The sequence below is a fragment of the Ananas comosus genome, linkage group 15 (assembly GCF_001540865.1).
Source record: "Ananas comosus cultivar F153 linkage group 15, ASM154086v1, whole genome shotgun sequence".
NCBI lineage: Eukaryota > Viridiplantae > Streptophyta > Magnoliopsida > Poales > Bromeliaceae > Ananas > Ananas comosus.
The window spans coordinates 5589628-5645534 of NC_033635.1; the positions used below are offsets into that span (position 1 = coordinate 5589628).

General features: G+C 36.7%; 2 protein-coding genes and 1 long non-coding RNA gene across 3 annotated transcripts; 2 read left to right on the forward strand and 1 right to left on the reverse strand.

The window, feature by feature from the left end:
• Positions 14114-26879, forward strand: LOC109721549 (carotenoid 9,10(9',10')-cleavage dioxygenase). The gene is made up of 14 exons (XM_020249210.1): positions 14114-14161; positions 15557-15627; positions 16237-16251; positions 16677-16788; positions 21118-21217; positions 21372-21434; positions 21773-21883; positions 21971-22155; positions 22311-22446; positions 23862-23979; positions 24060-24161; positions 25409-25660; positions 25745-25856; positions 26615-26879. The coding sequence occupies exons 1-14, from the start codon at positions 14114-14116 to the stop codon at positions 26642-26644; spliced, it is 1455 nt and encodes a 484-aa protein (XP_020104799.1). The 3' UTR covers positions 26645-26879.
• Positions 27679-30668, reverse strand: LOC109721147. Its single transcript, XR_002219151.1, has 3 exons — positions 29828-30668; positions 29644-29740; positions 27679-28208 (listed from the first exon to the last, which is right to left on the reverse strand). It is a non-coding gene; the product is annotated as an uncharacterized LOC109721147 (long non-coding RNA).
• On the forward strand, positions 42186-49052 carry LOC109721710 (dicarboxylate transporter 1, chloroplastic). Its single transcript, XM_020249461.1, has 3 exons — positions 42186-43147; positions 46839-47060; positions 48462-49052. The coding sequence occupies exons 1-3, from the start codon at positions 42551-42553 to the stop codon at positions 48822-48824; spliced, it is 1182 nt and encodes a 393-aa protein (XP_020105050.1). The 5' UTR covers positions 42186-42550; the 3' UTR covers positions 48825-49052.

A 55907-nucleotide genomic window follows, 5' to 3' on the forward strand; every position in this document is an offset into this window, starting at 1 on the left:
TAATCACGATGATCTGACGTTTTAGCAATATAGATTCAAAATCTATAAATATTATAAAAGATTTAAAAAATCCCGAATATTCAATAAATACCATCAAAGATACTTATATGTATTCGTTATAAGGAGCCTTATAATCAAGCATTAAGAGCGTCGAGGGGGAGAGGGGGAGAGGAATTTGTTAGAATTTATTTATATATCTTTACTGTGATTAAGATAAAATTAGCATCGGATACTACAACGAAATTATCAAATCAAATTTTTACTATAAACCGGTCATAACACTTAACTTCAACTATTCTTATGCACTTATACATCAGATGCACCAAAAGCACATAGTTTTCTCTCTCTTGCACGGCCAACTACCCAAGGAGTTAAAGTCGTTATTAGGCCTAGGTTTTGAAATTTTGGGTCCAAAAGTGATTATCGGCTCAATGGAGGATTTAACGACCTCGTTTTCAAAATTTGCTTTAAATTTTTAGAATAAGTTTTAATTTTCGAAACCCAAAATTTGAAGTAGCTAAATCCTAATTCAAATCTGGTTGTGATTTTGGACTCATAACTAAATTAAATTTTTTATTTTACATTAAAATTTTAAATTTAAATTCAAATTTCAAATTTAAATTTTAAATTTATATTTGAATTTTTAAATTTCAAATTCAAAGATTTATAATTTAAAATTCAAATACTAAATAAAATTTTAAATTTCAAATCTCAAATTTTAGATTTCAAAATTCAAATCTTATTTCAAATTTTAAATTTAAGATAAAATTTGAAATTAGAAATTATAAAAAATTAAAAATATAGGTTTTCAAATGTTTATAATTCCATTTTTAATTTTTTTAATTTTTAAATTTTAATTTTGAATTTTGAATTTTGAATTTTAAATTTGAAATTTTATAATTTAAAGTTTTAAATTTTAAATATTCAAAATTTAAATTTTAAATTTAAATTAATTTGAAATTGAAAGTTTAAGTTTAGATTTAAAATTTAAAATTTTACATTTTAAATTTTTAATATTCAAATTGTATTTTAATTAAAATATCAATTTTAAATTTTTTGGCACATTTAAACTATTTAATTTAGTAAGAAATATTAGCCGCAAACTCAAAAAATTTTGGCAAACAACTTTAAAAAATCACATCAGAAAAATATTTCCATCTAAACTCAGCTAAACTCTCTAATAAAGCTTTTAGCAAAATAAATCCTCCAAACCAAAATTAATTTTGCAAAAATTATTTTTCCAGAATTTTGGCCAAAGGAGCCCAAGTATCTAGTATAATTAAAAAATTCTATTTTAATTAATATTTTTTAATTTACATTAATTTTGTCTGATTTAAATAATTATCGAAAATATCTAATCCTAATTTAACTAGAAGCCTAGCACAATCTACTCAAGTTCTAACAGACATATATATATATATATATATATATATATATATATATATATAAATATAATGTAAAAATGCTAATCATATCGATATATAGTAGTAATTCCTAATTCTACTCCTCATTGAGCTAGCAGTTGAAATAAATTAACGAGACCCCTCGCACTCCAATCTTCGTTTTTTTTTTTTTCTAAAATTTCGACCTTCGAGATTTCCACCTTCGTAATTAAGCAGGCTCGTCCAGTTTACTCTCCCAGCTAGCTAGCAAATTAAACAGTAAGTTTAATTATCTATCTAATTCTTACCAAGTTCTTGATTCGTTTCGTGTGCGCGTTTCGTTTTTTAAGTTATCTCCGTGGAATTAACCGTTGATGTGCAAAATTTCTTGATTTCTTGATTTGTTTTCCCGTGTAATTTTGTTTCTTAATTTAGTTTGTTTGTGGAATTGCATGCACGTACTGCTAAGTCTCTTAATTAATTGATTTCTCGCCATTACTAATTTGATACAGTATATTTTCTTTATCCCTGGAGAAGGATTAGCGTGGGTGCGGAGATCGATCATGGCGATGGCTCCGGGGTACAAGTTCACGCCGAGAGAGGAGTTTCTCGTGCGCGAAGTGCTGGGGAAGAGGCTGCGCGGGGAGCCGCTCGACGGTGCTGCCGCAAGCTGCATTTGCGAGGCCGATGTGTACGGCGACGATCCGGAGCGGCTCACCAGTCTGTTCACTCCCGTAAATCGCGACCCCTGCGAGTGGTTCTTCTTCAACTGGTGCAAACTGATCAAGGCCAAGAAAGTCCACCGCGGAGGCCGAGCTGATCAAGAAGGGCGGCGCAAGAACGGAAGGAAGGAGAGGACGGTGCGCAGGGACGGACGTGTAGAGATCGGGCAGTGGAGGTCCACCCAGGCCGTCAAAGACGTGTTCCAAATCGACGACTCGGGCCACGCCGTCGTGATTGGATACCACCAGAATTTCGAGTATCGTGACAGCAAGAAGCAGAAGTCCGAATGGCTCATGGAGGAGTACGGCGTCCTCCCGCCCTTGGAGGACGCAGGCGGCGACGACAAGGAGCTGGTTATCTGTAAAATCTACAAGACGCCTGCCGCCAGACGTGCCGAGGCAAAACGATCAGCTGTATCATCACCGGCTTCCCCAGTTCCTTCGTCCGTATTGCCGTCTCAGCATACATTGCCGCAGCAGCAGCAGCAGCATCCAGCTTGGACCGAATCGCTGCAGCTGCCACCTTTCGGGCCTTCACAGCCGGCAGTGGTGCCCCCAAATCGGCCCAATCCGTGGCTGTCGAGCGCGCTGTTGCAAGCATCCTGGCCCGAGCAGTTGTTGCAGCCTCCTTTTTCGTCAGAACTTTTACTGCTCCCTTATCAGCATGATCCGCTGCCGCCACCCCTTCTGCCGTGGCACCGGCCCGGACAGTTGCCTCGGCTTCTTCCGCAGCTGGACATGCCGCAATACAACATCGCAATGACGGCAGGCGCCTTGTCTGATGCATCCTTTTTCCCTGATGATCTAATTTGGTCTGATGGTAACCAATTTGTGTCCGACGAGCATTGTGGAATCATTGATGCCTCTGCCGAAACTCTGCAGCTTCCGCCGCCGCCGCCACCAGTAGTAGTTCATCCGCAGCCTCATGCTGTCTCAGCTGCACATGTCGATGATGATCGCACACCTGCTATCTCACAGAGCTCCCAATGTACTACTATTGCGAAGATATCCGAACATCACGCGGATAATGGCAGCGTACTTCCCCTGCCAGACGAACAACAACAACAACAACAACCACCACCGCACGCCGAGTCGAATGCTGCTGCACGGAGACGTCCAAACGATCTACAACTTCTAGAGAGATCGGCGAAGAGGAGGAACATTCTTGGGACCCACAATTCTCTCTTCGTAACAAGCCCTCCGCGCCTTCCAACCGTCCGCAGAGCCCCGATGAGTCTCGATGATCGGCAAGAGGGTGCATGCATGCATGGCTTTCTGTTTCGTGAGAAGCCCACCGTCCACAACTTTTTGATGATCGGCAACGACTAGTGGCCCTCCGATCCCTGATCATGCGTGCACATACACTGATACACATTCAGTATGTAATTATACATGGTTGTAGTTATATATACCAATGCGGATCATATTCATAGATATCCATTTGATTATATACTGTATTCGGCAAATATATATATATATATATATATATATAATTGGTGTGCCATATCTCTGTGCAACGACGACCAGAGTCCTTCAATTTTCAAATTTTTAATAAGGGCAGTGCGATTTGTCACACACCTTTTTTATGTATTTTTTATGGTATTTTAGTTCAATGGCCGCTTTTCTTACAACAGTTTTGTAGAAAAGGCTACATATATATTATTTTTAAAGCATAAGATTCACATCCTATTCATCTTCGAGGTTACAAATTAATAAAGAAATTATATCTACAAAATAAGTGGAGTGCAAAGTTTAGACCGAATTTAGCATTGATCAAGTTTTGCCGCTTTCTATTTTTCGAATTTAAAAAACTGAGAGGTTTAGTTTAAAATTTTAAATTAACCACAGGTGGCCACACGCTGAAATTTATATAACTTTACATCATGCGTAAATAGCAATTACTTTTTCTTTTAAACTACTCAATCGATCTAATTTAATGTTACTTTTAAATAATAAGTATGTATAGTTACATGCATTTAACTAGGGTGCATGATGCAAATTCTTCTCAAGGACCACATTTTTTCGCACCTCATCCATATCTTGACCGTTCATTGATCTGTAACTAGCTAGTGAGATCAGTTGGTTTTGTCGTTTTGTGATACTTCTGTTAATTACGCTGGTGAAGGAGTAGAGAGATATTAACAACATGATCCACTAGTAATAATAATTTATTGGCCCAACATCGGCCCAAAATATTTAATTTTAATTATTATTATTAGTATGGAGGGCTCATATATTTTAATGAAAATTTTTTTTCATCTGATATGAAACTATTAGGCGTTACAAACTCCTTCCGTTTAGCTCCTGACGTCCCATCGTCGTTTGGTCACCAAACCACACTTTCGACCGTTATTTACTGATTGTAACAATTTGATCTGCTAGAAATAATAACTAGTTGGATCTAAATTATCGGTCCAAAATATTTAAGTCTATTTATTATTATTAACGTGGCTGTCTTATATATTCTAATCAGAATTTTTTTTTCATTCAATATAGAACTATTGAGTGTTACAAATAGGAATCTACCAAATCTCCTAGGAAAGTTCTATCGCTCTCTCATACTATAGGTCAATCTTAATTCCTGACATTTGTTATCAAGATTTAAGTAGTTTTAAAATTAACAACAGAAAAGAGGTCAAATCAATTAAAAACAATTTATAATAATTTATGGATAAAGTCACTACTTAATTTAACACATTCAAAATTTGTGTGAGTATATATATATATATAGAAAGAGAACTAGGCTGGAATATTATTAATAGCATCAAGCTATTCGTGCTATTGAGTTTTTAGTCCTTAGATTGATAAATGAGTGGTTAGGATGATGTGGGCCCCTTAGGGTTGAGTGAGTGAAAAACTCGATAGCACCAAGGATTTGGTGCTATCGATAGTACCCCAGTCGGATTCTATAATCTATATATATATATATATATATATATATATATATATATATAGTAGGGCTACTATACTCTTATAAGTATTAGACCCTTCGTACTCATATGTTGTTTTCGATGATGGGGCTTTCGAATCGACGATCCACTCCGTTAAATATGATCTAGAGTATTTAAAATTTCTAAAAAATAAATTTTGTAATTTTTCGAAATCATAATAAAGTCCATCAAACGGGCATAAAGTGAAGGGTTAAAATCGAACGACGTCCTAAAAATGGATGATCGGATCCTTTAATTTAAGATCAGAGTTATTTCTTTATTTAGGTAGTGAATAGAATTTTCTATCAAAAATTCAACCTATTCTAATTCTTTTACACCGTTAAACTAGCAAATATTCCATACCGGTCGTTAAAAATTATCAATTTTGTGAGCTTTTGATCGTAAGGTAAATGATGTTGAAAAATTATGAAATTTGATTTTTTAGAAGTTTTAAATATTCTAGATAATGTTTAACGGTATGGATCGTCGATTCGAAAAACTCTATAATCGAAAACAACTTATGAGTATGAGGGCGATCGTACTGATAAGAGTATAGTAGCCGGACTATATATATATATAGTGCGTCTGGTACGCTTCTGGAAGCACGGAGCGCTCCGTGCTTCCAAGTTGTTTTCGATATTCGGACTTTCGAATCGATGATCGGCTCCGCTAGACTTGATCTAGAGTATTTGAAGTATCTAGAAAATAAATTTTGCAATTTTTCGATATTATTTGCCTAGTGATCGAAGTGGCTCAAAATCAACGGCTGAAAATAAAAATCTTACAAAATATGATGATATGACATTAAAATTTTAGATCAAAATTATCGATCTTATTTTATATGATATAAAAAATTTTCTATCAAAATTTCATGTGATTTGGATATTTCTACACCGTTAAAATTATTGATTTATTATTTACAATTATTATTAATAAATAATTATAAATAATAAATTAATAATAATATCGATTATCTATTTATTAATAATTATTAATTAATAATAATATCGATTATCTAATTAATAAGAATAATTATTTTATTATTAATTATTAATAATAAATTACTAATAATATCGATTATGTATTTCTTAAGAATAATAATTATTAATTTAATAATTATTATTCTTAAGAAATACATAATCGATATTATTATTAATTTAATAATTATTATTCTTAAGAAATACATAATCGATATTATTATTAATTTAATAATTTAGATAATAATAATTATTTATTTTATTATTTAAGCAATAGATAATGATTTAAATATATTAATTAGATTAATTAATAATTTACTATCATTAAAATTTAAATTTATATTTAATTAACCTTGTTCTGATTCGGGAATAAGCTTGTTCCAGGAAAAAGGTGGAACAGCAGTTCCAGCTAGTTCCAGTCTTATACCAGTTAGTTCCAGAAACCCAGAAACTACTGTTCTCGGTTACCAAACGCTGCGTTTGAGAACAAAGGGGGGAACAAGAGCTTATTCTCCCCCTTGTTCCCGAACCAAACACTACCCTAAAGTATGAAAATTCTAGAATGCAACGGGTATATTAGTGATGTGGCGTAACAAACCAATCAAATTAATCCTTTTAAGAATATATGTCCCATCATGATTGTAAAAAAGTATTTTTACTATACTTTTGTTTGAAAAGAAGGAATGTGATTGGCTTGTTATTGATGACGTGGTGCAAATGTGACAGTGTAGAATTCCTCCCTAAAGTAACAATTTAAGTATTTTGGACAGAAGTACTGTNAGTGTTTTAAACCGTTGGATCCTCTTTGAGATTCGTGCACAGGTTTGGGGGATGAAGTGGGATGTAGCTAGTAACACGGTTAACAGAGAAATAAAAGAGGAAAGAGAATCCCACTTCAAACCTCTCTCTCTCTCTCTCTCTCTCTCCGTTAATAAAGAAATTAAAGAGGAGAGAGAACCCCCCCTCAACTCCCACCATCTCTGGCTCTCCCTCCCTCACCCTGCTCCTTTCTCCCACCCCCACCTGTTGGCCCCACAACCCTAGCCGCGCGACACTGCCACCCACCGGTGCCGCTCGTGTTTTTTAAAAAAATAAAAATAAAAATTTTACACAAATCTTGTAATTTTTTTTTACATAATTTTTAATTTTTATAAAAATCAGTAAAAGAATATAAAATTGTACCAAGAATCGTATATTTAAATTTTTTTTGCAGAAAAAATAAAAATTTATTTAGTACCAATCTTGTAGAATTTTTTTTAATAAAAATATAAAAAAGTACGTAGAAAAAAAGAAAATACAAGTATCTTATATTTTCTTAAAAGATCCATAGCTTATGACGACTTTTTTTTATAAATTTTCAAAAAATTACATTAAAATATGAAATTTTAATTCAATATAAAAAATATTAGAAAAAATAAAATAAAATTATCATTTTCTATAATGGAAAAAAATTGCATATGCTCATCATTTTATTTTTTAAATAATTTTAAAAAAATTAAAATAATTCAGCTAAAAATAGAAATAAATATGCGGAAAAAAAATTGTAAGGTTTGAAGTGGGATTCTCTCTTCTTTTTAAGTTCTCTGTTAACGGAGAGAGAGAGAGAAAGAGAGATTTGAAGTGAGATTCTCTCTCCTCTTTTATTTCTCTGTTAACGGTGTTACTAGCTGCATCCCACTTCTGACTTTTTTATAAAACAATCATCTAAAATTTTAAAATTTGCGAAATAACCCTCTCAAAATTTTATTTGGAAAACTAACCTTCCTTTCGCCACGTCGGCGCCACGTCAGAATTTCTTTTAAAGGCGGTGAATCGTTCCTCGCTTTCTTCTATTTTTTTTAAAGGCGGTGAATCGTTCCCCGCTTTCTCCCATTTCTTTTAAAGACGGTGAATTATTTACCGCCTTTCACTTATTTAATGTTTCTTTCTATATCCCATATATAATTCTAACAACCATATAAAAATTTTAACAAATCACATATAATCTTAACAACCTTTAAATCCTAATAATTTATCCATATAATTTCATACAATCTTAACAGCCTGAAATTCTAATAATCTATCCATACAATCTTAATAATCAAATAAAAATTTTAATGATCCACATATAATCCTAACAATCTCACTTTTTTCTATTTCCCATATAATCCATGCACAATTTTAATGAATGTGGTGAACGATTCACCGTATTTAAAAGAAATAGAAAAAAGCGGGAAACGATTCATTGCTTTTAAAAAGGAATGGAAAAAAGCGAAAAATGATTCACCGCCTTTAAAAAAAAAGGGAGAAAACGGAAAACGATTCACCGTCTTTGTAAGAAAATCCTGACTTGGAGCCCACGTGGCGAAAGGAGAGTTAGTTTAACAAATAAAATTTTCACAGTGTCATTTTGCCAATTATAGTTTTTTGGAGGGTCATTTTATAAAAAAACCCTCCCACTTCATCCCACTTATTCTCCCAAACCTGTGCACGAATCTCAAAGAGGATCCAATGGTTTAAAACACTATAGTATAGGAGCTTCTATACTATTGATAGTATAGAAGCACAACTCTATATATATATATATATATATATATATATATATATATAGAGAGAGAGAGAGAGAGAGAGAGAGAGAGAGAGAGAGAGAGAGAGAGAGAGAGAGAGAGAGAGAGAGAGAGAGAGAGTGTGGGTAGAATACTATTGGTAGCAAAAGAGCTCCGTTGCCACCCATTTATTTTCGATAATGGAGCCTCTAAATCGATGATCGGCACCATAGAATATGATCTATACCACTTGAAGTATCTAGAAATTAAATTTAATGCTTTTTCGATATTATTCTCTTGTCCATCAAGCGGATGTAAAAATGAACGGCTGAAAATAAATATTCTTTAAAAAGTGATGATAGAAATTTTGTGATCAAAATCGAGAGTATAGATCTTGTTCTAAATAGTTTAAATAATTTTCTAATCAAAATTCAATTGATACAAAAAAATGCCTAATATCTACCATTAAAATTATAAATTTTGAAACCCTTTGATCATTAGGTCAATGATGTCGAAAAGATTTGAAATTTGGTTTCTAAATACTTCAAGTGGTATAGATCATGTTCAACAATTCTGAAAAAGTTATTTAGTCAAATAACTCTTCTTTTACCAACTCGGTACTGGAATGAATATTTCTGTCAAAACCGATGAATCTTTCACCGCCTTCAAAAAGACGGTGAATAATTCGCCATCTTCTAAACTTCTTCTTAAAGTGGTGAATCGTTAACGATATTTTTGAAGGCGGTGAACGATTTACTATTTTTAAGAGATTGATTTCTAGATGGCACGATAAATTCCTAATAGATACCACAAATTTTATTTATAATAATCACTTTGTATGATAAATTTTAAGTAGATATTTGCAAGGGTATTTGGTAAAGGCATTTGATGGAGGACGACGCTTAGAGTGATGACTACGAATCTTTGTAAAAACTTAAAAGGAGTGTTTAAGAGAGTTCATGTTTTGCTTATCACAACTTTAAACGGGCGCGGAAAAACATTGTTCAATGATTTGGGCTTGTTGAATTTAAAATATCTACGGAAGATTTGTTGTACAAAGTGATTGTGTAAATAAAATTTAAGATAAAGATAGTGAACAATTTACAGCTTTATTAGAAAATTTAAAAGTAATAAATTGTTTACTGTCTTTTTTTGAGGGCGTTGAACGATTAACCTTTTTAACAAAATTATCTATTTTGGCTTGAGTTTGAAAAAGAAGAATTATTTAAAAAGCTAAAGTTTTTAAAATATTATTTAATTAATTATATAATTTTATAAAGTTATTTGAAAAAAAAAATATCTTTCTTGCCGACCAGACAGTAGCGACTAGCGAGTAAAGCCTCTCGGCATCGAATTGACTGATCAGTAGACCTGGCAATCTTGACCCAAACCTATGGGTACCCGCGAGTTACCCACAAATTTGCCGGTATGGGTACCAACTTTTTCAACCCAAAAAATTATGGGTAAAACGGGTGGGTACCCATCAAGCAATGGGCATTTTGGGTAACCCGCGGGTACCCGCACATATATTTTTTAATTACAAAATATATTTTCTTAATTAATATATGTTTTTTATTTACTCATCCTAAAAATTCTAGTCCTAATTTCTTATTGCATGTCTTTTATATTATGAAATATTTTTGCTTTAAGATTTTAAATATTTTTATTGTATGTTATGATATTTTAAACAATGAGTTATATTACGCTTTTAAAACTTAAATATATATAGGTGTGTGTGTGTGTTTTGCATTTAAAAAATATAAGAACCAAAAAATAAAAATTGCGGGTAACCCGCATACCCACCCCGCTCACCCACGGGCGGATATGGGTAAAGATGTTGACTACCCAAAAATTTACAGGTAAATTTTATCCATGCCCAAATAACCTACGGGTATAATAACCCGCCCGTGTGTTACCCAATCTGCCCGTTTGTGAGATCTACTGATCAAGCATCGAATTGACTGATCAAATCTTTATCCTACTGTAGATAGAAAAATTAATATAATATAATATTTATATAAAAAAGAAAGAAAAAAAAGGGATTGGCAGAAGAGTAGGAGTTAGCACTTCAATCATGGCTGCAGTGTTGCCAAGTGGCAGACTATTCGGCATCCCAACCCAGCCTGATTAGTGTGATTCCTCCGCCACGTATCATTCCTCGCCTCTTCGCTAGACGCCAAGGTGACCAAACACACCTCTCTCTCTCTCTCTTTCTCTCTCTCTCTCTCTCTCTCTCTCCTCGTCCGGAAAAATCTACTGTATTATACGCGTACGAGTCCAAATATTATATTTTTATAAGTATGATCGTCTAAAATTCGGTATTGATTATAGAATCTACATATTAACGATTCATATCGTTAAATATTATCAAAAGTATTTAAAATTTTAAAAAAATCAAATTTTATAATCTTTTGATATTATTTATCTTATGAGCAAAAGATTTTAAAATTAATAATTTTTAACGATCGGTATAAAATACTTGCTAGTTTAATAGTATAAAAAAATCGAAATCGATTAAATTTTTGATAGAAAATTCTATTCACTATCTAGATGGAGATCAATAACTCTGATCTTAAATTGAAGGATCCCATCACCCTTTTTGAGGACGTCGTTCGATTTTGACCGTTCATATTATGCATGCTTGATGGACTTTATTATGATTTCAAAAAATTATAAAATTTAGTTTTTAAAAATTTCAAATACTCTAAATTATATTTAATGGAGTAGATCATTAATTCGGAAGCTCTATCGTCGAAAATAACTTATAAGTACGAATTGCTCAATATTTATAAAAATATAGTAGCCATATTCTATACTTACATCATATTATTACTAAAAAGTTAATTACATTTTTTTAAAAAAAATATAATAAAAATATATTTTTAGAGACGCCAAATCACCAATATAACCAGTAGACGCTACTCATGCCCACTCCTTACAAAATTGGTAAATTACACTTCAACCCCCTGAACATAGAAACTCAGCCTGTATAGTTATCTTTAAATTTTTATTAAATTTAATAATTAAAGTTTAATACTTTCTACATTTTGGCCTTTTGGTATGTTTTAGAAATAATTTTATAACTGATTCTATCCATTTTTTATAATTATAAAAATAATTTTTTTAAAAAAGTAATTATGAAAATAGACCTTTAATATGCGAGATTGAATTTTTCAAAAAATAATTAGTATAAAGATGAATGAGTCACCGCATTTAAACGTTGCGAATTATTCACTGCATTCATAATTTCTTAAACCAACACAATTATTTTTAAATGCAGTAAACCGTTTACTGTCTTTATTATATTATCTATCGCTGTTTTTAAAAACGATGAACCATTCAACGCTTTTATGCGCATTTCTTTCTTTCTCCACCATGCTGATATCTATATGGCAAAACGAAAACTATATTTACAAATAAAAATTTTATTAATTTAATTTTAGAATAAAATTTCGGAAAAGACCTAGTGAGCTAAAACTGCCTTCTAATTCAATAGTCTAATTTCTAAAAAAAAAAAACTAATGTAATGCAATAGATTGATCAATATATATATATATATATATATTATATAAATATAGAGACTTATCTTATCTAATGTATGCAGGCCAATAGTTTATCGTATATGGCAAATTATGCGTGGAGACCAAAGTTAAACTAAGTTCTAATATTTTTAATGATAATCAAAATTTTGATGATCAAAATATAAGTTTTCAAACGTACATGAGTACTGTGCCATTACAACCCTGTAATAAAGAAAGTCAATAATATCTGAATTCGTTGTCATACTATTTTTATTTTTCTCTCAAATTTATATTTTATTATAATATTCAAAAATATTAAAGACAACTAATATCGAATGATTGATTATTATTAATGGTAATTTACATACTTATATGTGGTACACTATTTTATTTTAATATTCTGTAAGTTAAATAAAGTCTGTACTCCAATTTTAATGACTTATGTTTTTTTTGTTTTGGACCTCCGCACACACCTCTCTTATTCGATATTTTATATAATCATGATGTTAGTAAAATAATTAAAATTTATTTAAGTTATCTAATATTCACCTTTACACTGTTTTTAGTTGTAACTTAAACTGATAATAGAAAAAAATTAATAAATAGATAATAAAAAAAATAAAATAATATGATAAACTAAGTTCTAATATTTTTAATGATAATCAAAATTTTGATGATCAAAATATAAGTTTTCAAACGTACATGAGTACTGTGCCATTACAACCCTGTAATAAAGAAAGTCAATAATATCTGAATTCGTTGTCATACTATTTTTATTTTTCTCTCAAATTTATATTTTATTATAATATTCAAAAATATTAAAGACAACTAATATCGAATGATTGATTATTATTAATGGTAATTTACATACTTATATGTGGTACACTATTTTATTTTAATATTCTGTAAGTTAAATAAAGTCTGTACTCCAATTTTAATGACTTATGTTTTTTTTGTTTTGGACCTCCGCACACACCTCTCTTATTCGATATTTTATATAATCATGATGTTAGTAAAATAATTAAAATTTATTTAAGTTATCTAATATTCACCTTTACACTGTTTTTAGTTTTGTAACTTCAAACTGATATAGTAAAAAAATTTAACAAATAGTATGATAAAAAAAAATAAAATCAATATGATATTAAATTGATCATACTTTAATGGTAGAATATAAAAGCTAAATTACAAAAAGAACCACTCATGCAAAATGATTTTTCGCTTTCCATTCTCTTGTCACTCTAAAAACTTATATAACTTTGTCTCCTTCGTAAATGAAATGTCCCTTTCATCCGCGTACACCGTCAGTAATCTGTTACGTTTCCGTGTTATAAAATATATTATTATTTTTTATCCAATATCTCAGTTTTTTTTTTGATAATCGGTTAAAATTAGTCGAAAGACAAAGGTCACTTTGTTGTCAACGTGTAGTTTTTAAATGACTAGAATAGAAATGAAAACCCGAATTTTGACAGATAGTTTTGATGTAGATTTAGTCAATATTAAAATAAAAAAACGTACGTGAATTAACGAAGGTTTTGCCTATTATTCAAATCTCATATATTACTACCAGAGAAGTGACCAGAACCGATTCTCCTCCGGACTCCCGGTGCGTCCTTCGCACGTACGTTGCACACATCTCTTTCGTGCACCACGGCTTCCTGCCCTCTACTTGCTTAAATTTATCTCCGTAGGCCCATTACTCATACACACCAGGCCAGCAAAACACCTCCGCAGCAGTAGGAGGGAAGGCAGCAAGGAGAGAGAGGAGAGGAGCAGGAAAGAGGAAGGAGAGATTCGATCGCATTGGAGACGCGAGCCTTGGCGGCGCGCGGCGGCGGAGCGCGGAGAAGACCGAAGAAGAAGCATGTGGGGAGGCAGGCAGGAGAGGAGGAGAGAGAGAAGGGATCTCGTGGAGTGAGCGCGAGGCGCGATAGGCGGGTTGGCGTCGTGGGTGTGGATATGTAGGACGAGGGGCGGTCGTTGCTCGTCGCACTCGACTCCCAAGAAGCGCCGCTCCCTACCGGTTCCCGCACACCTTCGACCCCCGTCCCCCATGGGAGACCCGCCCTGCCCGACCTCCCCGCACGCGGGAACCCTCCCCGTCAGTGCTTCTTCTTCCTTTTCCGTTCGCTTTTAATCACCTTTTTACCTCCCCGTACTTTTTTTTTTCTTTTCTATTTCTAGAAAAAAGGCGAGTGTTTGGCTTAGTTTTAGATTCAAAAAAATAATTTTAATGTTTAATGGTCTTTGTTTTCAAAAAATTTTAAATTTTAAATTTTTGGTCTATTTATATAAATAAATTAAAGACAATATACTTTAGAATATTATATATTTAATATATTTATTATTTTATATACTATTTTATTTTATATAATATAGTATATTATAGGATACCATATAATATTTTTAATTTATAGAAAAATCAAAAGTACTAGATTGGGGTTTCTGCTTTCGAGGAGTAGTCACTGAATTTTTGCCTTTTCTCGGTTTCAGGATCCATTTTCTTTAATAAGTTAATTTTAACACTAATTAGGGCCTGCGTAGTCCTGCTGCAGGGTGCTGCAGGTGTATATGCTAAATCAGGCAGCTGCCTTTATTTATTTATTTATTTATTTATTTTTTGGCAGCAGCAAATTGAGTTTGCACCACTGTAATCGCTATTTTTTTTTTTTTTTTTTTTTTTTGCTTTTGAGGCTGAAGACTTGATTGCTCTTGCTGCGGGCTTAGTGCTGTATGATGACATGATGTCTGAGTTGTGCTGTTAGAAACGCACTATTAGAACGCGCATTATTAGAAGACATGCTGTAGTGAATGAGTCCCGACAACTTTTTCTTGAGTAGAATTAGAGGTGTCAAATTGGGATGTCCACTTTTGAGATTCGAAATCTTATTTGTCATGCTGTATGATGTAATGCTATTTCATCAAGTGCTATTTTAGTGGCGCCGAATTATACCTCTTGCTTTTACGGCTCAAAATCTTATTTCAGCTTTCTATCGTAGAAGCTTGTGAATTTTCTCTTTGCCAACTGATTTATTAGAGAAAATTGTAGTTGCAAGTAAAAACAAGAGTGGGGCCGAACATGTATTCAGAATCTTATTTCCGTTTCTCTCGAGTGCTATAGTCTAATGGACTTTGAAACTGGAAGCAGAAACGCAGCCAAACAGACACTAAGTAGGATTTTATTCTCCTCTTTTTGTATGAAATCATGGTAAAATTCTGCATTTTTTTTCTTCCAATAGTTTTGGAGAATATTTCTACTTCTTTGGTTGTGAGAGAATTGTCATTGTTACAGAAATTCCACCAAATAATTTATTCAATTAGTAGCCTCGCAACTCCATGTAAATCCTTTATTTATTTTTTCCTGGAGTACTTCTATTGTGCTGTTTGAAAAGAGAATTTCTGTTTCTTGTGTTAAGACTTCCTTTTCATTTGTCAATGTCTAAGATGGAAAGACTGAAGCTACTGATAGTAGTTCGATCCTGTATTTGTATGTCAGGAATGTCTGAACGGGGAGTTTGTTAGGGTTGGGCCCAACCCCAAGTTTGTTCCTGTGGCTGGATATCACTGGTACAAAAGCATCCTTCCTTATAATAAGATTGTTTTACTTTTTAATTTTTAGAAGAATAGGCACTAGTTTTCAGTCTTCTTATGTCACCCTAGTTGTTGAATTCTGAACCGATTGGAAATTTTTGTAATTTGTTATCCATTTGTTTACCACTTCTTCCAACATCCCTGGCTAAGTACTTTGTTATTTAATTTATTATTTCTATTTATTTTATGAGTCATTTGTATGACTTCCATTATTGCGACAAAACTTGTCTGACTTAAATATCTTTCTGATGCTTCCAACTTAATTAAGCTTTAGTGTTAACATAGATTTTGTTGTAATATGAAATTTCGCTTTCCGTGAATTAGCACAAATCCTGATTCTGTGATCATTAGAGGAGTGCATGAAGATAAGCCCATATCTACCTTCTAATATGCTCAAAATGTACTACCTCTAAATAGTGCACTTTTCGCGGTCAACCTACGCTATTAATATTCATTGGTAATTCAGAGAAAGTAAGAGTGTACTTTTTGAAGCATTGCTGGTTTCAAATACAACCGGATTAATTTGTTGGAAGCACTATTATGGATGACTGGCTAATTTGAACTTTGCTAATTCTTCTCATGCAGGTTTGATGGAGATGGGTGCGTATCATACTCTCTTACTTGAAGAAACTAGCTTCGTGGTTTTTGAATAATTTATTTACAATTCCCGTAATATTAACTTCCTTTTTCCCTTCTTTTGTATAATAATCACTACTATAATTTCAATATTCAACAATGCCAAGTTGAGAACTCAGTCTATAATTAACCACTTGGTATTTTGTAACACAGTTTGACTATTTTTATATGATGCGAGTACCTCTAAATCTAGCATTCTCTTTTTCTCATCCTCTGTAATCATACTTCATAAAGTATTATGAAGGTTATTAATGGAGTAGAAACACTATATAGAAGCTTCAAATCTCATATGTGGTTGTTGGTATCTTCAGAAAAATTAATTATAAGAGAAATATGGCCTAGAAATTAAGGAAGGTAGCAAAAACTAACAGTTTTCTCTGTTGCATCAGAATGATTCATGGTATGCGCATTAAAGATGGAAAAGCAACTTATGTTTCTCGTTATGTAAAGACTTCACGCCTCAAGCAAGAAGAGTATTTTGGCGGAGCAAAGTTTATGAAGGTAAACAGGATCCTCAATATATCAATTAGATACTCCCGTAATCTCAGGTCATTGTTTCTACCCATGCTTCGTGTACTTTGTTTGAAAATATCATGATAATAGAATCAGTTTTTGACATACCCTGAAGGTAGCATTGTTTGAACTTCCATTATTGTCCTGTGTTAGAACTTCGTATGCGAGGTCAGGATTGTTACAGCTTCATATGCTAGCTGTGCTGACCTACGTGCTCAAACACTTATGTGGCTTGCATAAATTAACTTGAAAGAATAGCTGTTTCAATTTTCATTGTTGTTTTTCATAAGATAACTAGTCACCTATACTCTCAACTATGTTCTGTGGCTTTCTTTTGTAACGTAATGTAGTAACTGGTTAGTTCTTGTAGTTGTATGTAAAATTGCTATCAAAGATGTATGCTCTTGCACTTGGTATACATTATGCTCCAGCACTCAAGTTAAGATCAAATAGCAATGCAGGATCGAGAATTCTGGAGTTGCTTGTGATGTCAGTCGTTTCTATTGGAAGATTGTAATCAAATCTGATATCTAGGTAAACAAGTTAGAGAATTATACCTTATATTTTGTAAAATGAGGTAGATGTAAATTTGCATATGAGTTGTTCTGAGAAATGAGGATAGTACAATTGGACAGATTAAGCGCTTCAAGAAGGAGAGGTACTGTGATCTGCCTAATCTGAATTTGCATACGGTGAATGCATTTGGAATGAGATACATGTTCAATTTTCTAATACTCTTTATTTCCATGTTGTTAGCTGCTTATTTAATGATGCTTCTTGAAAGAGGGGTAAAAGAGTATACCCTCTTGGGTTCTATTGATGAAATTATATAGTACAAGAGATAAGTCTACTATAGTAACAATGCCTACTATAGTAACAATATAACTAGGATTACATACTATATAATCCTACTCTAAATATGTCGTAATATACAGTATCCTAATATAGCATAAGATATTAAATATGTCGTAACATTTCCCCGCAAGATAAGTATCCGATGGGCAGATGCGAAGATTAAGCCGCAACACTGAAAAACGAGAAGGCGACAAAGGCTTGGTGAAAATATCAGCAAGTTGCTTAACAGAAGAGATGTGCACCAAGTCCAAATCACCAGAATGGACTTTCTCACGTAGGAACTGATGGTCAAGCTCAATATGCTTCGTCCGAGTATGGAGAAGCGGATTAGCCGCAAGATAAGTCGTGCTGCGATATCACAATAGATGCTAATAGAGCGCCATAAGAAAACACCAAGATCACGGAGTAAATGTCGATTCCAAACTGTCTCAGCAAGCATGTATGCCTCAGCACGATACTCCGCTTCAAACTGGAGCCAGAAATGGTGGGCTGTTTCTTAGCGGACCAAGTAGATTGAGCCCAAGAAAAACGCAATGCCCAGAAGTAGAGCGACATGTGTCGGGACAACCAGCCCAATCAGCATCTGCAAAAGCCGCAAGAGAAGAATTGACACATCGAAAGAGTGGAAGACCATAAGATAGTGTTCCTCGGATGTAACGTAGAATACGCTTGACGGCTTGCATATGTGGTTCACGAGGCGTCTGCAAATACCGAGCAACAGTGTTGATAGCATACGAAATATCCGGTCTTGTGGAGGTGAGATACTGGAGAGCACCAACAAGCTGACATAGATATAGAGATCTTCAAGGGGACGTCCCTCATGAGACGAGAAGCGAGAGGTCGGAGAGAGAGGACTAGAAACATGCTTACTATCAAGAAATTCATGGCGCTGAAGTAGTTGATGCGCATATTTGCACTGAGTCAGATGAAGACCAGAAGAAGAGTAACCTCAATGCTCAAGAAATAACGGAGCGGCCCGAGATCCTTCATAGCAAATTCACTTTGCAAGGTGACAACAAGAGCCTCCAAAAGAGAAGAGGAGTTGCCGGTAATAATAATATCATCAACGTATAAAAGAAGAACAAGAGTGGTAGAAGAGGAATGAGAAACAAACATCGAGGGATCCGCCGTACTGTCGACAAAACCAATTACCGAAAGAAATGAAGTGAACCGCTGAAACCAAGCCCGAGGTGCTTGCTTAAAGCCATAGATTGCCTTGCAGAGATGACACATGATGAGTAAAAGAGGGGTCCACAAAGTCCGGTGGTTCCTGCTCCATCGGCAACTGTTCGACCCCCTATTGTTCATATCTATTCTCGGAGATTGGCGACTCCTGACTCAGATCCTCCACCAGCTTCTTCGTCGGAAGATCCAGTCACTACTATCACCGACCTTGCTTCTGACTCTGATCTTCCATTGCTCTTCGCAAAGGCAAACGTACGTGTACTTACCCTATTTCATCGTTTGTTTCTTATGACTGTTTGTCATCCTCTTCTCGTTGCTTCATTACCTCTCTGGAGTCAGTTTCTGTTCCTAAATCTATTGTGGAAGCTTTGTCTCATCCTGGCTGGCGTGCTGCAATGGAAGAGAAAATGATGGCTTTAGACGCTAATAGTACTTGGGAACTGGTACTCTTACCTACCGATAAGCGAGCTATTGGTTGCAAATGGGTATTTACTGTGAAAATGAATCCAGATGGTTCTGTAGCTCGCCTAAAAGCCCGCCTTGTTGCCAATGGCTATGCTCAGACTTATGGGGTTGATTATTCCGACACTTTTTCTCCTGTGGCTAAAGTTGCTTCTATTCGCTTATTTATTTCGTTAGCGGCCACCTCTCATTGGGTTTTACATCAGCTGGACATTAAAAATACTTTTCTCCATGGTGATCTTCAAGAAGAGGTATATATGGAGCAACCACCTGGTTTTGTTGCTCAGGGGGAGTTAGGTCGAGTTTGTAGACTTCGGAAATCTTTATATGGCCTGAAGCAAAGTCCTCGAGCTTGGTTTGCAGATTCAGTGAAGTAGTTCAGGAGTTTGGGATGAAGAAAAGTAAGTGTGATCATTCTGTGTTTTACAGACATTCTGAGACTGGTATAATTCTATTAGTAGTGTATGTGGATGATATTGTCATCACTGGGAATGATACTACAGGAATCTCATCTCTCAAGCTTTTTCTTCAAAAGCTTTTTCTTCAAACCCAGTTTCAAACAAAAGACTTGAGGATGTTGAAGTATTTTTTGGGTATTGAAGTTATAAGATGCAAAAGAAGCATCTTCTTATCTCAATGAAAATATGTGTTTGACTTACTAGCAGAAACAGAAAAATTAGGAGCTAAACCTTGCAGTGCACCAATGGCTCTTAATCTCCAACTTACAGCTAATGATGATGAATTGTTTGAAGATCTAGAGAGGTATAGGAGATTAGTTGGCAAATGAACTATCTTACAGTGACTCGGCCAGATATTGCATATTCCATCAGTGTGTTAAGTTAGTTTATATCTTCTCCGACTGTTACTCATTGGGAAGCTTTGGGACAAATTTTGTGTTATTTGAAGGGAGCTCCAGGGCGTGGTATCTTGTACAAGAACCATGGACATTCAAATATTGAATGCTTTTCAGATGCAGATTGGGCGGGTTCAAAGGTTGATAGGAGATCGACTACAGGATATTGTGTTTTTGTTGGAGGTAACTTGGTGTCGTGGAGAAGAAAAAAGCAGAGTGTTGTTTCCCGTTCTAGTGCTGAATCAGAATACAGGGCTATGGCACAATCTGTGTGTAAAGTAATGTGGATACAATAATTATTGGATGGGATTGGTCTTAAGAATCCACAACCCATTAAATTATGGTGTGATAATCAAGCTGCTCTCCATATTGCCTCTAATCCTGTATTTCATGAGCGAACTAAACATATTGAGATTGATTGTCTTTATTCGTGACAAGATACAACAGAAGATCATTTCAACAGGGTATATCAAGACTGAAGACCAGTTAGGGGATATCTTCGCAAAAGCTTTGAATGGAGCTCGGGTTGACTACATTTGTAACAAGTTGGGCATGATTAATATCTATGCTCCAACTTGAGGGGGAGTGTTATGGAAAGTCAAAATTGTATATATTATGTTTCTATTTAGCTAGCATAGTTTTAGGCATCTTTCCTTAAGAGATTTTTCCTTATTAAATATCTTATTATAGAAACATTTATGTATATATATCTTTGTAATTCATTATTGAATGAATAAGAAGAATTTGAATTCTCTTCTTCATAACAATGCCTATTATAGTAACAATACAACCAGAATTACATACCATATAATCGTATATCATACCATATAATCCTACTCTAAATATGTCGTAATATACAGTATCCTAATATAGCATAAGATGCTAAATATGTCGTAATACTTCTGCAACACCTAGAAACTGCTGTGATTTGTTTATCTGTGCTGATTTGAGATCCTTTGCAGGTTGGAGACCTGAAGGGACTTTTTGGATTGTTCATGGTTCAAATGCAACTGCTTAGAACAAAATTGAAAGTATTGGATGTTTCATACGGAATAGGGACAGGTAACTTCTTTTTTTAGACTATTGTTAATGTGATTATGCATTATACACTAAACATCATAACACGTATGTGTCATAGCAGGTGTCTTTCTATCATATTTGATGTCACAAATCTTGACCGTTACTATGATTATTTGAATGATTTTGCCTGATTCAGGTAATACTGCTCTGATTTATCATCATGGTAAACTTTTGGCATTGTCAGAGGCAGATAAGCCATGTAAGTTTTCTACTAATTCTATGTTATTCTGATCCCAGCAGAATTATTTCATTACCTAAGTTGCGCGTAGAAAGATCTCTTCTATATCCCCTTCTCAAAGTTCGGTTAAAAGTAAGGATTGTCATTCCAGTCGGCATGGTCTGGCATGACCAGCATGTGCCCACCACACAGACATATAAAATGGAGTGTGTGCCGAAGCGTGCCGGCATGCCATGTCATGCCGTGCTGCTGGCACCCCTGGCACGCCTGTGACAGTGTCATGGAAATCCTTTACTCACCTGCCACTACTGAACAGATCTTGTTCCTAATATTTGAAGTTTGTGTACTATATTCTGCAGATGTTGTCAAAGTTCTAGAAGATGGAGATTTGCAAACTCTTGGATTATTAGATTATGACAAGAGATTGGCACATTCATTCACTGCTCATCCAAAGGTTGATCCATTCACTGGTGAGAATGCTGCCCATGCTACCATGTTGTATCAAACTCATGATAATAGGATAGATCATTGAAAGCTTAGTCTAATGCTTGATGCAGATGAAATGTTTACTTTTGGTTATTCACATACGCCTCCATATGTTACTTATCGGGTCATCACTAAGGATGGTGTCATGCTTGATCCCGTACCGATAACAATTCCAGACCCTGTCATGATGCATGACTTTGCCATCACAGAGAACTATGCTATCTTCATGGACCTGCCTTTGTATTTCCGACCAAAGGTACCAGATCAGTAATATGTTTATGCCATCAGTTAAATTAGAGAGCGCTTTGCTAGCCTTGTCGATGATTAATATTTTTGTAGCTGACTTGTTTGCTAATGTTTGTGAGAAATTATTGATGTTTTACTGAAATTTCAAGAATTGTATCTCTCCAGGAAATGGTGAAAGGAAAGCTGATCTTCACTTTTGATCCTACAAAGAAAGCTCGTTTTGGTGTGCTTCCACGATGTGCAAAGGATGATAGTCAAATTAGATGGTTTGAGCTTCCAAACTGCTTCATATTCCACAATGGTATTTGTTTTGATGCCTTAAGAATTCTCCTATGTTTACTTTATGAAGCCCAACAATGACTTTTATAGAACTTAAGGATGTTAATATCACAGTTTAACATATGAACTTAGATGGCGTTTATTGTGCTTTCTCTTGGGCTGTTGCAATTTCTACATATCATTCCCTGCAGCTTTGTACAGGACATGCTTTTCTATCACAGGATTGTGGCCATTATATAAGCTGCATTTAATCGGTTTTAGAAGATTCTGTTTTGCTAATTATGGTGGCTAGGATCGTTAAAGAACTCTAGAAGCTTGCTGTCAGCTTAAATTGATACAACTATCTTTAGCACCTCATGTGACCAATACAAACCATGAGAGAACAAAATTTCCTATATTATCATCCATAAGATTGCTTTAAATAGTAAGGAGATATCTAAAGCTGAAATATCAAATGCTCTTTACCTTTCTGATAACTTTATTAACAAATATTCTATATATTTGGATTGTCGGCAAGTCGGTTTTCCAACTCTTGTCATTTCTGGCTAGCTTGCTATGCAATTGAGTGGACGCCAAAAGGCATCTTCTAAAATTTAACAAAGGGAGGGGGAAAAACAAAAAGTTACTATGTTTATGTATACTCTGCAACCACTTCATCATCCACCCCCGCAGTACTTCGAAAAATCATAAAGCGGCAGCAATATCTAACAAAGCCTAAATTTGCACATAGGAAACAGATAAACTTGAGCAATTTATTTAATTTCAAATTCATGGCTAAACTGGAAGCACAATATGTATTTTGAACAATATAATGTGTTCAACTATAAGCATAAATAGATTACATGAAGTAGTCAAAGAAAATAAGTGCACCATATTGGTTTATGAAAATAATTAAGATAAACATTGCAAAAGAAACATTTTGACTAAATTATCGATCATTCAAACATGTTGAAGATGTCCACTACTATTTTAGTTTAGTTTCTTGAGAGAGAGAGAGAGAGAGAGAGAGAGAGAGAGAGAGAGAGAGAGAGTAGAAGGTCAACGGGAGGACAAAGTGATTCTAGCTCTTAGCTGGGATTGGAGATGGTCAGTATAGTGCAATTGGAAGGGGAAGAGCGGTGACATTTTTGAAATATAGACTTAGGAGAGAAATAAGAGAAGAACTTTTAGAGATGAAGAATATTTGCTTTGTGAGTTACTTCATATTAAAGTTTATGCGTTAATTTTATGTTTTCTGGTCATAGATGCGAAATCTCAGCAGCAAATGTTAATTAAATTAGATATCCTTGTTCTTGCTTTGACATGATAAAGTAACTTATGTGGATACTTTACTTGTTGGCTGCCATAATATTGCATGTGTACTTTGCGCTGTATTTTGATGGAGGATGTGGATATAGTTTGTTGTATGATTTACTTTTATTTGGCTTGTGTTATCAGCAAATGCGTGGGAGGAAGGGGATGAAGTCGTCCTAGTCACTTGCCGCCTTCAGAATCCAGATTTAGATATGGTCAATGGTGCCATGAAAGAGCAGCTTGAAAATTTCAAAAATGAGCTGTACGTGTTTTGCCATCAGCACTATTATTTTATGTTGGCTGCTTAGTTTCTTTAGATTTGACTGCCTTTTCTTTTGTCAGATATGAAATGAGATTTAACATGAAAACCGGTGCTGCTTCACAAAAGCAATTGTCAGTTTCTGCTGTAGATTTTCCTCGAATCAACGAGAGTTATACTGGAAGGTACTTTTAATCTATTTACATCATTAGGAGGGTGGTATAGGTTCTCTAGCATGGGGTAAATAGATGTTAATTTAACTGAAGTTTTTAGTTATAATTGAACTAATCCTTATATTTGATTTTCTCGTCCTTGTATTCAAAGATTTAAGTGCCGTTGCATGGGGTTGTGCCGAAAACTTGATGGCACAGTACGGCATAGTGCGTGCCTTGTCGTGCCGATGTGTGCTCTTAAAAAAAAAAACACGTGTGTCGACACCTGATTGTATAACATATTTATTTATTTTAACACAAATATATTCTTATTGCTTATTATATATTTTTATCAAATCTTTTGCACTTTATTGAGATTACTATTGGCTAAGTTCAAAGAAAATAGGGATTTGAGCTTTGTCTTGGTGCGGAGGTTGTATTGTGAAGATGTGAAGATATCTTGTTGGCACTGTATGGCACGGTGGGCACAGTCCATACCGATGGGCACTTAAAACCTAGCTTGTATCTATCTATGAGTTAATATTTTTCCTTATTACTTTTGCAATTCAAATTTGGCCATATCTAATGTTTCTGAACAAGCACTTCAGCACCACTCTCATACATTCATGATAGCTAAGCTCATTAATTTAATTGCGAGGATTTCATCTGCATGTTCTGGACATTGTACTGATCAAACAGTTGAATCAAAATTTTGGATTATAATACTGATGATTTGTCGCTGCTAGGGAATATGAACAAATCAAGTAGATTGTCTCTTCACTGTAAAATTGATTTTAGTCTAGTTGACAGTATCTTTTTAGGAAAGTTTGCAAATTTGGGCTTCATCGGTAGAGATGCGGCAGAATGGGTTGTCTTAAGACCTGTTAGCACTTATTATTGCTTTTCTATTCCCGAACACACAACACCCCCCCCTCCCCCCAAAAAAAAGGAAACACCAAAGAAGGGAAAAAAAACTTGTATTTTTCTTTCTCACGGAAAATAAAAGGGATAAAGAAATGAGAGAGAATGAACTGTAGAATTCTTCCCTGGAATCCAAGATAAAGTATTTGGATAACCCAAAAGAGTTGGATTTCTCTTGGTTTTATTTTTATGGTTAAGTACAATTTTACCTTTTCACTATTTTGTGCTTCGGAGGTAGAGAGTGGTATGAAGTTGTTTGTTCTTTATGTCATATCCCTATTTATTTTAATTTTCTTCATTTGGACAATAAATAGTTTGGTATCACAGAATGTGCTTTCTTTATTATCATGCTGAAACAGGAAACAGCAATACGTCTATGGAACTATACTTGACAACATTACGAAGGTAAAGGGCATCATCAAATTTGACCTACATGCAGAGCCAGAGGGTGGTAAAAACAAGCTCGAAGTGGGGGGCAATGTAAGTGGTATTTTCGATTTGGGTCCTGAAAGATATGGTTCAGAGGCAATATTCGTCCCTCGCCATCCTGGCGTCACTTCGGAAGAGGATGACGGCTACTTGATATTCTTCGTACATGACGAGAAAACTGGGTACCCTCACTCTCTCACCCCACATTTATAATCTCTATTATGTTGAAAGATTGGCTTCTGATATCTTGCTTTTCTTGCTTGTAGGAAATCTGAAGTAAATGTCATTGATGCAAAGACAATGTCCGCGGAGCCTGTGGCAGTTGTTGAGCTACCTCATCGGGTTCCTTATGGATTTCACGCGTTTTTTGTGACGGAGGTTACGAGATTAGTCCTTAAATGCTAGATATTACTTTTTCGCAACTGCATTCCTTTATCAGAATAAAATATTTGGATTAATTTATTCGGGTAAATGGAGTAAACTTTAGGCGATATAAACGTAGATGCCTGATGCATTGTCCTTAAATGCTCAATTTGTTTCAATATGCTGAAGAGCATTTAGTACCTTATTGGTAAAATCATCTTTGAAGGCAGATGCAGTGATCTGCAAGGAGGGGCATCTATCCATTTTCACCGCAAGATAAGTTGGGAAATTTCCTAGTGTATGAAAGGAGGTCTACTTTAGGAATTCTTCCCCTAGGGCAACCAGTTTGATGCTTTAGGGCCCACACACAGATTTCCTCTCGTCCAATGCTACGAAACGATTTAGACAGCATCTCCTCATATGCTCTTCGAGTGGCCGCACCCACTACCATTTTATAGCATTGGAAGAGTGGAGTTGGATATTTTTGGAGCCTCACAGCATCAAAACAGTTGCTTCAAGAAAAGCGTTCCCAAACTAGGCTCGGTAGTATTATGAAAACTAGACAGGACTTGATTTGCTTGCAAAGTAGCTCTTTCGGTATCTGATTATCCAATTTAATGTTTTCCTCCTCTTTGAAATAATCTGTCTAGCATCTAATGAACATAAGAAATTTGTCAAATTGCATGGAATACTACTGTTGTATTATGTCAGTAGTAATTGCTAAACTATGTTTCTATTTACCATTTTCTGAAAATTTATGATTGACTTGGCAGGAACAACTCCGGCAACAAGCGATGGCATAAAATGATGAATGAAATCCGCGCACGTCTTCCCTGTTGCAGAGCTGTAAAGGATGGAATGTGATTTTAGATCAAATTTCAGTGTATCTTGTCATAGCTACTACTCTTTCTGCCTATAGCTACGTCGCTTTTGTATATTTCTGGTAAATATGCTACTATATTATTGACAAACTCATTACAATTGTGGCACTAGTCATTTTCTGCTAATAAAATGCTCCAGATCTTTATATGCAGTGAATCTAATTTGCACATAGTGGATCTTGTAATTTCATTTTTCCTTACTTATCCTACCACATCTTTCACCTCTAAGCAGGTCCCCAATTTACAAATTAACACCAGGGGATTGGATGATATGGAAGGGCTTGTGTGTTGCTATGATTGTAGTTAACAAAGAAACTAATGAAATCCACTCGGATATGATTTAGTAGTGCCGAGTCGAGTTGAACAAGTGGTTGAATTAGAACTGGTCAATGTGGACACACTATATGGCAACAGTTTCGAAGTAAGAGCTCTATTCTTATTGTGCAACATTTCTTTTGTAATCCGTTTGTTTCATTTGAAATGTTTAAATGGGTGAAAATGGAAATCAATTAACACATTACTTGAACTATTGATGCATGCATTTGTAGGAAGTAGTTAAAGCTGACGTAATCCACATATTGAAGTGACAAAGGTTATCAAGGTTTTAAATCTTAGCACGTGACGGATCTATTAATGTTGTTCAAATAACTGTACACAATCTTGGGGTGAGAATACAAAGGAAAAAAAAAAATGTCATATTTGTAATTCATCGTGACGGGTTTAGAGTAGTATTAAAGATTGGTTGTTATGATAAGGAAACAAGCATAAACAAACTTTTCTCCTATAAAGAAAAAAAAAAAAAACTGGCAAACACATTGCAATACTTTTTTTTTATACCGTTTCCTTCGCAAGCTTATTATATGCACAAAAATAACAAAAAATATGAGATAGCATGAGGAGAGTATATAGTATAAGAACGGATTTTTAATTTTGATATATAGAATTTAAGTTGCTTGTGGGCAAATGCTATATTTGGAATTAACATGATACTAGTGAAGATACCCGTGCGATACCGCGAATCGATTACATAGAAGCATATGATCGATTTCGATAGAAGCAGTAAATTGGGATCTTGATCTTAAACAATGATGGATCATTTTCATAGTGAGCAAACGGCATATCACGCCCCGGATTCACATGTTTCCCCGAGCACGCCGCAGACCCGCCGTATACAAAGAAATTTTTTCTGTATACGAAGCGATTGCTGTACCTGTAAACAAACCAAGCTACAACCACAAGGTAAAGAGTTACTAAACTTAACATAATATATAAATAAACATCAGATTCATTATACATACAAAATCTCCAGGATACAAACATCCCTCGCTCTAGCGAGTAAACTAGCATAAGTATGTAAATGAATCAAAATACCCCAAAACTACCTGTAGATGGTACTTTTCTAGTACTGCAATTAGGGAAGGGATTTAACTCACGACTCCCTTTCCACGATCAAAATCAGCGATAGCAGTAGCCGCAAAAGAAGACTCTGCAAAAAAGGGTTAACAACTGGATGTGAGAACTACTGCAAAAAGGAGTAGTACTTAGTCGGTACCGTTACCGACCTCAACGGCTCACCCACTAAATCTACAGAAAGTATATGAAAGGATTGTAAAGGAAGTTGGTAAAACTCTACAGTTATATGCCACTATACTATCGCTAACCGACACTAGCTATCTGTAGATATAAGCAAGATGTAATCTCTGAACCAACCCACTAGGGACTGTGAACGCACCTGTCCCGCCTGTCGAAGCTACACCAACCACCACCACACTACAACAAAAACGGTCTATAGCGACACTTTTAAATATAGGTATATGTCAAAAAAGTGCTGCTAGCTAAAATTACCGACACTTTTAAAAAGTGTTGCTATATGTGGGGTCGCTAGGTATATAGTGACAGTTAAAGAGTGTCGCTATAACCTAAAAGAGTGCTGCTAATTTACCAACACTTATTTAAGCATTTAGCAACCGCCGAAACTCTATCTCGTTGGCTGCGGTGGCAGAGGAGGACAACAGGAAAGGCTCTTCGTCTAGAATTTCAGTGGATTGAGTGAAGAGAGAAGAAAAGATGGTAATTGATTTTTCTTTTTTTTTTCTTTTCTGTTTGTAATCAGGCCAAATGGACTGGGTGTGGTGCGTTGAGTAAAGTAATCTTTTATTTTTGGTTGGATTGGGCTTTATATTTATGCATTAGTAGATGTTTTTTTTAAGTTTTAGCATAAATGGGACACTTACTCAAAAGTGTCCCAAACATGTGTCCCTATAACCTAATTCTGTTGTAGTGCACGCTGGTTATCGGTGGAGAGCAAGTCCAAGCAGAACAGTACGACATTAACGCGAACGCACAAAACCCGACTCCGGAGTGGCACTCGTAGGTGCTACCCAACCGAATATGCAAGCGTGTCTCTGCCGAGCTCAATCAGGCTCTCACAGGCTATAATCAACGCAAATGGGTCTAACTGGTCTAACAACCAAAACTTACATGCCCTTGGCACAATCTGATGTAAATACAGAAATCTGGGTCCACCGTCAACTACGACGGCACTCGACAAACAGAAACAGTCTACACACTACTGTAAAATAAGCTCGGCATTCCAGCACGAGCGTAAACTCACCCTACACTAATCTGGGTATCTACCGCATACAAACAGCAGCGATAGGAACAAACCACAGCTCCTAAAGCTAAATCTGGTAATTTTCAGAAAATGACAGTATAGAATCTATAGTTTTCTCCTAAGTCAATTCCAGGTCCAACATGTACAATAAAGTGACTAGCTTAACTCCAGATTCAGATTCTATAGCATAATCTATAATTTCCATGAATTCAAGTACTAGCAGGATAAACCAAACCAACAATAAACACATGTTGACGTTGATAAAACTTAGAAGGAAATCCGACGATTTCGGTAAATTTCAACCCACCTAGTATGCAAATCCGACCACAAATTAAAGCGAAGCTCAGCGGTCACGTGCCTTCAGTCCCGAATCACCAACAAGTATAAGAAAATTCAACAAATCCCTGTTGGATCGAGCTGAATTAAAAATCGAATCACAAATCTATCAAATGTCTATTCGGCTCGGAAAAATGAAATTCAACATTACTCACCTCAAACCAATAGTTGCAACTTGATTCGTAGGTTCCTCTCTACCTCAGGAACACCCTAGAAGCATCCAATTGCAGCAAAAAGGTCCAAATTGAAACTAATTTCCAAAACTAGTTGCTACTGTCCCTGCTCCAAGGTTGTTGCTGCTGCTATCTCAAAGCTGCTGCTGGCTTCTAAGCTGCCAGCAGTAAGTTGCACTTCATTCTTGCTCCACCAACCAACCAACAGCAAAATTGGGAATTGGGACTTGTTCACAAGTGATCTTAGGCCTTTTCACTACAAGAAAAACTTATATTTTCCCATGAAATTCCATTATAATTAAAAGATAAAGATCAACATTTCAGCTTCGATGAAAAACAGTTTTTCGGTCTTCGACCTCAACAAAAAAATAAATTTCTCCTTCATTTTACCTCCGAATAGATCGAAACAAGATTCTACACAGTAGAGGACAAAGTCAAGATCACTTCCAACTTTTTCAAAGCTCAGCTTCTATAGAAAATTTGAACAAACTTTAACGAATTCCAACAGTGGACGAAATCTGCCTGAAATTTCAGCATTGAACCAATCGTGATCAAACTTTAAAATTAAAGCCACTAACCTTCAATTCCAGCTCAAGGAAGGTATGGACTGACTCCTAACTTCTCCCCACACAAGTGCAAGCCTTCAATTTCGAAAATGGAGCATTAAATCATATCCAAATAGCTCCCAAAAGTCTTAACTCAATGCTGCCAGCCTGCAGAAAGCTGCTGGCAGCTTGGTTGCTGGCAGCAACTTGAGTCCTGCGCAGGGGCTGACAGTAGGGAGAGGGAGGAGAATAAGTGGATGGATAAGGAAGGAATAGAGAGGAAGAAGGAGAAATCCACTTCAGCCATCCATTAGACTCCAAAAACCTGAGTTTGGGGTGGTTGGGGTTGGTGCAATGTGTCTTAGGCACAAGATAAAAAATTGCCCTAAGCTGAAATTAAGTGAGGTTTCGGAGTTTAATTGTGACATCACTTTTGCATCCAAAATAAATTGAACTTATCTCGATAGATTTCAACATGTCGATTAAATCATGGACTGTAATCATTCCATAAAAATTAATATTTTACTATTAAATTTCGGGACACTACACGGCACCCCTCATAATATCGGAGCTAGTCCATGACAGTCATATCATACTCTCATTATATGGCCGCTATTTGGCTCTGATTCTCACCCTCGCGAAAGTTGACTCAAATAGACCGATTTGGATTTTTTTTTTTATTTTCTTTGTATAAGTATCCCTACTAATATGTAAAATTGTAGAGACAAACCTAAAAATTATTACTTGACATATTACTTAGGGGTAAATATACAAATAGAGAAAAACACAATTTATTTACTATTCCTTTTCTTTCAAGCTAGAGATTACAACCAAGATAATCACATGATTTGAAAGTAGCAGAGCAAAATCTAGAGGGTTTAATTCAAAATAGTATGAAACTCTCACAATTCCCTTCAAGAACAGAACTGGAAAAATATTTTGTAGAGGTGTTTGTGGCTATATCACTTTTCGATTGTTGAAGCATTTCAGTTCATCTTATCTATATATTGTCTATAGTTCATTCCTATGCGTTGATAAAACGTGGATCATACGGCGCATTTGATTCATTTAAAAGCAAAAACATTGATCAGTTCATGCTTTTTAAAATTTAATTCGATTAATTTTGGTACATTTTGAAATAAATGATAGAAATTGAAGAAAAGAGAGTTACCTTTAATCAAGGTTTTAAGTGCCCGTCGGCACGGGCCGTATCCGTCTTGCCGTACCATGCCAACAAGATACCGGCACGATACAGACCCCGTGCCGATGGCACAGCTCAAAACCCCCTATTCTTTAAATTAGTAAGTAATTTTCTCAATAAAGTTCAAAAGATGTGATAAAAAGATATAATAAATAGTTAGAATATTTTAATTGTTGCTAAAGAAAATAAATATTTCATGCTATTATATGTCGACACATAAGAATTTTTTTGACCGGCACGCATCGGCACGCACCGTGCCGTACCGTGCCGACAAGTTTCCGGTATGACCCCATGCCACGGCACTTAAATCCTTGCCTTTAATAAATAGTATCTAGAAGAAATGCAATTAGTAACTCTACATTAGGTAGAAAGCGATGCATATCTGGAAGCTTCTGAGTGTTCTTGTTACCCCGCCATCACCTCGATCAACGGCACTGCCCGCACCAAGATTGTCGTCCTCCACCACTACCACTACCATGTCGGTGCCGCCGGCTCATCCATCTCGTCTTCCTCCACCGTACGATCCAACCCCTATTGCTTTCGGACCCCGTGCCCTTGCGCGCCACACTTGCTGCACCCACCAAAGGGTTCTCATTGATGGCGACAAGGATAGGTTTGGCGTCTCCATTTTCGGTGACGGCAATAGCAACGACATCCCCTTCGTAGCAGTGGGGCGGCGGAGGGTGGGGCTCCAGCGACGGTGGGGCTCCAACGACAGCCCCTTCGTAGCGCAGTATACATATATATATATATATTATATATTATATTTATATATATACTAATATATTATACTATATTATATTATATATATATATATATATAGTCTGGCTACTATACTCTTATGAGTATAGATGCTTTTGTACTCATAAGTTTTCGGCCGTTAGATCTATCTCTTTGACTATTTCTATCCGTTAAATTATAATATTTGACCAACCACCCATTTAACCCTAAGGGACCACTGTTATCCTAACCGTCGATGGGGATGGAGGCGAGGTGGGGAGCCCTCACTTGTAGCTACACACCCCTTGTGAGATGGAGGCGAGGCAAGCCGCTGCCACCTCTGCCTCTGCCGCTCTCTTCTCTAGTGTTATTGCGCTCTCCTCCGCCTCCACTGTGCGCGTTGCGGCCCAAGATGGGCATATAAAAAGTATGAGAAAGCGGAGGGGAAGGAAGAGAAGAAAGAAAAGGAAGAGAAAGAGAAACGATGTAAATTGTACCCAAAAAGTATAACTTTTGCCTAAATAGTGTAACTCTCATCTCAAAGAGTGAAATTTTTATTTCATAGAGTGCAACTTTCATATAAAATAGTATAAATTTTTTAAAATAATGTAACTTTATTTTAACAATTCAATTTTATTTTCTTCTTTATTTTTCTATGATTTTTGATTTTTTCTGTTGGGAAAAAATATTTTTTATTTTTATTTTTTATTATTTTGATTTTTTCCTCTCTATAATTTTTTTTTTTTTGTCACGGCTTCTCCCTCGCCCTCTATCGCAGCCATTGCCCTCGCCGGAAGTGCTTTTTGAAGAAGCACGTGCATATTTTCATTCTTACCCTCACAGGCAACAGCGAGTACTATCTCGGCCACGACTTTATCGTCTCTGTTCGTTCCACTCATTCGTACTCGCTTTGAATCTTTCTTCTTCGGTGCCGGTATCGGAAAAGGAGGCGGCGGCGTCATTGTTGCTGTTGAGAAAGGTCGCGGAGGCGGTGAAGGAGGGTCAGAGAGAAAAAAGAAACATAAAAAAAAAGATAGAGAAAAGAGAATAAAGATATTTTGGTCAGATTTTTGAAAATTCGGACTGAATCTGCAAAATCCAAAAATAGTGACCTAGTTTTGCAAAAGCGGAAACTTGTGGATTTTTTATGCAAATTGGCTAGCATATTTAGTCTTCTTTTTCAGAAATTTGGCTAAATCACTATTTGTCCAAAATACATATAAAGTATACGTATCAAATTCTTTTGTATGTAGATTTTTATATTCTGAGGATAAATTACTGTAAAAAAAAGTGACAAACTACCTATTTTTCTCGTGATCTAAACAAATTGCTATTTTTAAATGTAAGAGTGTATCCTCCTAGAAGTGTAATAGAAGTACTAATAGTGCAAAGTAAGTATAAACAATGTAGTATGCTTCTTCTTCATTATCTTCTTCTTCTGTTTTATCTTCTTTTTTTCTTTTTGCTTTTATCTCTACTGTTTTATCTTTTTTTTTTTTTCTGCTTTTATCTCTACGGTAGTTTGGAGTGTATAATCTTGCACACAAGATTGTCCTCCGTGGAATTGCAGTAGCTAACCCATCGCCATTAAGCGCTCTTTGCGCTATTGCTCCCCTTCCCTTCTTGGCCCCGTGCCCATCTCCACTCATGACAAAGTCAAGAATGAGAACAACATCCTCTCATCCTTATGCAACCCATACAATATCAACCACTTCAAAGAAGAAAGAAGAGGTTGACCAAGCAAAAGAAGAAGAAGAAGAAGAAGAAGAAGAATAATAACAACAAATATGTTGCATCATTTAAACTTGTGTTATATCATTTATAATCTTATTGTACTATTTAAAAGAGTATCCCACTCTTTCTTCAAACAGGACTGTTGTACTCTTAGGAGTACAGAGATCTCCGTGCTCATGAGCAGTTTTCAATGATAAAATTTTCGAATCGACGATCGGCTCCACTAGATTTGATCTAGCATATTTGAAGTTTCTTGAAAATAATTTTTGTGATTTTTCGATATCATTTACGTAGCAATTGAAAGGATTTAATATCAACGACTGAAAATAAAAATCTTATAAAAAGTGTTGATACAACATTAAAATTTTGATCAGAGATATTGCTTTTGTTGTAGATAGTGTAAAAAATTTTGTATCCAAATTTTATCTGATTTGAATACTTTTACACCGTTAAACTTGGAAACGGTAGACATCAATCATTAAAAATTATTGATTTTGAATTCTTTCGATCACTAGGTAAATGATATCGACAAATCGCAAAAATTATTTTTTAGAAACTTCAAGTACACTAGATAAAGTCTAATAAAGCCGATCGTCGATTCGAAAATTCTATCATCGAAAACGGCTCAGGAGTACGGAGGCCTCCATGCTCCTAAGAGTACAGCAGTCCTGCTTCGCTTTCTTCTTATCTTACTATATTATTTTTTTTTTTGTTATTATTCTAAATTTTATTCTTTGTTAGATTAAAATATTCTTTCTTCTTGAAGACAAATTATTTTATAAATTGTCAGTTCTACTTTTATGAAATGTGACATAGTTTTTAGGAATATTAAAATTTAGTAAAATTTTAAATTATATTATGATTTGTCAGTTATACTTCTAGTGGAATATAACACCTTTTTTATATTAAAATTTGGATTTTAAATTGTATTGCAACATTTGATGGTATGTTGCATCATTTCAAATGATGCGGTATCTCGTCAATTAGTACAATACTTTTTCAAATGGTAAAACAAAATCTCAATAGTATAATATTTTTTCAAATACTCTTTTAAATAGTAATGCGGAAAGAAGAAAGAGTGCAATACTCTTTTAAATAATGCAACAAACTATAAATGGTGAAATACAAAGTATAAATTGTGCAACATTTCTCTTCTTCTTCTTCTTTGTTTTACTAATTCTTTTTTTTCTTCTTCCTTTTTTGCTTCTTCAATTTCTTTCTTTTCTCCTTCTGTCTTATTATTGTTCTTATAGTACTTTGAACTTTATAGATTTTCTTTTTCACTTCTTATACTGTACTAATTTTTTTTTTTCAAGGGCATTTGTAAATCTCAACTATTTTTTTCTTCAATTCTTATGGTATAAGCAATGAACCTATAATTTTATATAAAAACTATTCAAAAATACTGATTAAAAGTGCTGAGCATAGGTTCAATATATTTTGACATGAAAAGTAACAAAATATATAAAAATAATAAAAAAAATAATTCGATATATACTTTTAGTGAGTGTCTTATGGAAATTTATGTAAGGACTGAGATTTTTGACAGTACAACTAAACTCTCTGTTGATGATGTTTATGTGTGTAATTTAATTACATAAGCACTCGTCAAGTTTCAGGAGAAACTGAGCTAAAATGGAGAAGATACACGATTTTTTAGTTTTCACTTAAGTGAATAGTAACTCCGGTTTTCCGGAGAAGCCACGGAGTAGAGTTGGCTTCTGGTGCGTATCGGACTCCGTTCATATCAGTCCAATAGCTCGTTTCGACCGGTTCAGCTATTCTGGAACTAGTGGCGCTGATGGATTTTGAGTTTGACGCACAGATTTCGAGAAAATCCAAAAATACATGTTTTATATGTATTTGTGTGTGTGTTTCCTTCTATTGGAAGAAGGTTGGATTTTGTTGTGAATCCGTGGTCGATCGAGTTGAATCGTATGTGTAGCTTTGTTGTCTCCGAGGTGCTGATCGCACTGGTGCAATCCGTTCGCGAATCTGACGGACGGATCTGCGGAGATCGCGCGTTGATCGAGGAGAGGTCAGTGATGGCAAAACGGTAATTTCGCAAAAGTCGCGATATTTTATGTACCGTTTCGCGAGAGATCGGGCATGGAGGGGTATTCGTGCGTTTTACTCACGCCGTGAGGGATTCGGATTGAATTGCTGAGTTTGGAGGGACTTTGGCGCAATTTGTTACCCTACATATATAATGTAGTTAGGGTTCACTATAGAAACCCTAACCCTAATCCGCCCCTAGCTGACCCAGACCACCCTTGCCGCCCCAGCTGAGCCCTGCCCTGCCCGTGCGCGCGCCCCGGCCGCCGGCGAGCTGCTCCGGCCGCTGGAAACCCGCCAGCAGCCTTCCCAGTCCACCCTCTCGGCCATCCTCTCCCCCACCTTGGCCGAGAGCAGGTAGAGAGGCTCCACCACCTCTGGAAGGAAGCCCCGGGCCGTGATCCACCTCCAGCACGTTCTTCCCCTGGCTCCGGCCATCCCCGGACGTCGCCGGAGCCGCCTTGGGGAGCTGCGGCCAGCCCTGGTCAGCCCAGACCGAGCCGGGCCAACCTCGAGTTTCGAGCGCCGCCACTACCTTCCTTCGGCCGCGCCGCCTCCTAGCCGACCCCGGTGACCTCCGGCGTGCTTCCCCCGTCGTCCCCGCACGCCGCCGGCTGTCGCTGGGAGCTCCCGCACCCGCCCTGACCCGTGCGGGCGAACCTTGGAGCCGCGCCGCCCCCGAGCGTCGCCGCCCCCCATCGTAGGATGCACGGCCTTCCCCTCAGCCTCCAGCGCCGATCTGTCGCCGTCCCGAGCTCCTCCGACCTCCGCCTAGCCGCCGGCGCCCTTGAACCCGAGAGGAGCTATGTGGGCTTGATCTCCGCCGCCGCGCCACCGGCTGCCGCCCGCCGCCGGCCAGCACCACCTCCGGACCCCTCGGAGTGTAATATACCGGATTTAAATATAAAAATAAAAATAAAAATAGTATGAGATACTATTTTTATTGGATTTGGAGAAGTGAAATATGAGTTAGAAGTATCTTGTGCTGAAATCGGAATGAAAACAGAAGATTTAGAATTTTCTGTGAGAGACGGGGCNTAGAAAATAAAATGTTTTAGGTCTTTAGGTGTAAAAGCTTACATTTTTAAATGACTTGGTGTATTTGGTTGATTTGATATATAGTTGTCTTTATGGTTCCTATTGTTGATTTAGCTTTATTGGACCCAGCCTTCGAGATAGCTGGCGATGTGTGCATGGAGTGCAGAGCAGGGTGATGAGTAGCGGGCGCTATGGATTTTTTACTACCCCCTCCACTCTTGTACATTTGTACAGAGGGGAGGGTCACCCATGGCGTTCAGCTTCTTCCGCTCCTCATGAGTGGCCTAGTCCTTCTCTATTGGTTGTCATACCCATTCATTTTATGTCATCGTTGCTATTACTTACTTGCTCTATATATATATACTTTTGTGTTGATGGCGATGACATTATATGTTGACGTTCGTATGTTCCTATAGTTTTGATATCATCGTTCTGTTGACATTTCTTTCTTGATCTTCATATATACGTTGTTGACGATGATATCGATATACGCAGTTGGCCTGCTCTTCAGGTTTTCATGGGTTAGATTTGGCGGCACAGCCAGATTCCTGGAGTCCGTTTTCGGTGATAGACGAGTGTGGACCGTACATTGGGATCGTGTTTCTCTTGTGGCGACCCGAGTGCCCAGCCTACATGCTGGTGAAAAGGCCTTTTCTTGTGGGAGGACGCCCCCTAGTTGGGCGACCACATGCACTTTACGTGAGCTCGACACCGCTAGTTACGTCTATACTAGTTATCGGTTGGCAGCCGTTAGTCGGCTGTTAGTGGCGGGGAGCCCCGATTGGCTGGCACATCCAGTAGCTCATTGTTGCACTTGGCTGGTTCTATCCAGTTATATGCCTTTCATTGCTTGCTGGTTTGTCCAGTGGCTACGTTTGTCCTCTTGGCTGGTTGGTCCAGTGTTCATATCATATATGCTTACGGTAGATGAGATGGGGATATGTCCTATGATGTGTATCTTGTTGGTCCGTCTCATTTATTTCTATCATACATCTATGACGAGCTACAGTTGATTTTCATGCTTGCGTTCTTGGCTGGCTATCCAGTGTCCTCACATAAGCTATATCAGGTCTTGATGGCAGTCGTGGTCGGCTGTTAGGATGGGGAGTCCCATGTGGCTGGAGTTTCCAGTAGCTGCTGCCCTGAGTACTTCGACTGACTGATCTAGTGTTTGTATGGTTTGTCACCTTGACTCATTTGATATTAGTAGGCAGCCACGATCGGCTGTTAGGGTGGGGAATCCCATATGGCTGGAGTTCCCAGTAGCTTGCTGTCTTCAGTTCTTTGTCTGGTTGGGTTATGTATTACGTTGTTGGCTGGTTGGTCCAGTTGTCTATATTCTATTTTCGTGGCTAGTTGATCCAGTGGCTTTGCTTCATACTCTTGGCTGGTTAGTCCAGTGGCTCTGTTTCATGCTCTTGGCTGGTTAGTCCAGTGGCTTTGTTTCATGCTCTTGGCTGGTTAGTCCAGTGGCTTTGTTGCATGCTCTTGGCTGGTTAGTCCAGTGGCCATAGTGTATTCCTATTTGATGAGATGAGGATGTGTACTATGATTCGTATCTTTGTTTACTCATCTCATACCATCTTTGTTGCCCCTACGTTCGAGTTATATATTATGCTTTTATCGTTATTTTCTTGTCCCTATCTTCTTTATAGTGGCTCGCACGTGGTGACATGGCTGAAGCCTAGCTTCATGGGTGGACGTGTTTATGCCACGGTCAGAGAGCAGACACCTTCTTCGTAGTTGGCCTGGATTCTTCCCAGGTGGCCCAATCTCAGATTGGGTGTTTTTTGTTTGGTGATCGAGAATGTTGGAGTGTTTGTTTGGGTGCTACTAGCCAAAGGATTTTGGCTGATAGCATTGAACGGCCTTCAGGGCTTTAGCGTGGCCCTGAGGCAGCCCTGGGTGCTTGACAGGGCCTTGCATGGCTGAGCACGATGCTCAGTAGGCGACGGTGATTTGTACTCATTAGCACGTAGTACCGTCGTTTGTGGTGAGGAGTGCAGCTTTGTTAATAGCAGCCTATTAGTAAAGCTAGGCCCAAGGGCCTTCACAGATTAAGCTGTGGCCTTGGATGGCAGCGAGTGGGCAGTAAAGGCTTGGGAGTTTTACTACGCTCACTGGTCGGCTGTTCCGAGTCGCTGATGTGTTAAGTAGTGCTTCGTGACAGCCTTCCTTAGGCTTGGCTAGGGCGCAAGGCAGCCGCCTAAAGCGGCTCTTTGCGCGGCTTTCAGAGAAAGGCTGTGAACGTTTCCGAACCCCGGAACCTGCTAGTCAGGTCTCCAATAGGAGTCGGGATTGAGCGACGGTTGTCGTCGATGCTGCTTCGTTTGCCGTATTTTCGGGGGTAGCTGTGTACTTTAGTGTAATAAAATACACTAAAGTACCGAAAATACCTAGCATGTACGTTTCGTCCCCAGCTAATCCTGTTTGTAGCGAGAGCGACTTTCTAAAGTCGCACGGTCTCCGGCACGAGTGGAAGGCCTCGTGGCGGCCGGTGACGCTGCGCGCGTGCTCGCTGCGCCTTAAGTCGCTTTGTCGCGCGTGTCGCGTTTCTAACGGGAATTGAGTGATTGGGCCCGTGGTAATTGGGTTTGCTTCCACTCGTAGCACAAGTCGTGCTCGGGTGCTTTTCTACCCCTCGTGGTAGCGTTTTTAAAAGAATAAAGGTTTCTGTGTAGGAAACAGCTTTCAAAAGATTTTTGTGGATTTCTGTCTAAACCTGGAATGTAAAACTGTGATATGAATGGTAAATGTATGAATGTATAGTTATCCTTATATTCATCTGCTTGTGGTTGTATCCTGGTTGTACTGTGTATTTGATCGACGCCGTGCAAATACAGGGGAGACTCTGTCCGTATGAACAGCGGATTCCCTGTATCTGTGGCGGATCTGGCATACCCTGAGGTCAGGTTTTCAAAAAAAAAAAAAAAATTCAGACGCTTTTCCGCTTTGTTTTAAACTGAAAAGGGACCTCGGGGCATGACAATTTATTTTCCATTTTTTCTACTATTTAACCTATGTCTTTTAATAATATTGTTAAGCTTTGTCTAAATTAAATAGTAGATTTCTTAACTGTTATATAGAAATTAGCGAGAAAAAAACAATTTAGTGATATCCATGAGAAAAGAAAATAGTATAAAATAGAAAAATGAAAAAATCTAAAATATAGCTTAGAGATTGATAAAATATAATAATACAATAGTATTTTTTTTGTAAAAAATTACAGTACTATGCAATAAATAAAAACAACACTAAAGTATAGTGTAATAGAGTGTAATTAAACCTTCTTGTTATTCTTCTTCTTTCTTCTTTCTTCTTCTTCTTTGAGGAGGTTAATGAAGAGGGGGCAAAAAAGGGAGGAGAACATATCGATCTCATTTTAGACCTAGTCTCGTGTGTGTTAGAATTTATTTTGATTTTTTGGTGATTTAAAACTTATTAAGACTCTTGGGCAGCCCAATAATTGATGAGCCTTGCTTGGGAGCTCATACTAAAATTTTCACATGTGAGGATTAGTTCCACACTGAAAATTAAAAGTATGTTGTTGTTATTTATATATTCTTTCATTCTTAATTAAATTACTTGGGAGAAAATAAGAATTATGTTCTCGACTAAACACACACGCACGGCACGAGCACGAGGCGGGCGGCGACGCGCGCAGGGTCTTAATCTCTACCTCGTCTTCTTCTGTTTTCTCGTCATTAATATTTTACGATGATTTTCACCGAGTTTTCTAATATTTCATTGAATCTCCTAAAGTTTGTTGGGTTCATCTTGCGCCATCTTGAAAACGTGCCGACTCGGTGGAACGTGGATGTTATATCGCTTAAAGTAATTGCTGTAAAGTCTCGCACATGGAGGGACAATTTCGCTTTTAGGACTGTGCTCTGCACACCTTGATCTGTAGGCCTAATATTTTTCTCTACAGTATTTATTATTTAATTTCTTTTTGAAATTTTTCTAAAACTGAAATTAAACTTTTGAATTATTTTTTAAAAAATATCTTACTAAAAGATCAGAAAGATTTTCCTACAGTGTGGAGGTAGGTGCATTGGTGGATGCGGCAAGCGACAAAGCAAAGAGTGCAAAGAGCGCTTGACAGCAACAAGGTGCTACTGCTTTCTCGTGGCAGATGATCTTGTGTATAAAGTTATATACTCTAAACTATTGTCGAGACAAAAAACAAAAGAAAAAATATGAAACAAAAAAAAAAAGAAAGTAGAAAAAGCAAAAACATATTACTCCATTTGCATTTTTTATCATGCTATTTAGGAGAATTTTATACTCCTGCACTCTAAAGATAGCAAGTTGGATGGTCTGTCACTCTTATAAATGGTATTTTATCATCAATACGTCGAAACATATATATACAAAAAAGTTTAATATGCATACTTTATACATTTTTGGATAAACGACAAATTTAAAAAATACAAATTAAATTTGAAAATTTTCAAAACTAATTTTATTATTATTATTATGATCGATGGATGATGATTATTTGGTTATTATTATTATTACTTTCGCGTTTCTGAATAGAAAAAAGAAAAAAGCGGTAGTTGCCTCTGTTTCAGCCGTCAGTTGTACAATTCCAAGTCCCAACCACCAGCTGAAAAAAAGTCCCGCCCCGAGATTCCCCGCTCCAGACTGCTGTTATATCATGTGGACAAAAACGACGCTTTCGCGATTCGAGAGATCACTCGCGCTGAACGGAACGCCCGTGTCACTCCCAATCTCCAATCCAATCGTTTCTACGGACTTTACAAGTGTACAGACACTCGACTGCCCGCAAAAATATTCCCGTCCCCCTCCTACAACCGATCCTCCATCAACAATGCGACCGGCCGCGCAACTCCGTCCTTCGATAGTAACCGGCTCTTTACCTCGTTTTTTTTTTTTTTTTTTTTGGGTCTTGGCGGGGCTCAGGGCTGCTTCTTCCTCTCCGCCCCTGTTGGAGTCAAAATTCGAATACGCCGCTGCGGAGCTCCGATCCGAGCTCGCTAATGGCGTCCTCCGTCCTCACCTGCAACCTAGGGCTCCCTTCCCTCTCGCTCCGCCGCCGCCGCCGCTGCCTCCTTACCCACTCCCCTCCTCCTCCTCAAGCCCTTGCATCTCGATCCGTCTCCTCCTCCCTCTCTTCCTCCCCCGCGCCATGCCCCAAACCCCTCCTCCGCCTGCGCCTCCGCCGCGCCCCGATCTCCACCGCGATCCGCGCAGCAGCCGCCTCCGCCGCTCCTTCCGCAGGGCGCGGCCCTGAAGCCCCTGGCGGCGTCGATCGCCACGGGCGTCGTCCTCTGGCTGGTCCCGGCGCCCGCGGGGGTCCCCCGCAACGCGTGGCAGCTCCTGGCCATCTTCCTGGCGACGATCGTGGGCATCATCACCCAGCCCCTGCCCCTCGGCGCCGTGGCCCTGATGGGCCTGGGCGCCTCCGTGCTCACCAAGACCCTCACCTTCTCCGCGGCGTTCTCCGCCTTCGGCGACCCCATCCCCTGGCTCATCGCCCTCGCCTTCTTCTTCGCCCGCGGGTTCATCAAGACCGGCCTCGGCAACCGCGTCGCCTACCAGTTCGTCTCCCTCTTCGGCAGCTCCTCCCTCGGCCTCGGCTACAGCCTCGTCTTCAGCGAGGCCCTCCTCGCGCTCTCCGAGGCCTGCGGCAGCAGGGCCGGCGACGGGACCGAGCGCCGCCTCGGGGCCTGGCTCATGCTCACCTGCTTCCAGACCTCGGCCATCTCCTCGTCCATGTTCCTCACCGCCATGGCTGCCAACCCGCTCAGCGCCAACCTCACCTACAACACCATCAAGCAGACCATTGGCTGGACCGATTGGGCAGTGGCCGCCATCGTGCCGGGGCTGGTCTCGCTCGTTGTGGTGCCGCTGCTGCTCTACATCATCTATCCGCCCACTGTGAAGAGTAGCCCCGATGCTCCCAAGCTCGCAAGGGAGAAGCTGGAGAAGATGGGGCCTATGACCAAGAACGAAATCATCATGACCGGGACTCTACTTCTCACGGTAAATTCACTTTTTTAACTTTTCCTTTTTTTCTTTTGTCTTCCCCCTCCTTCATTTCTGTGATATTTTCCATTTATTATCTAAGTACATAAGCTGGATCACCAATGAAGGAGCAAGATTTTTTTTTTTTTTTTTTTTTTTCTCTAGCTACAAAATTGTTGATTATTATTAGGACCAATTAGGTAACCACTGATCATTTCCTTTGCTTCCTATTTGTGTGATTATCTGCCTATGTTTGTGCTTTTCTGGTACTGGGTGAATTGTGCTAGTAGATCCTAAATTTTTAATCAACTTTTAATTTTATTTCTCAAATTTTTAAATTCCACATGTGAAGCCCTGAACTTTCCAAAGTGTTTCAGTCTATAGTCCGTTCAAGGAACAGTTATTGTCTGTGTCGAGTGCATCGTACACCCATGAGCCACATTTGCACCGACCTTCATCTCATCTCATATTTCAATACCACGACCTATAGAGTTGCAACATTTTCTCTATTCCAAAGTTGAATGGTTAAATTGAAAGTATGAGATAGATGGAGGGCGATATTGATTCATGATGCAAAGATGTACGGATACATTGGGTGTACGCTGTAATTTTTCCTCTAACAAAAAGGAGCAAGGACTAAAGTGGATCAATTTTAAAGTTTGGGTGTCAACTGTCAAACTTGAAACTCGAGGGCTGAAATGAAACTTGATTAAAACTTCAGTGACTAGTAGTGTAGTTTACCCTTATGTAATTGGACTTTTGCGCTAGTTTCTTTGATTGCTGCTGCTGAATCTTATCCACAACTGTTGTCAAAATTAGAAACCACAAAGATAGCTTTGCGAAGCTAAAGCTATTAGTTTAGGATGAAGCTTTCCAGCCTCTTTGATCATTTATTAAATATTCATCGCATCAGTTTTTTGAATATATAAGGATGGCATGAAGATTCTAATATTGCTGAACAACTTAAAACAGTTATTAATACAAAACCACAAATGATCTAGCTACGCATCTCTTCCAGTTTTTTTTGCGGTCATTTTCCTTGGATTTTGGTTCGTTTGAGGTTTACTGCTTTTAAAAATAATCCTTCCATTAGTATATTATACCATTTTTCACAGGAGTGTTCTCTGTAAGCTTTATATCTCTTGAGCTAAATGTCCTTCTGGTGTGCTTAAGTTTTCTGGATAAGCTATAATGACAATATTTCCTTTGTTGTTGTAAGTTTGAAAAGTTCTTCTATGCCAATTTACATCTCTGAAAGAGTTGATTTGAGTAATGTCTTTAGTGGGTATTTTATTTTCTCTAAGATTAAACCTTGTGCTATTCTGTAAAGGGTAGTCTATGGTTGTTATTTCCATTCTGCCTGCAATGAAGCCTTCATGTTTGCACTTTGCATCTTTGTTTGGCCTAAGGAGTCTACTTCACAGACTCACAGTTAAGGTTAAGCCATTGTAATTTTTCGACCAACGTATTCACATCTATTTCATATGTGGTCATACCATTTTCATCCACGATTCCTCATTTTTGTCCTCAATTAAGGCTATTGAGATCTAAAATCAAACAGGTTGCTGTCTGACTTATTACATCAACTTTGTTAATGAGTTTGTGCGAATTAATCAATGCATTCAATTGAAGAATGTATTATTCAAGTCTTAAGCATGTTATTCAGCAATTTTCTTGCAATTTAACTGAATGCTCATTAGTTTATGCTAAACTGAAAGTGTAGGACAGAAATTCTCTTGTCAGTCATCTTATAGAGAGGCTAATCACTATAAAAAGTCAATTGGCATAAATGCATAGAAGAGAAGTTGTGATGGGGGATAATAATTTCTGAAAGATCCAAGAAAACTTATATCACATTAAAGAATGCCAGTAACATGCAAAGGAAGGAAAGCTTAAGGTTAATCTATTCATGCTGGATATTGGAGAGATGGAAACTAGACCAGAACAAATAATTCAGCTAAGATCTCAGAAAGAAAAGCAGAAAGATTTGTTTCCTTCAATAAGTTGCTTACATCTTAGCGCTGGTTGTCTTCTACTTTTTTAGAGGTTCTTATGTACTGATTCCCTTAATAGGGCCATGTCGTCAGAATCTTGACCAATATAGTTGTTCACAAAGTAAGCACCATGAGATTATTGTGGCATTGGAAGCACGAACAGTGCCAAGTAATATATTGATGGATAATGATGTAGACCTGAAAGACAGAAGCCCCAAATGTGGAGAAAAAGGTTGGTGGAGGGAGCAATTTCAGATCTTATGTGCAGTACTGTGGTAGAAAGAGAAAGAAGACAGCGATTGAGCAGGAGTATAAGATGGCACCTAGGTCAAAAACCCTGAGTTTATATATTATTATTGGCAAATGTGTTCTTTAGTTTTTGTCTTTACCTCATTTTTCAATCTATAGTAAAAGGAATTAGATAAGAGCTCATTCAAGTGAAGATAACTTAATCTTATTGAAACTTAAATGTATGTTCTTATCCAATCCTAGCCATGTAACCTATTTCCAATCCAGCTTTGAATGGACAACTAGTCTAAGGACCATTTAATTTTTGCAACTTTGACTTTCTCACAATCTCCTAAACCTAAAAATATGATGAAAATTAGAAATAAAATCCCCCTAGCATATTGGAATTTTGACTTAAATTCAATGCAAGTAGGTCCCTAATTCATTCAAAACAGACGAATATAGACCCAGTCAGACTCAGTGAACTAGATATAAACAAAAGCTTGATCCAAATCAAAACAATGTACCATATGATGATCTAATCTGCCGATTTGGAATGCATCGATTCACGGTCAGTGTGGAAGTTTTGCCTTTGATTCATGCCAAGCTCTACAATCAATCATGCCACCTATGCACTCTGATTGTAAAAGCTGACAATGACGCTCCACACAAATTGTTTTGGTTTCACATGTATCATGTTTGCATGATTGTTGCTGTTGATCAACTAGAATACGGAGTATAGTTCCGTGGATGAATTAAGATGGAATGGATCCACATATTTTTGCGATGGTACTCCTATTATTTTGTCAGAACTGCTATATATATGGATCAGATTCAGTGGTCTCTTTGTGTTGTTGTGGGGATGCTCCTTGAAATGTGGTGGCAATAGTGGAGTTTTCTTCACTTGTAGCCCTTTGATCACGATCTCTTGTGCTGTAAGCTGTTTTATGTGGTTCCCGAGGTGTCCAATTTCTTCATCTTACGAGGATTCAATTAGAGATAAATTAGAAGATTGATATGATTGTTCATCAAGAATCGATATGATTGTTCATTAAGGACAATAGCTCTTAAGTATAAAAAGCATAAAACTTTAGGCTAGGGGGGAAAATTTTTAATTACAGACAAGTTGTTTTTATGTGTTTGTAAATTGAGGTTTCCCCTAAAATCTTACTCCGTTTTTGTGTGTCCTTTTATTTCTATATCATGTAGAGATTCTCGTAAAACCGGGAGTACCACTTAAAAAGTTTCTAAACAGGTAGAGCTATGCTCTACAGGAATTGATTTAAACAGTTTCCGCCTGTGAAGATTCACCTTTTTGCCTATCTGAGCTTCTACCTGCACTCTGAAACATAGTAGCAATGTTCTTGTTGCTCAGAAACCTGTTTATGTGTGCAGCAATCATTCTTAGACAGACGATTTGAAGACTATCTATAACTGAATTGGAAGAACTTTCTCTTGCTTACAACTCGTTTTCTTCTTTCAACCAGGTGGGGCTCTGGATATTTGGTGGGGTGCTGAATGTCGATGCTGTGACTGCAGCTATTCTTGGTTTATCCATTCTTCTCATAACAGGTGTTGTAACATGGAAGGAGTGTTTGGCAGAATCAGTTGCGTGGGACACACTTACTTGGTTTGCCGCGCTGATAGCAATGGCTGGCTATCTCAACAAATACGGTTTGATCTCCTGGTTTAGTCAAACAGTTGTAAAGGTATGATTACATTATTTTCTTCTTTTTTTAGTTCCTTTTTTTTTTTAATCTTGGGGTAGAAATAAAGTTACTTTTTTTTTCTGGTATAGTTACTAAAGTCTGATTATCTATAGCCTAAACAGCTTCAGTATAGATGTTTAAGAGTTAAGTTGATATGGTGGCTTTCATGCAGATACCGTTGATAAAGGTCCTCTTGAATTTACTTGTGATGTAACATACTAACATGTGGTCTTTAGTAACATAGCTTAGGTACATGTGATTTTGATTAAAATTAGCTCTTTGCTGAGCTAACCATGAGTTCATTTTGTCCCTGGTTCTCGAGCTAAGAGTCATATTATTTCTGCATGAATGCTTGCACCCTGTGATTGACAGAAAAGATAAGCACTATAGCAGATGCACCTTTGTACAATGCATGACCATTGTATAAGCTAGAGGAATGAGGAACTCTTGTTTTGAATTGCTACTTGATGCAATCATGCAGTAATTTGGTGAGCTCTACTCTCATTCCCCTTATAGATTAACAGTGTAGACCAGCTTGTGTGTGTGCAAAGTATCGGGGATTATCTACAGAGCACCAAAGGTTTTTCTCATACAAAATCTTGGACCTGATTTTCTTTTAGTTGGCAGTTAGGGTGAGTTCTTGAAGATTTAAAGGTATTTAGATCAATTAATTCCTCAGAACAATATGGTATGGTTCTGCCGGGATCCTAACATATTAACCTGCTGTCTTTATGTTTATGACCTGCTTCCATCCAACATGGGAGTGAGGTTATTCTTATATATATATATATATATATATATATGTGTATATGTATATATATGTATATATATGTATAGAGAGAGAGAGAGAGAGAGAGAGAGATTTTACTCAGTCAAGAGACCTTCCTGGTACACGTACCAATACAACCATCATTTCGATGGAGTATTATTAATCTTTGCATGTGATGCAAGAGAAGTTGTTTGATAAAGAAATGCTCTCTAATATGTCTTTTATGTTAGCTTATATTTTTTAGCTATATTCGTCGATTTTTTGTCATCATTCTTAACATATATGGGCTGCACCATGTAATTTGCATTTGAACTGCCTCGTTTATCCATCGCGCAAAAGAAAACTCTCATCGTTTCTTAGCCATTCAAGGAAATCTTGAGATTCCATCCTCTCATTGAAGTCTATGATATCTAATTAGAATCTTTATCTGCATGTTTCTTCCTTATCAAGATTTTTATGTGTATCACAACTCACAAGGATTTAGTGCCATCTCTCATGGTCATTACTATTTATTCTCCTCTGCGACATCTTTAAATCATCAGTTTTGATTATTTTGACAATTGAACTTGGACTAGTACAAAATCAAATGAAAGTTTCATCTATCCTAACTGTAACTTTCACCTGTATTTCAGTTTGTAGGAGGTCTGGGTCTGTCATGGCAGCTCTCGTTCGGCATCTTGGTACTGCTCTACTTCTACTCTCACTACTTCTTTGCCAGTGGGGCTGCACATATCGGGGCTATGTTCACGGCCTTCCTATCAGTGGCGAGCGCATTGGGCACCCCTCCCCTCTTTGCGGCAATGGTTCTCTCGTTCCTCTCCAACCTAATGGGCGGCCTCACCCACTATGGTATTGGCTCCGCACCCATCTTCTATGGGGCCAACTATGTCCCCCTCACTCAGTGGTGGGGATATGGGTTCCTCATGTCCGTGGTGAATATAATTATCTGGCTCGGTCTTGGAGGCTTTTGGTGGAAGACCATCGGCTTGTGGTGAGCAGCTCATTCTTATAATTTTAGCCATTGATTTTTAATTTTGAAAGGTATTGTGGCCTATACCTGGAGTATATCCTGGGAACACGGAAAAATTTTGTTCTTTTAGAAAATTTGAAGTGAATAATTATTTTGGCATGATTGGATGGGCAGAAGACGAACTAGCGGAGTACAGATTGAACTTGTACACCATTTTTTTTTTAACTTAATATGATGCAATTTTGTCAAATTTCTTTCGTCCTTTTTGTTAAAATTTGGTCATTCATTCTGCGTTTCTTGGTAAGCATGCAAATCTCCTACAACAGCCGCTTTGATGGTTTAAAACTGCACTGAAACTTGAAAAAGCAACTCAGAGCTTCATCAACTTCCTCTTAATCAATCGCCAAGAACAGGTGATAGAACTTGGATTGAGGATGTTTCTTGCCGAGATCCTGCCACCTTGTTGTTGGAACCGGATAATATTTATTAAATGGGTGGAGCCCTAAGTTGTTTTCGGATTTTATGGAGCTTTAAAGCATCAGAGCAGCTGGTGTAGGGAAAACATCGTTGGTTATTGTGACGCCCCAACTCCCCGGGGGGTCACCCATCCTAGGACTATTCCCGTCCTAGCACGCTTAACTCTCTTAACCTCTTGGGCCTTACCACCACCCAAAATGTTTAAGCTGGGTTAAGAGTGTAGCCCTATTATATCTCATATATAGGATTATCTGGGGTCTCACAGTTATGGTGGTAATGGGCTGGGGACTAGTTAGGTGTGTGCTTTAAACTAGTACTTGGCAGCATCTGTATTAGAGATATTGTACTAAATCTGTTTGGGTAGGCTTTAAACAACTTGAGAGATATTCCAGGGGGTTGCTTTGTTTAATTGATGCATCACTTCAGCTCTTTTGCACAGTTTGTTTTAAACGAAAGCTGCATCAAAGTTGGATTCTTCTACTTGATTACCCGTATTTCTTGCATTGTTAAATTAGCATATTGAAACTTCTCTGTAAGACTCTATATAGTCCTATATATAAGATATAATAGGGCTAAATATCTTAGCCTAGTTATAACATTTTAAACGGTTGCTAGACTCAAGAGCTTAAAAAAGTTAAGCGTGCTAGGACCAAAATAGTCCTAGGAAGAATGACTCCTTGAGAAGTGAGTCGTTACATTTTCTTACATTGACAACAAAAAGATAAAAAAGTAAAAGCTTACATTACTTACTTGACGTATGGACCATTTTTGAATCGGCTGTCTAGCATTTTTAAAATTTTAATTTTCCTATCTAATTAATCTTTCAAATTTATTTGATTTGACTCAGTTAACGGTACTTTGACGTCGAAATTAATCTAATTACTTTAATAAATTTATGGTCGCGAGAATTAGATGAAGTATACTTATTAAACCGGTAAAGTTGAGGTTAAAATGCTGCGTCTCGAATCTTAAAGGGCCATTTGGTTGGATTACTTAGAAATGCAATATTACTAGAGATGCATGCAGTTGAAATTTTAGTAGTTATAATTACATATATCCTATTTGGTTGGATGTAATAAAAAATCATTACAACTATAAATAAACATTTGGTTGCATGCAATTAAAAGCATTATTTTTAAATTTTAGGGCTTTGTATCGATAGTGATGAGATTACCTCCTATGTAAAAAAGAATAATATTTTATATTGAAAAAGTGATTAGGAAGTTAAGCTAGAACTACAGCCAATTTGGACGCAGTTCTAGTTGCGACAGTTGAATTCAAATATACCTAATTAAACACTGAAATTGGATCTGCATGTAATTATTGTACTATTTGCAATCAAACAACCCTTAAAAGTTTGAACCCACAGCTTCAACCAATGTACTGAAAGTCGACAAATCCATCTCAACATGAAACTTCCGTTGCTTCGAATTCTAGGAATCAAATCCGGTCAAACTTGGGCTAATTCCGTCGAATTACTCGAAACTCGGACTAATTCTGAATTATTATTTACTTAATTACGCATGACATTATACTTTAACAATTTTCTATTAAATTTTAAATATAGGAGTGTATCAGAATGTAGGTATAAGAGGGGTACGAAATTAGTAATACTGGGGTATTTTTGCCATTAACAAAAATAATGTATAGCACTCTATTAATTTGGCGTGTATATATTGAGTTTAATTTATGTTTGAAACTCAAAAGTGTGTTTTAAACAACTAAAAGACTCAGCTTAATTATTTTCTATGTGGCCGTGGCCATGGGGCTACGGTTGTTGATGTTGGTAGAGGGTGCGGGAATTCATTTCAACTTCAATTGGTGCAGTACAAGGAATAGACTAATTCCCCAGTATCAAACAGGATCATTTCACTAGATGTAATTATAAATATAATACAGTTAAAGATGTATATATGCAGTCAAAAATGCAGGTGTTGTAGCTAATATATTTTGTTTGATTCTATTTGGTCGAAAACTTTGCAAATACAGGTACTTTGTTTGGTCGCATGCAGTTGAAAACTGTGTTTACAAATTTTATTGCTTGATATACGGTCCAATAAGTCTATCCCCCATGTAGAAAAAAAAAACTACTATATTTTTTAAGGATTATATGATTAGATAGGTAAGTTTACACGTTGAAATTGGGTGTAGTTTCAACTTTTGTAGTTGAACCTCCTTATATATATAGTTTACATTAATTGCAAAAGTTGAATTGAAGATCTACACGTAATTTAAACTACAATACAGTCATAACTACGTGCAACTAAATAGCTCCAAATTACCAGCAAGATTTTTTCAAAAAAATAATACCTCAAATAAATATTTAAATATTCAAACAGAACTACCGAATAATTTATAGTGACGCGCGTTATCCAACTACCATCTGCATAACTTATTCTGGCAATCAAATATCGTATTAATTATTAATTTAACTTTCAGAGCTACCGTGCGGGCGGACGAAAGGAGCAGATTTAACGGCCAAAAGGCTGCCAGATTAATTCGAATGAGACCAAGGAAGTCCGCCGTGGCCGTCGTCACCACCGTGGTCACTGTTGCCTTCCTTTGCACGAAGGGGAGTATACAGACGAGACATTAATAAAAGTGCCGTTGAAGCCTCCGACGTAAGTGGCACATACAAGGACAAGGCCAACAGTTATAACTTATTATTATTATTTATATTATGTTGAAATAAAAATAAAGTATCTATTATTTTTTTAAGATAAGTGAATTTGATGGTAGATATATATTCAGAATTTTAAGTTCAATACTTAGTTACTTTTAATGTCAAATAACTGTAAAAATAGGGATGCAAATGCATCCGGATTGGTGGAGCTTCCGTTCCGATCCGCCTCAAATGGGGCGGTAAGTGGGAACAAAAAATATAGAAATATATAATCCGCTCTGAATTCGTCCCGATCCGCCAAGTAAATAGAACGGGAGGTGGGATATCTTTTTCTTCCTTCAATCCGCTCCCGATCTGTCAAAAATTCGTCAAAATTCGTTCTCGTCCCGATCCTCCCCGAATGGGACGGTAAGTGGAAGTTAAAAATAAAATAAAAAATAATTCATCCCAAATCCGTCTCGTCTCGACAAGAAATAGAGTGGGATGTGGTGGAACCCTTTCTCTCTAAGATCCGTCCTGTTTGTATTCCTATGTAAAAACAAAAAATTATATGGTATTGGAGTGTGCTTATATATCTTCTTTGTTTTTTAGATCTTTTGGCTGGATAGCCCCCTTCCCTGCACCGTCCAACAGCAAAGCTCCTGTTTTACCCAATAAAGAAAGATTATTAGGTCTCCTTCTAGAAGCAACAAAAAAAAAAAGATTATTCGTAAACTTTGTGAACTTTAGCACTTTCGTAAACAAGTATATAAATTTTAAATTTGACCGTTAAACTTTCTAAATATTATTGAATAGTTTAATAAGTCTCTTTTCTCAAAAAAAAAGTTATTTGCTCAACTGGCTTTTTGATAGCATATCTTGCATATGATTTATTGTAACTTTAAAACTCAATTTATTTTTTTTTCCCTTTAGTTGTGATAAATAAGGATTAGTATTAAAGAACGGGATGAACCTTTCTTTAATTTGTATTGCTCTTCATTAATTTTTATATGTAAGAATAAAGAGGTGGACTTGTATACACAATTACATACAACGTATCTAAAAGGACAATGTAATCAATAATTTCAATTGAGGATAAAAGTTTACTCAACTATTTGATAAAATTTAAAAGATCATATATATATATATATATATATATATATATATATATATATAATGATAATAGAATGAGGGCTACTATGCTATCGGACAGCCACGGAGACCTTCCGTGCTGTCCAGTCCTCCGTTTTCGATGTTGGCGCATTGTCGAATCGGTCGATCGTCCGTTAAACTTGATCTAGAGTATTGGAGTATCTAGAAAAATAAATTTTATGAGTTTTAACGATTATTGTGCCTAGTGAACGAAGGGGCCTAAAATCAACGGCTGAAAATAAAAATCTTACAGAAATGTAATAATATACATTGAAAATTTTAAATCAATAGATATTGATCTTGTTTATTATAGTATAAAGAATTTTCTATCAAATTCACGTTGATTTGAATATTTTACACAGTTGTACAACTTTGCACGACTCACTACGCCATTGAATTGTTATTTTGAGCCCATCTTGAACATTAGGCAAAGATATCGAAAAATAATAATAATTTTTTTAGTACCTGCAAATACTGCTAAATGCAGTGTAAACGGAGTGGGGCGGTCGACCCCCCTATGACCAAGTCCGCCAACATCGAAACGGCTGGAGCACGAGAAGCTCCGTGCTTCGATAGCTAGTAGTCTACTCTATATATATAATATATAGTGCTCGACTGTTATTATTAATAGCACAAGTTAGCACCTGTGAGTACCAACTTTTTTCGTCTTAGATTTCACTCCTTTAAACCATTTCCAATCCATTAGATAATATTATAAACCAACACCATCACTCACTCTAAAAGATCACTATCATCCTAACAACATCTCTATAATTCTTAAGTGGCAACCTAAACAGTAATGAGTTATTATTATTAATAGCATTATAGCGAATTTCTCTCTCTCTTCTTCTCTCCTCTTCTGCTCTCTCTTCTCTATATATACTATATAGTATATTTCATATAATTGAATTGAGCTCCTAATGCTTTTTAAATAAATACCAAGTCGTTGGTAGCTTATAGTTTTCGTCTCTTGGATTTAAGGATGTGTAGTTAGTATGTAGTAGTCCAATTAATGTGACATGAGGGTGTGGTTGATTATTATGATCTAACGGAAGGAAATAACTCAAAGGAGAAAGATTTAACGACAGAAACTTACAAGCACATAAGTGTTTCGTGTTTTAAAAGCAACCATAGCAAGAATATATATATATATAGAGAGAGAGAGAGAGAAGAGAGAGATTTACAGCGTTTTTGTGGCTCCTAACTTTCGAATTATTCATAATTTTTGTATGAATGGTTAGGTGAGAAAGGAAAAAATGTTGAGAAAAATGGCTGTTTTCAATTCTCTTCTCTTTGAATTTATTTTCAATTTTTCTTCTCATCTTATCCTATCATCATCAAAATTGATGAGATGTTCGATAGTAGGAGTACATAGGTATTGTGCTACTAATAGCTAGTGAGGCACAATATTCCTTACTCCACCACACACACACAACACACAATCACACACACACAATATTATCATATATACAGAAGAAGAGAAGAGAGGGCTTAGTATACTACGGGTAGCACGGAAGCTTCCGTCGCTACCGAGTGTTTTCAATAATATGACTTGTCAAATCAACAATCGGCCTACGTAGGTTATGATACTACACCATTAAATGTATTTGAACCTAACTTCAGTAATTTTCTTGACGTTATCTGTCGCCACCCCCTGACGTTGATCAAAGGGCTTCACAAGTTGGATAATTTAATGGCCAATGTGATGTGAGCATTTTGTGATTTAACGCATATAAAATAATTAAAATATAGAATTTTTATGTTTTTTTTTTTTTTACTATTTGGAGTAATGAGTATACTCTGATCATTTAAATTCAAAATTTTTATTATCATTTTTTAGTAAGATTTTTTATTTCAGGCATGGTTCATTTTTTAGACATTTGTTGATATCTAAAATATAAAAATTTATGAAATTTAGTTTTCGAAATACTTCATAATATGATCAAAGTGCTAACTAAGTCGATTACCAATTTGAAGCTGCATCATTAAAATAACTTGATAGCACTGAGGCCTTAGCGCTGTCTACCGATAGTATACCGCGATGACTCACTCTCTCTAATCTCTCTCTCTCTCATCTCTCTCTTTATATTATATAGTAGATAATATATTATATATATTAGTATATATATTATATATATATATATTCATATATATGATATGAGTGACGGCGTACTATGCTATCCGGAAGACACGCGAGCCTTCCGTGCTTCAGCTCAGTTTGTCGATGTTCGACTTTCGAATCGTCCGATCGCTCCGTTAAATTGATCTAAGTAATTGGCACGTACCACTTAGAAAATAAATTTTATTACTTTCGATATATTTGACCTATGATCGAATGGCTCAAAATAACAATTTCAATGGCCGTTAGTGACCGTTTGCAAGTTAACGTGTTAGAAATATACTAAATCACGTAAAATTTTGATAGAAATTCTTTATACTAAATAACAACAAGATCAATATCTTTGAATTTAAAATTTGTAAATGTCATATTATAACATTTTGTAAAGATTTTTATTTTAAAGGCCGGTGATTCTTGAGCCATTCGTTCACTAGGCAAATGATATAGTAAAATCATAAAATTTAGTTTTTCTAGGTATTTCAAATCTCTAGATCAAGTTTTAACGGGGGCCGATCGACGTTTTCGAAAGTCGCAACAGTCGAAAACAGCTGAAGCACGGAAGCTCTGTACTTCCGACTAGCAAGTGAGCTCACTCTAATATATATTATATAGTATATAATATATATATACTATATTATATAATATATAATATTGTTGAGCTAGAATTACTCTCAATAGCACCAGAGGTTAGTACTTTGATTTTTAACCCTGGAGGAGAAATGTAAGGTTGGGATATGAGGCAGTGTGGTAGGTGAATA

Excerpts from the sequence above, each read along its gene's own strand:
- LOC109721549 (XM_020249210.1), top strand. The coding sequence starts at position 14,114 with ATGGGAGACCCGCCCTGCCCGACCTCCCCGCACGCGGGAACCCTCCCC. Across the intron at positions 21,884-21,970 it reads AAAGGTTGATCCATTCACTG|ATGAAATGTTTACTTTTGGT; the intron begins GTGAGAATGCTG and ends TGCTTGATGCAG. Across the intron at positions 25,661-25,744 it reads GTACATGACGAGAAAACTGG|GAAATCTGAAGTAAATGTCA; the intron begins GTACCCTCACTC and ends TCTTGCTTGTAG.
- LOC109721710 (XM_020249461.1), top strand. The coding sequence starts at position 42,551 with ATGGGCCTGGGCGCCTCCGTGCTCACCAAGACCCTCACCTTCTCCGCG. Across the intron at positions 43,148-46,838 it reads CCGGGACTCTACTTCTCACG|GTGGGGCTCTGGATATTTGG; the intron begins GTAAATTCACTT and ends TCTTTCAACCAG. Across the intron at positions 47,061-48,461 it reads TTAGTCAAACAGTTGTAAAG|TTTGTAGGAGGTCTGGGTCT; the intron begins GTATGATTACAT and ends CCTGTATTTCAG.